A 72,089-nucleotide genomic window follows, 5' to 3' on the forward strand; every position below is an offset into this window, starting at 1 on the left:
GTTTAGCATTATTATGTATGGATTTTTCTCACCATATAGTCTAGATAGATATTGCTTAAAAGTCTATTTTTCTACATCCATCTTATGTCTAACCACTATCCTGAACTCTCAATTCTAAGAGGGCTGGTCCTGGGGAAATGTTTTGATTGTCTTAAATGTTCTATGTTTAATAAAAAACTATCTGAAAATAACAAATTTGTCTCACTTATCTATAGTTACACATCTCACATCTGATTCATGACTCTTATATTACCTAGATCTTTCAGAACAATAGTCAACAATTTGGTGATATTTTATATTCTTCTGTTTTTTTCTAATTTTACAAGGAATGTCTCTCATTTAGATATTTTGACATTTTGGTATATGTTAGAATCACCTGGGAGAAGACCCCCAGGCATGTGTATTTGAGGTGTAGGGGAGGAGAATCTCCACAAGTAAATTTGAAAGTACATCAGTTTCACTCCAGTCCCTACTATGACTTATAATCATTATCATGGAATTTGGTATACCGATTTTACTAGAACATTTTTTGAATATGACTAAATTCCAAGTGCTATACTATGGACTTAATATGAACCACTTTAATTATGCTCGCACCAACCTATCAGGTAAGAAATTATTGTGCCCATTTTATAGACAGACCTGAGGCAGAAAGACTAAATAATTTGCTGAAAGTCTCACAGGCAGAAAATGGTAGAGCCAGAATTTAAACCCAAGTCAGAATTATTTCAGAGCACATTATTCAACATTTTATATAGCTAGGTGCAGTGATCAATGATCATATTAAGGACCTTTTTTTCCCCTGTCTTTTGAAATATACTTTAAAAAAAAATTTTTTTAAGATATTTATTTATTTATTTGACAGAGAGAGATCACAAGTAGGCAGAGAGGCAGGCAGAGGGAGGGGGGAAGCAGGTTCCCTGTTGAGCAGAGAGCTGGATGCGGGGCTCGATCCCAGGACCCTGAGATCATGACCTGAGCTGAAGGCAGAGGCTTAACCCACTGAGCCACCCAGGCACCCCTCTTTTGAAATATACTTTTAAAATTTTGCTTACTCCTTGTTCAGTGCCTACTGTGAGGTGGCTTTTCTCCTTCGGCTTGACTTCCTCGACTGTAGTGTGGAAATGGGCGTTCCACTCAGAAATGATGAGCTCCGAGTTAGGGGTGAGATTTTACCCACTCCTTCACCATAGCTGGAACCCTGGACACCAATTAAACAACTATGCTTGCACCTGGAACAGCAGAAATTGCTTTAAAATCCTCAATCTGTAGCCCGTAATACTACTACTATAATGAAAAAACATGTTTTTCATTACAGTACTAGTTTTTCTAATACTAAATCAGTGCTTCATTCCTAGGGTAGTTTTCTAATTGTAGAACACAATTCTCTTAGATGCTATTGAATTTAATCGAGTAGTATTTTATCTAGTATTTTTCTGTCTACGTTGATTAGTGTCATTGATCTATAGGTAGGGTGTTCGTGTGTGTGTGTGTGTGTGTGTGTGTGTCTATGTATTCATCAAGTTTGTGTTTCAGGGTCATGCTTCCTTCATTAAAAACCAAAACTAGCTTTTCAGCTTTTCCTGTGCTCTAGAACAAATTAGGTGGCAGCAGAATGATGTGATATAGTTCCTGCAGCATTTGAAGGAATTTACCGATAAAGCCTTCTGGCCTCTTGACATGGTTTGTAGATAATTCTTTAATAGCTTATAACATTTCTTCCATGGTGATTGATCTGTTGGAAAGCATTCCTTACAGGTGAAAAAGGTGTCATTGTTATTTTCTGCAACCTGCTCGTTATTGAAAACTTAGAAAACACAAAAAGTAGAGAGAAGCAAAAAAATAATTACCAGAGTCTCATACCCCAGATTCACTGCATTATCATTAAATGGATTTCCTTCCATGTTTTTCAAACTCACAATTTTTTAATTTATGATGCACACAAAATTTTGTATCCTGCTCTTCTCAATTACGGTGATAGCATAAACATTTTACTTTTATTATAAAGATTGTGTGAAGTTACTAAATAATATTTTGTCACTTTCAAGGTGCTCTCTCCTGAATTAAGTTCTGCACACTTGGTTAATGGTTGCATTCCAACTCAGCTAGCTGTAGAACAAAGAAACAAAGGGAAGATAATATACAAATGAATTGTCATTAAAAATGATGCAGAACATTAAAAACCATGTTCCTTGGCAGTGAGTGCAAGAGAAAGCCAGGGCAGATTTCTATGCCCTCCAGATTAAGTCATTTTCAATCTTAAATACTCAGTTCATTGATAACTGTAGCATTCTATACTAGAAAACAGAAATAAGCAGAGTGGGGAGTAACTCCATTGATGTAGGGGAATGAGGGAAGAGGATTCCTGGATGGACAGCTTTAATATGTTTTTAAAGGATGAATCGAAATTTCTAAGACAGTAGCAAATAGAAAAGTCAAAGATGCAAAGGTATGGAATAGGAAGGTGTGTTGGGGGAATTATAAGTAGTGTCTGAAACACCAAGAGTGAAGGACAGGTGGCAGAATGTAGGCCCAGAGAGGTGGGTGCAGCTGAGATCAATGAGCAGCAATGTTCAATAGCCAGTGATCTGGAAGCCCAGGGCATTTAGACCCTCTAATTTAGCTGTGCCTATCGATACCCTTCCGGCCTACAAGTGCTGTCAAATTGCCAAGTTTTAAAAAATACTTTTTACATAGATGCTGTTTTAGTCCTGATTTCATCAAACTTTGATTTATTAGGTAATTATTTTCTGCTTAGTTGGCAATAATTGGAGTCTTCGTTTGTGTTCTCCCAGAGGCAGACCCTAAGACAAAGCTTTGAGTACAAGTAATTTATTTGTGAAATGAGCCCTACCTAAGAAGTATGAGTAGCGGAGTGGGAAGGGATAAAGGGAAGGAAAGGCAGTCGGTATAATTACTGTTGTGAGAAACTGGAGATTCATTCCACCTGGGAACTCCAGGAGTATAAAACATGCCCCCAGGAGTTATCCCACCTATGGGGCAAGGGAGCTGGGATATGTATACACCATCTCCTGCTGATCATTGATCAAGGATTTCTGGGGGACAGTAGGTAGTTAATTCCTTACATATCTGGCCTGCTATGGATGCAAGCAGAGTGGCTCTGGAGGCCAGTGAAAGACCTCAGGTAAAGAGATGCTGATGGAAGTTAGGCCAGTATGCACTGCAGTAAGACTCAAGGGGGTATGGGTGGGATGCTGACAACCTCTGCTACAGCTGGGCATTTTGTACTCTAGACATAATAGAATAACATGAGATATTTATCTTTAAAGCTGCTTTGTATCTATCCATAGGCACATTTCTTTTGACAGATACCATAGAATCTTCAAAATCACAAAGTCCAGCAACTGTTATTGCACAAACCTTTTAGATTCCATGCTTACAAATTATTCATGGAGCCCCACTTGGAACTGCCAATGACTCAGCACTCCCTTCCTTACTCTCAAGACAGCCCATTGAATCTCCTCAATCTTTTGTGTTTTAAAATGCATCTCCTAATAGTTTGCAAAGACCTGTCTCCTTTCCATTGTCTCTTGGCTGCATGCTGAGAAAATCTAATTTCTCATTTACATGGGGGTTCTCCATCCCTTGCTGTATGTTAAAATCACCAAGGGGACTCTTAAAATGTACAAATTTAGGGAGGGAAAGTTCCCTCCAGGTCACCTGAATAAAAATCTCTTGGCAATGCGACTGAAGAGTCCATAGATTTATGCCAGAACATTCTTACAGAGTCAGTCTAGCCTTCGTCTGTGGGGTAGAGTTGGGGATCACTGCTCTATATATCATCTTTTAGTAAACTGTCACAGCCGTCACAGCCATCTCAAGAGTTCCCCTCTCCATGGAAGAGCTTCCTATTCCCTACAAACATCCCTAATATGACACGGCTTAGAGTCCCTTCAACATTCTCTCCCCTCTTCTGACTATCATTGTATCTATTTTTACATTAAAATGTGCCACCAAGAAATGAATATAATTGTGATCTGAGAGTGTAGAGCGCAGCAGAATTATCCCCTCTTGTCTTCTGAACACTGTAATTTAATTAATACAGCCTCAGGTCACATTAAAACTTTTTGAGGCCAATTAAACTATGGAATCATGATGCACTCAGCATTGACTGAAGCTCTCTAAATCTGCCTTCTTTACCTTGGAAGTTGGATTTTTAGTTTAATTTGGTTTTGACTCAAGCGCAGTACTCCATTGTTTTCCCTTTTCTTCAGTGGGTTTTTTTTTTTTTTTCCTTTTTTTAAAATAGGCATTAAGAAACGGAGTCAATGAGATTTGGTGATCAATTATATATTTAGGTGTGATTAAAATAAAGAGTGGGTCAAGGAAGCCTCCAAAGATTCTAGCTTTAGAAGTTACGTGAAGCCTCTATTAAGAATTTTGGAGGTGAAGCAGTTGAAGGGTGGAATAGAGATGGTAAGTTTGGCTACAGCCACATTGGTTTTTGGTGCATCAGGCAGAGATGTCTAGTCGATGGATATGGAAGTCAGAATGTAAGTTAGAGACATAAGTTTGGAGCCCATAGGTTTCTAGGTGGTATTTAGAGCTGTAGAACTCACTCTCTCTTAATATAGGTTATTATTCATATTTTATTATTCATGTTTTAGTTATAATATAGTATTGAAAAAATAAAAGACTGCAGTATGGTTCTAAAGACCTTTCTTCCAGCTGCCATTGATTATCCAGAACATACTTTTCTATATTAAACCTATTTGGACACCATAAGAAGTCTTGTCAAATTTCTAAATGAAATTCAGATATATTATCTCTCTCTCATTTCCCTGATGCCCCTGATTAGTAACCAGGTAGAAGGAATGAGGTCTGACTTCAGGAACAAGCCATTAGGAAATTATGTTTCTGTTTGCAATTCTAGTCACAAAGTTACTTGTTCATTGTGTAAGTAATGCTTTTTTGGCTTGATCAGAGGTCTTTGCTCATGAATTACATTCCAAGCCTGGCTCTCTTTAAGTTTTTGTAAAGTGTTTAAAAACGTTTGGCAAATCAAACATAGTTTTGATTAATGATGAACATTCTTTCTCCAAGAAGAAACTTTTAGGAAAAACAAAACAAAACAAAACAATGAATTAATTCAGAAAATAGAAGTAAGCCAAAATGATCTTAACAGAAGTGCAAACTGTTTCTCAGCAGTCAGGTCTCAGGCTGTGAAATGGTTAAAACAAAAAGTATTTTGGGGTTTCATTGGAGAAATGGTCCCTGGGATTAATTCTCCTTTGACTTGACTTCAAACAAAACAGAGCAACAGGATGGGGTTCTTCGTGCTCTTGGAATGTATGTGATCACTTCCTTGTTATGAATTGCTTTTAAATTATTCCCTTTGCTCCTGTTTACCTCATTATTCTTTGAGCACAAATCTTACCCTGAAATAATTTATGCGTAAAGGAATCTGATAGAGGAACAGAGCAGGCTCACCAAGTGTCTCCTGCTCATTACAAGTGAATAAATAAATAGGAATACCAAACAATCATTCTCATCAAAAGAATGTGGTAGGGTTTTTTTTCCTAGACATCTCTAATAATTACTGAGGGATTAGGGGAATCTATCCACTGTGAAACTTAGCAGAGGCTTATAAAATCAGCACAGTCAAATATCTTGGATTCAGCCTTGGTGGCATTATTTTCTGCCATAATAAGCCTCCTCATGATGAATCAGAAATTTTATGCTATTAGGAGCCCAATTCTCTGTGGATGTAGTGTGGGGTTAGGGGTGTGTTTTATTGGGGGAAGTGGGAAGGGGTGGTTGTAGTAAAGTCCTTTTTTTTTTTATGATACAAGTCAGGGAATTGATAATCATCTCTTGCCTCAGATTATCTGCTAATGCATACTTACCCTGAGTTAATCATGAACAGAGGAATAAACCTCATTGGCCCACATGGATGTTGTATATACACTTTTGTTCTCATTAGCACACCACAGCAACCAAGTATTCTTACCTCTTCCTTCTTGTATCTCGCCTTCCTCTTCTATGAAATCTAAGAGTCAAATGCCCAGTCCAGTGTCACACTTTCTTACCATGTGTAATTCGTTCACTTCAGGTTTCTTAGATTGGAAATGGTACCCTCCTGACTATTCTTTGGCATCCAGGAGCTCATACTAATAGTGAGTTTAGGGAGGGCCAGGGATGCTGAATTTCATCCTAGCCTAAAAAGAAATGAATCCCCTCTAAAGTTTAACCCCACTGTGATAGGTGCTGTGCCCTTCTGCCCATATTCCCTTCTGCCCATATTCCCCTGGGCAGAATAAAGGACTTCTCCAAGTGCTGGGATTGCTCAAAGAAGGCAGCCATCAGCTGTCAGCCTTTTTTGGGCATTGTCTTTTCATGAAAACTGCTTTGCCAAAGGTCATACCTCTCTGCATGGCAGCCCACATTCAATTCGATGACTGACATAATGGTGTAAAGGCCCAGCCCCCTGTCCCAACTCAGGACAACTTCAGAGGACCATGCCAGCTCTGGAGCTCCCTGTTAGGTCCCCTGGAGCTTGCACTGGGACTTCGTCACAGCTGGCATCTCCCTCTACCCAGTCCAGACTTCTTCCACTCCCTTCCACAAGTGCTTTTCCCAGGAGCTTTCCCTGATAACCCTGCATGCTAATTTCCATCTCAGACTCTGTTTCCAGGGGACCCACTCTACTTTGATGTGTGGAAATTAGCTGTATCTTATGTTATTTCATTGGTTTGTTCCCAAAAGGGTTTAATTCAAGTCAAGAAGAAGCTACTTGGGACTGGGCTTTTGGTTGATAATATATATGACGAGACATCAGAATGGTTGAGGGAGGTGAGGAAGGCTTTTACAGTAGAGGTTCCCCAGCCCACTTTCTTAATGGGACTCTCCAGTAGTAAGACCTGGATATTCTGAAGTACAGTCTTATTTCACTGTCATGGCTTTAGGACATCCTGGCATCCTGCTTTATGATAGTGCACTCAAAGTACCAAGCCCCCAAACTGGCTTTTCCGTTGCCCTAACCAAAATGTGACAGTTATTAATAAGTTCAAAATGGATCACTTGTGTTTTCTTCTTGGCCCTAAGAGAAATGGATATCTGGGAAAGTTTCCAGGGTGTTTTAAGGTCTGCCCTCTACCAGATATTGAGGTCTAGCCAACAACTGATACATGCTCCAGCCCTAAGAGCCCAAGTATCCAACTTGACTCTGTGGCACTTGCAAGAAAACGCAGTTGTTTGGCCAGTGAATGGACTGTGGAGCGCAAAACTGGGGGTCCACATTTGCCAGCCAATGTGCTCAGGGAGCCAAAGGACACACATAAGCTCTTGGAAACTTTGTGCCACCCTGGGAAGCCTTCCCAAACTTCACCAACCTGAAGGTGTCCCTAGAAGGCCACTGGAGTGAATGCATGGGCACCTTCTTAGGTGTTAAAAGCATACTTCTTCCCCTGTCGAAGTCATGTCTTTTTGGTGAAGATCAAATGCTCACGCTGATGCTCTTTTGGGAAAATCATTGAAGTTTGCAGTTGTCTTTTTAGGGCTCATCCAGGGCTCTTGCTCCACATGACTGTATCCCCCCACCCTCCAATACCACCCCTTCACCCACTCTCCCTTCTTGACCTGGTGTTCAGTTGCATAAGCTCTTTATCTTGGAAGCTATTAAATTAATCCTTTCCTAAGAAGACTCTGAAGACGTTTAGAGATAAATTCCCAATGGTGGGATTTTGGTCATTCTGGTAGGACGCGGGGAGAGATTTTTTAGCACAACATTAATTCCGTGTTTACCTTCAATTCATACAAGAAAAGGGAAGACTGCCTCCCTTCACATTTAATTCTGAAGCTATCCCAAGGAGGGCAGGAGGGTGTGCAGGAGGCTGACCTGTGACAGTCGAGAGAATTCACCTAACAGGTCTCCAGTACAGGGGTGCAGTTGAACAAGGGCCAAGCTGTGCCATTTTGAAAGCCATGGCCTAAGAGTGACAGGAGTACTAAGGCAGGCATTTCTGGGAAACAGAACTCCACTGACAGCCAGCTTTGGCAAAGACTCCCCAAAACCTTGTAGAACCTCCCTTAGCCCACATCCACCCAATCTCTCTCTCGTTTTCACCAAGGAACCGGACTTGCATGACAGTCTGATAGCTCTCCCAAATCTCCCACCTTTGCCCCATTTTATCTCATAATCACTTTCTGTAATAAAATCATTGTATAATTAACTCCTTCTTGCTTTCTGCTTTTCTGAAACCCAGGTTAATGAACTAGGCTTCTATTTTAGCTGTCAATATTTGACTATTTACTAATCAACTCCTTCCACCACCACCATCCCCCATCTGAGAAGAGGTAGAAAAGGCCCTTTCCATTATGACAAAGGGTTATAGACTTAGGAAGCCTCAGAGAAAATTTTGGGAAAGAAATCACAACCAAATAATAATGGTAATAATAACACCAATACTACCTTTAAAGGTTAAGAAGAACATTTCTATCCTTACTTTAATCTTTCTAACTACTCCATTAAGGTAGGAGAAAAGGGAAGTATAACTGCTGTTCATTGAAGGTCTACCTCATGCCATGCATTTGCTCCAGATTTGCATAAGAGGAGTAAGAGTATCAACCCAGATGAACAGATGAGGACTTCAAGGCATGGGAAGGCAATGCTGTGAAGCCATACTTACACCGTTAGCAGGAGATGAGCCAGAATTCAAACACAGCATTGTAGGACTCAAAGTCTCTGCAGTGCCAAGCAAGTGCTCCCTTTTTGTGAGTAAAATAAGGATTTCTAATCCAGCCTTTGGACTGTAGGATGGAGAAATGGACTTAGCTGCCTATGCTGCTAAATAGGCAGTAGGGTCATTCCATGGTTGCCTTGATAAGACAACGATGACCCATTTGTGCTTTCCTAAGTGTCTCTATGCCAAACAATTGTGAAAACAGACTCCTAGAGGCCCTAAACAAGAGCCAGTGGTCTAGGTTCCCCATTGAGGAATTGCCAGGACTGATGGCAGAGCCTGGGAGAACAAGAAGGAAATGAGTAGCTACTTTATATACAAAGAAAGTCCAAGACAAAAAAACAACAAAACATTTCTCAGGAATGCAAAGCAGAGCTGCATCATCACTAATAACCAGAACATCCTACAAAGTCCTCTTGCACCATCCCTCCTGGCCATTTGTGAACCACTTTCCTCTTATATTTACCCAGATGCCAATTCGAATTTAATTTGAAAAGTTCAAGGTATGGGGAATTTGAGAAGAGGTATACAATTTTAATTGTCCCAGGCTCTACTCCACCAGGGGAATGGCTCTGCCTTCTTTAGCAGGTGGAAGGTCTCATTCAGCCCAGTGGGAAATTTGGTTCCCTGGAGAAACTGGCTTCCAGATATTTAGAGAAAGCTTAAATTGCATTATCCAGTTGAATCCAATTCAAGAATTGGTCAAGGCACTTAGGAATGACTTCTGGCTTCTTTATAGAGCCAAAAATTGTTCTGTAACAACAACAACAACAACAAAACCATGATAGAGAAGCTCTTTGGAAGATTCTACTTTTGCTATTACTAGAGAGAGATTAAAATGAGAAGGAAATTACACCATTGTCTTTTGTATCCTGGAAAACTTCCAATTCCCAGCATAGCCTACCAGTCTAGTCTCTAGACCAGGGATAGGAGTGGATATCTCCCAAAGTTAAGCAAATTGAGCAATGGTCCACAATTTTATTTCTCTACTTATATGTATCTATATCTCTATAAATTATATGCTACCTACAGCAATCTACACATTTAATGCAATTTATATTGCATTATATAATTATATAATGCAATTAATATTATCATTTGCTAATATTTCAGGGCACATATAACTGCAGTAAGGCTTATACTTCATGAGAGTAGATATACATCTATATTTCATTTATTTTTATTTATTCACTTTTTTTTAATTAACATATAATGTGTTATTTGCCCCAGGGGTACAGGTCTCTGAATCAACAGGCTTACACATTTCACAGCACTCACCATAGCAAATATCCTCCATAATGTCCATAACTCAGTCACCCTATCCCTACCACCCTACCTCCCAGCAACTCTTTGTTTCATGAGATTAAGAGCCTCTTATGGTTTGTCTCCCTCCCAATCCCATCTTCTTTCATTTTTTCCCTCCCTACCCGCCATGACCCCCCACCTGCCTCTCAAATTCCTCAGAGAGATCATATGATAATTGCCTTTCTCTGACTGACTTATTTTGCTTAGCATAATACCATCTACTTCCATCCACATCATTGCAAAGGGCAAGATTTCATATCTTTTGATGGCTGCATAGTATTCCATTGTGTGTATATATGTATGTATGTATGTATGTATGTATACACACACACACACACACACACACACACACACACACTACATCTTCTTTATCCATTCATGTGTTGATGGACATCTAGGTTCTTTCCATAGTCTTTCCATAGTTTCGCTATTGTGGACATTGCTGCTAGAAACATTCAGTTGCACATGCCCCTTCAGATCACTACATTTTTATCATTAGGGTAAATACTCAGTAGTGTGATTGCTGGGTCATAGAGTAGCTCTATTTTCAACTTTTTGAGGAACCTCCATGCTGTTCTCCAGAGTGACTGTTGGTGCATTCCCACCAACAGTGTAGGAGGGTTCCCCTTTCTCTGCATCCTTACAGCATCTGTCATTTCCTGACTTGTTAATTTTAGCCATTCTGACTGGCATGAGGTGGTATCTCATTGTGGTTTTGATTTGTATTTCCCTGATACTGAGTCATGTGGAATACTTTTTCATGTGTCTGTTGGCCATCTGGATGTCTTCTTTGCAGAAATGTCTGTTCACATCCTCTGCCCATTTCTTGATTGGATTATTTGTTCTTTGGGTGTTGAGTTTGATAAGTTCTTTATGGATTTTGGATACTAGCCCTTTATCTGACAGGTCGTTTCCAAATATCTTCTCCCATTGTGTCAGTTGTCTTTTGGTTTTCTTGATTGTTTCCTTTGCTGTGCAAAAGCTTTTGATCTTGATGAAGTCCCAATAGTTCATTTTTACCCTTGCTTCCCTTGCCTTTGGTGATATTTCTAGGATGAAGTTGCTGTGGTTGAGGTCGAAGAGGTTGCTGCCTGTGTTATCCTCTAGAATTTTGATGGATTCCTGTCTCTCATTGAGGTCTTTCATCCATTTTGAGTCTATTTTTGTGTGTGGTATAAGGAAATGGTCCAGTTTCATTCTTCTGCACATGGCTGTCCAATTTTCCCAACATCATTTGTTGAAGTGACTTTTTTTCTATTGGAGATTCTTTCCTGATTTGTCAAAGACTAGTTGACCATAGAGTTGAAAGTACATTTCTGGGCTCTCTATTCTGTTCCATTGATCCAAGTATCTGTTTTTGTGCCAGTACCATACTGTCTTGATGATTACAGCTTTGTAATAGAGCTTGAAGCCTGGAATGGTGATGCCACCAACTTGCGTTTTCTTTTTCGACATTTCTCTATTTGGAGTCTTTTCTGGTTCCATATAAATTTTAGGATTATTTGTTCCATTTCTCTGAACAATATTGATGTTATTTTGATAGGGTTTACATTAAATGTGTAGATTGCTGTAGGTAGCATAGACATTTTCACAATATTTGTTCTTCCATGAGCATGGAATGTTTTTCCATTTCTTTGTGTCTTCCTCAGTTTCTTTCCTGAGTACATTAATAGTTTTCTGAATACAGATTGTTTGCCTCTTTGATTAGGTTTATTCTTAGGTATCTTATGGTTTTGGGTGCAGTTGTAAATGGGATCAACTCCTTAATTTCTCTTTCTTCCGTCTTGCTGTTGGTGTATAAAAATGCAACTGATTTCTGTGCTTTGATTTTATATCCTGATACTTTACTGAATTCCTGTATGAGTTCTAGCAGTTTTGGAGTGGAGTCTTTTGGGTTTTCCACATACAGTGTCATATCATCTGCAGAGAGTGAGATTTGACTTCTTTGTCGATTTGGATGCCTTTTATTTCTTTTTGTTGTCTGATTGCTGAGGCTGGAACTTGTAGTACTATGTTGAAAAGCAGTGGTCATAGTGGACAGCTCTGCCATGTTCCTGACCTTAGGGGGAAAGCTCTCAGTTTATCCCCATTGAGAATGATATTTGCTGTGGGTTTTCTATAGATGGCTTTGATGATATTGAGGTATGTACCCTCTATCCCTACACCTTGAAGAGTTTTGATCAAGAAAGGATGCTGTACTTTGTCAAATGCTTTCTTGACATCTACTGAGAGTATCATATGGTTCTTGTTCTTTTTTTTATTAATGTATTGTATCACATTGATTGATTTGTGGATGTTGAACCAACCTTACAGCCCAGGAAAAAATCCCACTTGGTCATGGTGAATAATCCTTTTAATGTACTGTTGGATCCTATTGGCTAGTATTTTGGTGAGAATTTTTGCATCCATATTCATCAAGGATATTCATCTGTAATTCTCCTTTTTGATGAGGTCCTTGTCTGGTTTTGGGATCAAAGTAATGCTGACCTCATAAAATGAGTTTGGAAGTTTTCCTTCCATTTCTGTTTTTTGGAATAATTTCAGGAGAATAGGTATTAGCTCTTCTTTAAATGTTTAGTAGAATTGCCCTAGGAAGCTGTCTGGCCCTAGGCTCTTGTTTGTTGGGAGATTTTTGATGACTGCTTCAATCTCCTTACTGGTTATGGGTCTGTTCAGGTTTTTTTTTTTTTTTTTCTTCTTGGTTCAGTTTTGGTAGTTTATATGTCTCTAGGAATGCATCCATTTCTTCCAGATTGTCAAATTTGCTGGCGTATAGTTGCTCATAATATGTTCTTATAACTGTTTGTATTTCTTTGGTGTTGGTTGTGATCTCTCCTCTTTCATTCATGATTTTATTAATTTGGATCCTTTCTCTTTTATTTTTGATAAGTCTGGCCAGGGGTTTATCAATCTTAATAATTCTTTCAAAGAACCAGCTCCTAGTTTTGTTCTCCTGTTCTTTTGGTTTCTATTTCATTGGTTTCTGCTCTGATCTTTATTATTTCTCTTCTCCTGCTGGGTTTAGGCTTTCTTTGCTGTTTTTTCTCCAGCTCCTTTAGTTGTATGGTTAGCTTGTGTACTTGAGACCTTTCTTGTTTCTTGAGAAAGGCTTGTATTGCTATATACTTTCCTCTCAGGACTGCCTTTGCTATGTCCCAAAGATTTTGAACAGTTGTGTTTTCATTTTCATTTGTTTCTATGAATTTTTAAAATTCTTCTTTAATTTCCTGGTTGACCCATTCATTGTTCAGTAGGATGCTCTTTAGCTTCATGTATTTGAGTTCTTTCCAACTTTCCTCTTGTGGTTGAGCTCTAGCTTCAAAGCATTGTGGCCTGAAAATATGCAGGGAATGATCCCAATCTTTTGGTACCGCTTGAGACCTGATTTGTGACCCAGGATGTGATCTATTCTGGAGAATGTTCCATGTGCCTGTGAGAAGAATGTGTATTCCGTTGCTTTGGGATGGAATGTTCTAAATAAATCTGTGGTGTCCATCTGGTCCAGTATGTCATTTAAAGCCTTTATTTCCTTGTTGATATTTTGCTTAGATGATCTGTCCATTTCAGTGAGGTAGGTGTTAAAGTCCCCAGTATTACTGTATTATTGCTGATGTGTTTCTTTGAGTTTGTTATTAATTGGTTTGTATAATTGGCTGCTCCCATGTGAGGGGCATAGATATTTAAAATTGTTAGATCTTCTTGTTGGACAGACCCTCTAATTATGATACAGTGTCCTTCCTCATCTCATACTATAGTCTTTGGCTTAAAACTAATTAGTCTAATATAAAGACTGCCACTCCAGCTTTCTTTTAATGTCCATTAGCATGGTAAATTGTTTTCCATCCCTCACTTTCAATCTGAAGGTGTCTTCGGGTCTAAAATGAGTTTCTTGCAGACATCATATCGATGGGTCTTGTTTTTTTATCCATTCTGATAACCCTTTGTCTTTTGATTGGGGGCATTTAGCCCATTTACATTCAGGACAACTATTAAAAGATATGAATTTAGTGCCATTGTATTGCCTGTAAGGTGACTGTTACCGTATATTGTCTCTGTTCCTTTCTGGTCTGTTTCTTTTAGGCTTTCTCTTTGCTTAGAGGATCCCTTTCAATATTTCCTGTAGTGTTGTTTTGGTGTTTGCAAATTCTTTTAGTTTTTGTTTGTCCTGGAAGCTTTTTTATCTCCCCTTCTATTTTCAGTGACAGCCTAGCTGGATATAGTATTTTTGGCTGCATATTTTTCTTGTTTAGTGCTCTGAATATATCATTTCTGGCCTGCCAGGTCTCTGTGGCTAGGTCTGCTGCCAATCTAATATTTCAACCATTGTATGTTTACAGACCTCTTGTGCTGAGCTGCTTTCGGGATTTTCTCTTTGTCACTGAGACTTGTAAGTTTTACTATTAGATGATGCGTTGTGGACCTATTTTTATTGATTTTGAGGGGGATTCTCTGTGCCTCCTGGATTTTGATGCTTGTTCCCTTCACCAGATTAGGGAAATAATTTACTATAATTCACTCCAATCTACCCTTCTTCCTCTCTCTCTCTCTCTCTTTTTTCTTCTTCTGGGATCCCAGTTATTCTAATATTGTTTTGTCTTATGGTATCAATTACTTCTCGAATTCTCCCTTCATGGTCCAGATGTTGTTTCTCTCTCTTTTTCTCAGCTTCTTTATTCCCCATCATTTGGTCTTCTATATCACTAATTCTCTCTTCTGCCTCATTTATCCTAGCAATAAGAGACTCCATTTTTTAATTGCACCTCATTAATAGCTTTTCTGATTTCAACTTGGTTAGATTTTAGTTCTTTAATGTCTCCAGAAAGGGCTTTTATTTCTCCAGAAGGGGATTCTCTGGTATCTTCCATGCTTTTTTTCGAGCCCAGCTAGATAGCACCTTGATAATCATCATTCTGAACTCTAGTACTGACATATTACTAATGTCTGTATTGATTAGGTCCCTAGCTATCAGTACTGCCTCTTGTTCTTTTTTTTTTTTTTTGAGATGAGTTTTCCTGCCTTGTCATTTTATCCAGATAAAAATAGATGGATGAGAGAACAAAATACTAAAAGGGTAGCAACAACCCCAGAAAAATATACATTAACCAAATCAGACGAGACCCGAAACTGGTGGGAGACAAAAGGGGGAAGAAAAGAAGAATGTGTGTGTGTGTGTATCTATCTATCTGTATATATATGAATGATGAATGAATGGTGAATAGAACAGAGCCACATACTAGATTTTGGGTGTATTTTGGTCTGTTAGAAGAAACTATCTCCCAAAATTTTAAAGAAAGAAAATAAAAAAATACACACACACACAAATGAGGGTACACACTGTGATGGGATGGAATGCTATAAAGTTGAAAATTTAAAAAGGATTCTAGAAAAGGAATTGAAAATAAGTTGGTTGAAAAAAGAAAAGAGGAAGAGAAAAGAAGAAAGAATGTGGTCAAGTTGGACCCTAGAGCAAAGCCATGCACTAGATTTAGGGTATATTTTGGTCTATTAGAAGAAATTGTATCCCAAAATTTTAAAGAAAAAAAAATCTATATGTATTTTAAAAATAAGGTTAAATACAATGAAGGGATAAAATATGACTGTAACAATGAAAACTAAAAAAGATTTTTTAAAAGGTATTGATAAGATAAAATAGTTTAAAAACTTTAGAATGGGAAAGAGGGAAAATTTTTAAAATTTTTGAAAATTTTAAAAATGCCATTCTATCAAAATTCCACCGGTATTTTTCAAATGGCTGGAGCAAATAATCCTAAAATTTGTATAGAATCAGAAGAAACCCTAAATTGCTAAGGAAATTTTGACAAAGAAGAACAAAACTGGCGGCATCACGTTACCTGATTACAAGCTTTACTGCAAAGCTGTGATCACCAAGACAGCATGGTACTGGCATAAAAACAGACACATAGACCAGTGGAATAGAGTAGAGAGTCCAGATATGAACCCTCAACTTTATGGTCAAATAATCTTCAACAAAGCAGGAAAAAATATACAGTGGGAAAAAAGACAGTCTCTTCAATAAATGGTGCTGGGAAAACTGGACAGCTATATGTAGAAGAATGAAACTCGACCATTCTCTTACACTGTACACAAAGATAAACTTGAAATGGATAAAAGACCTCAACGTGAAGCAGCAATCTATCAAAATCCTAGAGGAGAATATAGGCAGTAACCTCTTTGATATCAGCCACAGCAACTTCTTTCAAGGTATGTCTCCAAAGGGAAAGGAAACAAAAGCGAGAATGAACTTTTGGGACTTCATCAAGATCAAAAACTTCTGCACAGCAAAGGAAACAGTCAACAAAACAAAGAGGCAACCCACAGAATGGGAGAAGATATTTGCAAATGACAGTACAGAGAAAAGGCTGATATCCAGGATCTATAAAGAACTTCTCAAACTCAACACACACAAAAGAGATAATCATGTCAAAAAATGGGCAGAAGACATGAACAGACACTTCTCCAGTGAAGACATACAAATGGCTATCAGACACATGAAAAAACGTTCATCATCACTAGCCATCAGGGAGATTCAAATTAAAACCACATTGAGATACCACCTTACACCAGTTAGAATGGCCAAAATTAGCAAGACAGGAAACAACGTGTGTTGGAGAGGATGTGGAGAAAGGGGAACCCTCTTACACTGGTGGTGGGAATGCACGTTGGTGCAGCCAATTTGGAGAACAGTGTGGAGATTCCTTAAGAAATTAAAAATAGAGCTTCCCTATGAACCTGCAATTACACTACTGGGTATTTACTCCAAAGATACAGATGTAGTGAAAAGAAGGGCCATCTGTACCCCAGTGTTCATAGCAGCAATGGCCATGGTCGCCAAACTGTGGAAAGACCCAAGATGCCCTTCAGCAGACGAATGGATAAGGAAGATGTGGTCCATATACACTATGGAGTATTATGCTTTCATCAGAAAGGATGAATACCTAACTTTTGTATCAACATGGATGGGACTGGAAGAGATTATGCTGAGTGAAATAAGTCAAGCAGAGAGAGTCAATTATCATGTGGTTTCACTTATTTGTGGAGCATAACAAATAACATGGAAGACATGGGGAGATGGAGAGGAGAAGGGAGTTGAGGGAATTTGGAGTGGGAGATGAACCATGGGAGACTATGGACTCTGAAAAACAATCTGAGGGTTTTGAAGGTGTGGGGGGTGGGAGGTTGGGGGAGCCTGGTGGTGGGTATTATGGAGGGCACATATGGTGGGTATTATGGAGGGCACAACATGGAGCTCTGGGTGTGGTGCATAAACAATTAATTCTGTTATACTGAAAAGAAATTAAATTAAAAAAAACATAAAACTATAGAATAAGAAAAAAACAAAATTTAAAAAGTTAACTTTGATAGACTAAAGGATCATGGGAGAAAAGCCATGAATTCTATGTGTTGCTTTCCCCTAGCTCTGGAATTCTGTGTTCCCATTGATCAGTGAACTTGGTCTTGTCTGGCTGTTCTTGCTGATCCTCTGGGGGGTGCCTGTCCCAGCAGTTTTCAAATGTCTTTGCCCAAGGTGGAATTTTACCGCCCTTGCCAGGGGCCAGGATAAGCAATCTGCTCAGGTTCGCTCTAGGGAGCTTTTTGTTCCCTGAAAGCTTACTGTATAGCTTTGGAGGAGGAAAATGAAAATGGTGGCTTCCCAATCTCTGGCCAAGAGAAGCTGAGAGCTCAGGGCCCCATTCCACAGTGTGCTCGCAGAGAAAAGCAGTCAATCCCTCCCCTCTCCCTGGTCTCCAGCTGCACTCTGTGTTCACCCACCCTGTCACTGAGCATTTCTGTCTCTGGAGCACGGCCCCGTTTGGAGTCTCCAAACTCAGCCGATTCCTGCCACCTGCTCCCACTCTGTTCCTCATGGAGGAGGAAGGTGAGAGTGCCTAGATCTGCTGCTTATTGTGTTCCTGCCTGCGGAGCAGGGACCTGACTGTGCCTTGGATCACGGTTTAAGGTAATCCTGAGCTGAGAGCTCACTCCTTGGCTCCGTCTCTGCAGCCAGCTTCCCCGCTTCAATACCTGGCAGCTCTCCCACACTCAGACACCCCTGGTCTTTCTGAGACCCCACAGGTCCTGAGACCACACTGTCCCCACAAGGGTTCCACCCCCCACTTATCCTCTGGAGCGATGTCCCTCAGTGGAGCAGACTACTAAAAGTTCCAGTTTTTTGCTCCACTGCTCTACCGCTTGCTGGGAGTTAGCCCTCCCCCTGCGGTCTGTCTTCCCGTATGTTGCCTCTGATTCACTTCTCCACACGTCCTACCTTCCGGAAAGTTGTCGATTTTCTATTCCTAGAATTGCTGTTATTCTTTTCTTCGATCTCCTGTTGAGTTTGTAGCTGTTCAGATTCGTTTGATAACTATCTAGCTGAACTCCTGGGACCTGATGATATTTACGACTTCTACTCCTCTGCCATCTTGCTCCTCCCTCCATCCATCTATATTTCAGGGTAGTCTTTTATCATTTCTTATTTTTTAGCTGACCGTATTCTAATTAGATCATCATTGTTTATATCTTATGAAAGGCCTTGTTCCTTCTTGACTAGAAGTATAAGTTCAGATATTTTCTTATTTTCATTTGTATTTCATTAATACATAATACTTTGTGTGAGACAGTTCTTTATGGTCCTCTCACTTTTTTGCATGTCTTGAGAGAAAAAGCTCTGACACCTTTCATTCTGGGCCATCTTTCCAGGGATGGTTGTATAGCAAACAGCCTTGAAACATAAAAATAGTGGCTTCCACTGGAGTGGAGAGCAAATTTGTTCTCTTTCCAGTATTATAAAGATGGTTTCTTCTCTGAGGCAAGGTTCAGTCTGGTTTTCTAGTGGTTCCATTATAAAATATTTGGGTTTCCCTGACTCAGACATTTTTAGCTGTGGTACAAACACGCTGAACATGCAGCATCTATGCATGCTGTCCCTGTGGGCCTTGTAGGCCTCAGGGGCAGGGCAGGCCAGGACAAACATGGGGTTCCTCCTACCTGTTGTGCCAGGAGTACTAAAGTCCTTTGTCTCTGACCTGGGAGCCTTGTGTCTTCTGACAGCACCCATGAAATATGGCAGACCAGCTTGTTAGCTTGCAAGTGAGTTAAAAGCTCAGACCCTCCACAATTATTACAATAGCCTTAATACTTTTTAAGTAAAGCACGAGGTTTTTTTAGTCATTTGTCTGTTTTATGAGGGTTAAATTGGTTTAAACTACAGTTGATTCTTGAACAACACAGGTTTAAACTATACAGGTCTACATATATGCAGATACTTTGGTAAATACAGTACTGTATTGTAAATGTATTTTATCTTCCTTTTGATTTTAATTACATTTTCTTTTCAATTAGCAATAATCGTGCCTTGGATAAACCTCATTGGCTATGATACTGCCACTGCGCAAAGCTTACATTTTCTTTTCTATACCTTATTTTATTCTGAGAATACAACATATAAACATGTACAAGATACGTGTTAATTGAGTATGTTATCAGTTAGGCTTCCAGTCAATAGTGGGTTGGTTATTACTAATTAAATATTCAGGGAGTCAAAAGTTATAGCAAATTTTCGACTGCGTAGGGGGTTGGCTCTCCTAACATCTATGTTGCTCAAGGGTCAATTGTATGTAATATTGGCAGACTCACCCAACAATACACACCCTAACTCATCTCAACACTGACACAAAGATGAATGCTAGGCCCCTGCTATCCATTTGGCCTTGTTCTGACAAGCCCAGTTATTCCTTAGGCTTGTCTTCCAACTTGGACCCTTTGACACATAGACTGAGGGAAGTTATAGGTTGACTCATATAAGAATGAAGGTAATATGTTTCCTTTGTAGATAAAATATAAGTATCAAAAGAAATCATAATGTCTTCTTTTAATGCTTCCAAAGGATGACCTCAAGACCTCCTTTGGAGACCAATGCCTGTGAATGTGCTTTACTCACCATTACATGACTACCCCGTAATACCTATTGAGCACTTTCGATGGACCAGTCACTGAGCTAAGCATTTCATTTATTTATTTTTAAGATTTTATTTATTTATTTAACAGAGAAAGACACAGTGAGAGAGGGAACACAAGCAAGGGGAGAGGGAGAGGGAGAAGCAGGCTTCCTGTTGAGCAGGGATCCCGTTGCTGGGCTCAATCCCAGGACCCTGGGATCATGATCTAAGTTAAAGGTAGCTGCTTAATGACTGAGCCACTCAGGTGCCCCTGAGCCAAGCATTTTAAATGAACTGTTTCGTTTACTTAATTTTCTATCTGAGCACTATCATATCTATTTTACATGTGTGTTACCTATGGCTTAGATACATTAAGTAAATTTCACATAAACTTTTCACAGAACAAAGTGGTTAAGAGCCTTTGCATCCTCAGCCTGAACTCCAATACTATTTCACAGCAAGTTTGAAGGCTAAGATCACTGACTGCCTAGTTCCTATCCATCCAGTTCCTCTGCAGGCCCATGCCTTCCTTGTTCCAATGGCTTAGAACAGGGTCTAGTTTTTGTTAAATGACTTGTGATGATTATGAGTAAAACTTGATTAATTTCTATTTAATGAATTCTTTCTTATTCTGAAATAATATTAGAAGACTACATTTAGGTATCCTCTTTGTATTTTGAATACGCAGATTGAAATTTTTACCTTATACATTTTGGGGGAAAGAGGGTAGGCAGATTTGGGGTGAGAGAGATTCATGTAGGAAACAAAAGGAAAGAATGGCTTTCCAAATGACTCTGTCATACTCAGGGACATATGTAGGATCAAATATATGCATGCAAGGGAAACAATTAATTCTACTGGTTCCAGGGTTACGATATGATAAATTATCCTCCCCAAACAGAGACTCCAGCAAGTCAGATATGTCGGATCTGAGCACTTGAACACGTCACACTTCACACCTGCTGGTCTTTAAAAAGATTGATTATCCTGACATGTTCTGAGAAGACCACCACCATGCTCCAGCAGTATTTTCTGTCTTCTAAAAACAATATTTCAATTTAATAGAACACAAGGAAACTTTCAAAAACTGCCAGGCTAACTCCACCTCTGCAGTTTTAGTGGGAAGGTCATCCAAGCTTCCAGAAGTAGTAAGAGTGCTGGCGTTTGTGGACATGGGAAAATGGGAAGATGAGGAGGAAGGCTGAAAGAGGGAGGAGGGGAAGCTACACTTTTCAAGAGGAGTTTAAACAGCTGTGGCAATTTGCTGTACAACTTAACCATAAAGCACTGATCAGGTGCCCCATTTGTACTCTATGGAAATCTTTATGGGACTTACTAAATTTCTATCTGTTGGAGGCTGCAAAGGCACGTGGCAGGAAGTTTCTGAGGGTGGATGATGGTTGGGGGAGGTGGATGGGCAAGAGGCAGGACATGGGTTGGGCAGTGGCAATCAGATTTTTTTGGGTGAGAGTCTTTCTTTCATGTCATTGTAAAGCTCTGTGACATTTCATTCACTGGCTGCTGCATATTTCTGGGCCTTTGGTGGAAGAGGAAACAGAACATGGAAAAAGATATCAAGATAAATAAGGCAATTTACCTGTAGTCTAGGGGAGTATATGTCAGCAGTTTTTCTTGGCCATTGATTAGGAAATTTTGAAATTAATGAATAGAATAACTAGGAATTTTGAAATTTTTTTATCCTTAGAATAAAGTATTTTTTAAATTTTTTAATCCCTGGTTATATATCAAAATGTTCCAGTCTTAAATTAGAAACAAGCATAATGAGATAATAAGACTGGCATCTAGCCCATCCTTCTCATTTTATAGAAGAAGAAATTTAGGCTCAGAGACATGAAGGGAATTATCTGAGGTCACACAGCATGCCAGAATTGAAACTAAATATGGTACCCAGGGGCCAGGATGAACCATTAGCTCTTCTTCCAGAATGCAGAATTTCCTGGAAGGATCAGAAATAATTCTTTAATATCTCACTCCACAAATGAGTTTTCCCCTTGGCAGGAGAAAGGCAGACACTGAAAACTTGTGGGTTCTAAAGAGCCAGAGGGCATGGACACGGTCAGCAAGAACCCTAAAGACAAACTATTATTTAGTATCATTGTCCAGAAGCATGCCACCCACAAAGTTATTTTCTCAAAATCCTGCTGTCATTATGTCACTCTCCTTTTCCAAAATCCTCTATAGGCTCTGTCATCATTTACAGAATAAAACCAAACTTTTTATTTACGTGGAAAACATCTCCAGCTTGGGGTGCCCAGGTGGCCCCGTAGGTTATGCATCTGACTCTTGATTTCAGTTCTGGTTATGATCCCAAGTAATGAGATTGAACGCCACATAGGGCTTGTGCTGAGAGCTGAGCACTGGGCATGGAGCCTGCCTAAGATTCTCTCTCCCACTCCGCCTGCCCCTCCATCCCCATGCACATGCATGTACTCTCTCTTTCTCTCTAAAAAACAAAAATGCAACAACTCCAGCTTTCACAAAAACTCCTCTCCTGTAATAACTCCATATCTGCTCAGGTACCTCCTTGATATACTGCACTGAAGACATGGGAGACACAGTGTAAGATCCTTTTCCTCATAGGGTTCCTTTTCAATAGGGGAGATAGTGATCAACAGAGAAAAGAATGGACAAAATAATTATGATGTATGAGGATAGCAAACAGGTAAAGTGTCAAAGAGTAGTTGGTGGTGGTGAGGGAGGGAAAAGGAAAGAGATTTCCTAACTACTTTATCTGGAAATGACATTTGACTTGAGATCTGATGGTATTGATGAGCAAGCCCCATGAAGAGCTGAGAAAAGAATCATCTAGAGAGAGGGCATTGCAGTTGCCCCAGCTGAATGTCTAGTTAGTACTTACCTGCCTTCATTTCTTTGTTAATGCCATGTCTTCTGTGGAAATGCCTTTCCCCCATTGGCCTATACTAACCAATCCCATCTGAAACAATACCAAATAGTGGTTATGAGTGTAGATTCTGAATTAGATGTGGGTTTGGTTCTCTCTTCACCTAGAAGCTGTATGGCCTTGGGCAAGTCACTTCACCTTTATGAGCCTTGATGGTAATAGAGATGGTAATAAAACCTATGTTAGAGGATTAATATGAAAATTAAGACAAATATTTCATATAAAACACTTAACATAGTAAAGCTACAAAAATCAGTAAACGTTTGTTATTATCTACTCTTGAAGATCCAGCTCAAATCATATCTTCTCGGTAAACTTTGTGGAAAACAGCAGCCCAAAGTAGTATTTGTTTCATTGGGCTTCTTATGTTTCCAGACCTAAATTCCCCCTCATCCCTGTGATGTTTTGTAGCAGTATTCTCTTAATTGTTTTGTGTATCTCTTTTGTTCATTCCCTAGTAAATTCTCTGATCACGGTATATCTTCATGTGGCCGAGGGGGAGGAATAATGGAGAGGCGGTGCTTATACATGTGAGTAAGTTAGGATAAATGGGTTGTAGTTCTACTGTTACCCTCTTGATTGTGGTGGCTCACCTCCAAGACAGCCCCCAATGATTGGCTTCTGGTATTCATCCCTTATATAAGCTTCCCCACTTCAGTGCAGGTGAGACTTTTGACTCGCTTCTGTTCCAGAGAATATGGAAAAGATGTTGTGATGTTGCTTTCATGATTAGGTTGTATAAGAGTGTCACTTCCATCTTCCTAGAAGACTCTGCCTTTGATAAAGCAAGTGACCACATTTTGGAGAGGCTGGTGTGCAAAGAACTGAGGGTGTCCTCTGGCCAACAGTATGCAAAGAACTAAATCCTGCTAACAAGCAAGTAGGAGAACTTGGAAGTGGGCCTTTCCCTAAGCAGTCCTTCAGATGAGATGCAGCCCTAGGTGACACCTTGACTTCAGCTGTGGGAGACCCTAGAACAGAGGACCCAAATAAGTTGTACCTATGTTTCTGATTCACAGAAATTATGGAGTAATAAATGTGTGTTGTTCTGAGCCCTTGTGCTAATTTGGAATGACATTGTAGTAAATTGGTAGCAATAGATAACAGATACACTTGTTTACTTGGAAAGATAACTTCATCTCCCTGAACTGGAGTTTCCTTATTAGAGATCTTGTTTGTGTCAGGTCCTAGAGTGGGGACGAGGTCTACAGTAGCAAACAGGACAGCAGCATCCTGTCCCTGGAGCCACTAGTCTAGCTGCAACCCCCATGGGATATTGCGTTCACCCTGCTGGTTGCCCAGGGAACTTAGCAGCTTTAGGCCTTTCCATTAGAGGGTCAAGCCAACTGCTAGATAGATAGAGACAAAACCCAGAGCCATTCTGGAAGCCCTTAAAAAGGAAAATAAAATTAAATAGTTGGGAACTTTCAATGTAAGTGATGCACTTAGGCTTTTCTTGGTTTTTAAAAAATTACTGGGCTTTTAAAATGATGGCAAATGTGGGAACCATAAGAAATAAGTATGTGACATGGAAAGCCATTCTGTAACAAAAGCACATTCTGTTTACCTCCAGCTCAGACTGAACCCTTCTTACTTTCTCAAGAGATACACATGATTAGAAGTATCATTTGATGCAAGGAATACTAGGACATAATCTGGATGATGGGGTCAGTTCTGGGCTAGAAACATGTGTTTATGTGAGAGGGCTTGTTTCTTTTAACTTGCCCCAAACAGACTCTGAGACAGCTGTCAGAAAGGAAGGCCCAATGTCCAGACCTCTGGATTCCTGAGCCCCCTCCTGACCTTTACATCTTTTCCCCCAGCCTCCTCCCCTAAGGACCTTTCCTTCTACTGCACTTCCCATTGGTACCACTTTCAAGCTTACCCACAAAATTCTGAAATACACCTCTTATCTTCTTCATTAGTACTCAGTGGCCTATGGGAAATCACTCTCTGAAAGGAGTCATGCCCCTTAAAGACACAAAACATGTTTATTTTTTCCAAGACTAAGTGAAGGCTTCAAAAATAAGTGGCCAGTTGACCCTCCTTGGATAGAAGCATTCAGGTACTTTCTTCTTTGAGATACACATCCCCATATGCTCGTTGCCCTTGTGAACAATGGGCAGAATGTTTTCTTTAAGACTTTAAGGACTCATTTACTAGGTTCAGTATATCAGCTCAGCCACTTAGAGCTGAGTGACCTGTGGCAAATTATTTAACCTCTCTGGTCTGTTTTCTAAATGGAGAAAATAATGGCACCTACCTCACATTTAGGGTGTGAAGTGCTTAGAGTGGTGCCTGGCATAGGGTAAGCTTGGTAACTGTTAACTGTTGCTGTTAAGGTAAAAAATGAACAAACAAAATGATTTTATTTATTTATTTATTTGAGAGAGAACAGAGCCTGCAAGAGAAAGCACAAGTAAGGGGGAGGGGCAGAAGGGGAGGAAGAAGCAGGCTCCCCACTGAGCAGGTTGCTCAGTGATGTGGGGCTCCATCCCAGGACCCTGGGATCATGACCTGAGCCGAAGGCAGACGTTTAACTGACTGAACCACCCAGGTGCCCCAAAACAGACAGTTTTCATTTCTGATTACATTGAGTTTGATCAGGACACAACTAGAAAAAAATAGAAAAATAGGCAGTATTCATCCTGAGAGCTTTTACATTTTTGGTTTGGATCCCCTTGTCTTTTCCTAGCTCCTCTCCTCTGTTCGTTTCTTGGCCAAGTCCCCTTTGGGGCAAAACCCCACCTGGGACCACCTCCCCCAAGCCTCAGATTTTGCTGTCCCACTTCCTTCCTCATCACATCTCTCCTTTCCTCTGTCCTTGTCCTTAGGCCATTTGCTAGCATCTGATCAACTAATTTGTGCCAAAATGTTAATCACTCTTGGTTTAAATCAATCGTTCTGAGTTGTTTTTTTTTTTTTAATATCTCCACACCATGCACATGAAATGCATAATAAATCTCCATTTGTAATAACATCCTTCACCTCCGCAGTGACTTCAGCTCAATGCAGGAAGGGGGGATGTAATCTGAAAGTGTCCTGACCCCCACAGTGTCTTCCCCCTGCCAAACTCTACAGCCTCTCATGACGCTAACAATCATGGCAAGTACTTCCTCCCAGATTCGTCTTTTGGCAGATAGCTTCAATGACTTAACTCAAGTAATATATGATAATAAAAGCTCATGGTTCTTCAACAGAGGCACATTTAAGGCCTGGAAGGGTTTGCTGGGTAGAGACTGGGAGAAGGTGTATTTGATCACTTTTCTAATCATACATGTAACTGTCCTCTCCATCCGTCTCCAAAAAAACCAAGTAACTGTGGGCTCTTCACTTTGTTTTCCTCTGGCATTCAAATTAAATATGAGGGTAATTTTTTTTTTAAGATTTTATTTATTTATTTGACAGAGAGAGACATAGTGAGAGAGGGAACACAAACAGGGGGAGTGGGAGAGGGAGAAGCAGGCTTCCGCCAAGCAGAGAGCCGGATGCAGGGCTCGATCCCAGGACCCTGGGATCATGATCTGAGCTGAAGGCAACACTTAAGAACTGAGCCACCCAGGTGCCCCAAGGTTAATTCTTCAAGGCCATTCTTTACTAGTATCTTCAAAGCTGGTCCTCAGAAAAGGACAACATCTTTGTTTGGAAGTAAGAACGATATGGAAATTCGGCTCTCTACTTATTCAAAACAATGTTTTAACTGTTTAATAAGGGAAGCCTTCTTACCACCAAGGGCTCTGGCCCGGAGGGCAAGATTGGCTGGGAAAGACTAGTTGGGCTTTCTGCTTCTGTTTATTAGGCCAACCAGGCCAGAGTAACTACGTTCACCCCAATACTGCTGTCCTAGTCCAGGGAGTCCTTGATGTCAACAAATCCCATCCTCATCAGGTGGCCTAAAAATGCAAGTTTCTCCAAAAAAGATACATTTCATGCTATAGTTCCCATTTGGGTCGAGTTGGGGAAAAACATGATCACTGAGTTGTATCTCACTATGAGAGATGAATGAAAATCACCAGGGCAGATCTACCTTCAAGTATTTAATTCTGTTTCCAGAAAACCAACTAAGATGTTTAGTATTTTGTCATCAGAACAAAATCTTCTAATTGATCTGGGTGATGATTGCATGAGTTTTGCTTTAAAATATTCTGTAAATGGTAAAAATTATGTGTGTGTGTGTGTGTGTGCGCATATATATATATATAGTTGGATGGTTCTGCTGGAACTGTGGTTTTCAAACGGCCATATCTCAGAATCATGCTGTCTCCTAGACCAATTAAATGACACTCCCTCAGGCATTATTAGTATTTTCAAATTTCCCAGTTGATTTCAGTGTGCTTAAAAAAAGGGATCCATTGAAAACAACAAAACAAAACAAAAGATTTCACCCCCAATGAAGGCTTATCTGTAAGATGCTTTTCAGTTCTAAGTTTCTCCGATTAAATAAGTATTTGTTGCTTTACAAAAGGAAGAATACTGCCAGACTGTCTCTTGCACCTGACAGTTGCAAAAGTATGAACAAACAAACAAAAAAATATTTTGGTTCAGAAAGCATAGTCTCTAGACTGGAAGCTTTGAGACTTGCCAAACACAAGTTCTGAGAATTCCCAGTTTTCCTCTGGGCTGGCCCTGTCTAGTCTCATGCAGACGTTCTTAGATATACATTTGATTTCTCCAGAGAAGATGCCCTAACATGGACAAGCAAAAACTAAAAACTAGAGGCTAGTTGGAAACCAAATTCCCTGGCTAAGTGTTGAGTCCCGCCTGTTGGGTTTGTGTCGATGGAGGTCTGGGGACTCACTCTAAGCTGATGGAGGCATCATTAATTTCAATTAGGTGGAAAGTCTTTGGAGTGGATTGCTCCAGTGACAGTCGTTTCAGGATGTCCTGCTAGCATGCGTGTTTTGTTTTGTTTCGTTTTTTCCCAAGGATACTGCTAATGGAGTTTAAGGTCCTTTCATCTCAAAGAGGCTTTATTAAGTCTCCTCACGTCTGTGAGTACCTGTAGCTGCCCTGTTCCCTCTTAATTCATTTTCTGTGCCGCATTCAAGAGTATTTGGAATCTCCACAAGAACAAATAAACCTCTGAACTCTGATACACGTGTAATCTGCCAAGGTCCACCCCACAACTCCAGACTGTCCCCCAGCACAGCTGAAACAATATCAAAAAGCATCAGTGTTTTCTGTAATCCATTTGCCAAAGACAATGCACCAAACGTGTCGCATTTCCTATTTCCGCTGTGCCTGGCATCGCTTTCCCTCTGGTAACTGGGTCAAGGGGTCAAGGGAGACTCTCAAGGTGACAGATTTGTTAAAGAAAAAATGCAATCACTTGAGCTCCCAGGGTTCAGCATTAACCACTCCTTACCTACTTTCCTTTCTCTTCCTTTTTTTTCACTCAATGGATGAGTGAGGACCTTGTGTACGACGGGAAGCACAACTGAAAGTTCTTACGTGAGCCAGCTGTGTGACCTTGGGCCTCGGAGACTGCTTTAGTGAATAAGTAATTCCTCAGCATGCTCTAAATTTCCCTGATTCTATTCTAATAAGTGTATGAGTTAGAAACGGGGTTATGTTTATGACCACAGGCACCCTTCTGGCTCACCTACTTCTTGACAGCAAGTCTGTGGCCCTCAAGTCATACAGATAGCTTTCCACATACTGGACAGAGGCTTTAAATAGCCTTCTCAGGGAACCAAGAGGCCAAGGACTTGGTAGATGAGTAGAACACCCTCCTCCCAGTTTCTGTGTAAACCGTCAGGAACCAGAAACACTGGGGACGCTTCTCCCTTTCGTAATTACTTGGGAAAGACTGTCATAGCCTCAAGCGTAATTAACAGCATTTTAATTCATTCTTTCTTTTTAGGCTGTTCACATACTTGCTGTTGCTAGAATGAACACACCATTATGGTGTGTTAACTTTTTAAAATGAGGCCAAAGATGTTGAACTATGGCCATCCTCATAAGGAACCTTGCTCTCTGAGCTTAAACAGGGGTTGGGAATAAGCGTTGTGTGGCTGCCGTGAAACACACGCAGGCCTCTGGTGGTCCTGAGCTCCCCAAATGAGATACAAACAGCATTTAGATACACTTGTCCAAGGGAGAGCCCGCTCATTATCTGGCCAGCAGGGAAAGATTCCACAAATACACCGCCCACTGACAGGCTACACAATTAGCCATAAGACTGTGATTGGGTGTCTGTGGGCTTGCCCTCCCCCTCCGCATCCTCTTCCTCATCCATAGGTCGGCATACTTCCCTACCTGCCACGCCAGCCATACTCCCTCTCTCTAGCCCAAATTTTAATGAAGAGAAAGGTTCTTGTATATTTGCTTGTGAAAGACACTGCATGTTATCCCATCAAGTGGAGTGTGATGATCTCCTTTCTCCAAACGTTTTTTACCCTCATGGATGCCTTTCCTTGACTTGAAACACACCAAGACACACACCTGTACACATGCATATATACACATTGACTTCACAGAAGTGACTAGTTCAGTTTCTCTTTTAATTTCATACTTGATGGTAATGATTTCTTTCAAACAGAACCAGTAAAATGTGAAACTGACATTGGTTGAAATTTAGGGCATCCTGCTTTCCTATACATTATTCCTTGCTTCTAAAATATTCATAACCACTTAAAGATGATTTATAGATGCATATCTAGAATTATATCCTGATAATAAGAGCTTTACATATTTTTCTTTCTCAGAGTATAGATATGTTTGGTACCAATTGGAGACCAAAATGCAGTGAAATATTTTTATGTGTTAATTATGTAACATAAATATACATGTAATACATATACATACATATTGGCCAAAACTCTACAATGAGAGATACCATGTCAAAAAGCAGTAAACTGTCAGGAATCTATGAATATAAATAGTTTTTAGCAATAGCATATTATCAAGGCATTCTTAACTACATTTGGCATTTTTGGAGCAAGAAAAATGCTGGGGTTTCATTAAACTGCAGTGCAAAGGAAATAGAGAATTTGGATCCTATACGGGAATGTCCTTGAAATGAATAGATTGCATAGAAAACCAGAAAGTTTGGTTCATACAAAATTCCCTCCCCCCACCCCGGCAAAGGAAATCTCAATTCATTTTTAAGAACCCCGAAATTAACAGAAAAAAATGTAGTAAATAATTAAGAGTATGTTTAAATGTCATATACAACATTATTCATGATAAAAGTGAAGTTCATAAAAAATTCATTTGTTTTCTTATTCATGTAAGAGAGGAAAATCAAATAGAGTGAAAACTATATTTTTGTGATCTATCTCAATTGTATACGTTCTTATTTGATTCTGGGAAAATTATAGTTGATGTTTAGTAATTTACTGCTAGAAAAATGTGTTTTTTTCCTGTGATGTATGCTAAAGGTAAATAGCAAATTGAAGTTATAAATGATTCTTAGTATGAAACACCCAAGCAATATTTTTACTGTATTTTGGGTGCCAGGATATCACCCCAGGTACCTCACTGAAGCCATCCAATCTGTGCTGTTCTCAGAAAAGAAGAATGCATTTCTGGGAAATTCGCCATTTGAAATTCCAATGGTTGCTTATCCCCTTCTGAGGCTAATGGTGCCAGTTGCTAAGAAAACAGGGCCTCTTGGCTGGCCAGAGGACATAGCTCTTTCTCTGTGTTGCTGCAGGATCAGGGATCAACTTTAAGACACTCATTGTCCTGGAAAATTAGTGTATTGTGAGCCTTCTCAAACTTGGCATCCAAAAGTGTAATCCGTATTGCTTGTTTTTTGATCCCAGGGAAGGCCGTGATAACAATTTTGAAGTCAGTGTGTGCTAGCTCCCAAGATGCTCATATTGTGAAGAACTTGAGGTCTGGCTGGCTTGTGGAGAGACTTAGGGGAAGAATTTCTCAAGACAGAGCCAAAGAAGAGGGGCTAGCTTTTACTCATATTTCAAACACCCCAGTCTTCTTTTTCTCCCGACCACAATGATAAAGTACATTAATTCTGGGGTATGCTCTCTATCTCTTTATGTTCTGTTGGGCTCAGTGCTGAGTCCCTGATGATGATGATGGAAATACGCTCTTAAGGAAGGGTCCCTTAGGGCACATGGATGGTTAAGTGTCTTCCTTCGGCTCAGGTCATGAAACCAGCATCCTGGGATTGAGTCCCATATCGGGCTCCCTGCTCAGTGGGGAGCCTGCTTCTCCCTCTCTAACTCCCCGTACTTGTGTTCCTTCTCTTGCTATCCCTCTCTGTCATTAAAAAACAAACAAACAAAAAACCCAAAACACTTAAAAAAAAAAAAAAGAAAGAAAGAAAAGAAAGGGTTCCTTAGTTTCTGTGCCTGCATAGCACGCTGAATTTGGCCAGAAACAAAATGGCTTACTGTCTCAAGAGGAGACTCCCTTATTATGTAACAGTCAGACTGCCACAGGTAGGAGTCAGAGCTGTAGACACCATCTTGAATAAAATTTTCTTCAGAGGGGCCTGGGTGGCTCAGTCATTAAGTATCTGCCTTTGGCTCAGGTCGTGATTCCAGGGTCCTGGACAAGCCCCACATCAGGCTCCCTGCTCAGCGGGAAGCCTGCTTCTACCTCTCCCTCTCCCCCTGCCCCTGCTTGTGTTCCCTCTATTGCTGTCTCTTTATCTGTCAAATAAATAAAATAAATGTTTTTTTCCTCCAGAACACAAGACCTAATTTTCATTTATGAAATTGATTCTTTCTCCAAGTCCTTCAGAATGTGAAATTCAAAGCCTATCTACCTAGAATTACTTGAAGCTGAGACTATGCTAGCTGGAGGAAGTTTAGTTGAAGGGAGAAAGTTTCTAGAGGAAGGCAGTGATTTAGAAATATCTGTGAAGAGTGAAGGAAAGCAGAGTTAACCAACATTCTCCATCTGACGATTGGTATCCACTCCCTAACTGTCAACTCTAACCTAGTCCATGACCACCACTGATGTCTCCCCTCCTGTGTCAGTGACACTTGTCTCCTTTACCCTTTCCTCCTTCATGAAATAATAAAATGTTACTATTGATAACCATTTATTATCTGTTATGTGCCAGGCCACAAACGTGTGCTACCATAATCCTTGCATAGACCATTCTCCTTTTCTTACAGATAAGAAAACAGACTGAGAGAAGTTATGAAATGTACCTAAGGCCACAGAGCTGGTAGGTGGCATAGCCGGTTTCAAATCTAGTTGGTTTTTAATCCGGCCTGTCAGAACCCACCCCTACTATCTTACCCACTATACTACACTCGTGCCATTCTAGTGATATAGATAGAACCTTCTTTATTTTTGCTTCCTCTCTCTAGCTCTGGTCCCCTCCTGAACCTGAGACCCCAAATCTGAGTGTGTCTGATGCCAGAACCTCACCATCTTCCACAAAGTTTGCGTTGTCCAGTACTATAGCCTCTAGCCGAACATGGCTAGTAAGCAGTTAAAATGTGGCTACTACAAATTGAGATGTGCTCTATGTATAAAATACACAGATTTTGAAGACTCGTACTGAGACTCCTAAGAAAAAATGGATGTGAAATATCTCATTAATAGTTTTTATATTGATGTCATGTTGAAATGAAAATATTTTAAATATATCAGATTAAACAAAATACCTTATTAAAATGAATATTACCCGTTTCCTTTTACTTTTTATCATGTGGCTCCCAGACAGTTTGAAATTACATATGTGGTTCTCACCGAAGTTTCTATTGGGTGGCACCACAGCAGACTGAGTTGGACAGTGTCTGCGTCAAAATATCTAGTGAGAAGCTGCTGCTAAACTGACCCAGCAACTTTACTATTTCCATTTCTCCAAGCTCTCTCCTCTCTGCCTCAGTATCTTGAAAGTAATAGCTTCCCACAGAAACGTTGGTGAACCCCGGCATAACGTAGAATTTTAAGGTTTGAAGGAAACTTAGAAGTCATCTCACCTAAACCACCAAAGCAGTACTCTTAATAACCTCTCTTTATGGCATGGACATTGTTGTAGATTATGTCACTGTTCCAGAGATTTGCTGCCTCTCCTACTTCTCCATCCCTTTGATGCAAAGCTTGGCCAGAGGACTTATCGTGCCCCTCCCTGGGGGAGGACTCTCTATCTCCACCCATCATAGCACAGGAGTAGCTTGTCACTTGCTTTGGGCAATGAAATATCTATAGTCATGTCACTTCTGAGCTTTAAGAAACAACTTAAGCTTCTGGCTTTAAGAAACAACTCATGGTTTGCCATGAGTATTTTTCCTCTGACACGAGACTTCCAGTGTCCCAGGGAGGGGCTGTTCTATCAGCCCAGGCCTCCAAGGGAGGAAGATAGAGAAGAGATTTGTGGCAACCATGATGGATGTGTAAGCTTAGTGACAAATAGGCCTGAGTTGTTGCAAGCCACCGAGGTTTTGAGGGTCTTTGTTACTGTATCAAAACTTAGATATAGATGATATTCCCACTACCAAATCCTCATACAATTACATTCGAATACTTCCAGTGACAAAAATTGTTACTACCACTGCTGACAGAACATTGCATCTTTTGATGGCCCTGACTACTAGAAAGATCTTCTTCATGTGATCTTCTTCCTGGGACAGACTTTTTCTTGTGAAACAGATGGGGCTCCCTTCTAGCTGTCAGCACAAATGAGGGAGTAACAAGCCAAGCCCAGAAATTGGCTGGGGTCAGACACCAGCCGAAGCAGGAGAGGTCCCTATAGCTTCCTTCCTTTAAGGGGAGGAAGAAGAGGAGTGTGACCCAAGGGGACCATATTTACAGCAGGAGGGGAGAACACGAAAAGCTGAGCCCAAGAGACAGGTGAGCTCAGAGCTATGGAATAGATGGAGAGGCAAAGCAGGAGGAAATAGGAGGTTTCTTCATTGTTGGTCTGCTTGAAGTTGTCAGGCATGACAGGCTCACTTAGGAACACTCTGCCCCACTGTACAGGCTCTGGTAAAGTATAAAAGACTGGAACTCTGAACTTGACATTGGCACCCTCTGTCATCTGCTTACTTGTTTCACCCCTAGAATCAAAGTACAAAGTTTTCTCCTTCTGCCACAGGACAGTCCTCTCTTTATAGACAGGTCCATTTGTGGCCTGAGCAGACTAACATTGGTATTTTGTAATTCAGCTGGAAGTAGTTTAGAACTTGGATTTCAGAGTTAAGTTAGATCTGATTTAAAATCTTGACCCCCATCAATTGATAGTGGTGTGAGTTTCAGTAGTTTTTAACCTCAGTAAGCCTCATTTGTCTGTAAAACGGGAATACTCCCAATCTTGAGAGGCTGTTGTTCTAAGGATTAAATGAAGTGATAAAAAGTGCATGCTACTTTATCTGCCCTTCAATAAATGGTAGTTATATATCTTTCTCTGGAAAAACCGAAGGAAATACTTTTTAAAAGATCCATCATAAAATGGCGTCCACACTGATAACACATTATAACTTCAGGGACGCACTTAGAGTCTTACAAAATGCTCAATAATGATGTTGGTCCTTATATTTTAGGACAGAATCATGGGCTATTGAAATTCTACCACATGACCCCTTAAAGGTTCATTTGAGGTAATTCCAAAAAGGGATGCATTCTTTATTTCTATTTGTGTCCTATTTTCTGTTGTATTTCCTTATCTAATTTCTCCCTTTATTGAAGTCAGTGCTGAGAATCAGCACCTTACAAGAGCATTACAACAAGAAGTGTAACAATTCCACAGCCAATTGCATAACAATATTTGAAAGCATGGGAGAAGGAAAAGGTGAAGAGAACACTTATCATCCACTGTGCAGTCACAAGCATCAGAAAGGCTGCAACAGAACTGGTTTAGCCATCCAGCCAACTCACAATATTGTTCCTGACACGCAGGGCTATCCTTCCCTAGGTCACCTTGAAAAGTTTGGGTCTGCCACCTTTTCTTCACCTTTAGATCCTAGGAAGCTCATTCATAAAGCTTAATTATGGTTTTTAAAAATTCCTACTTCAATCTATATGTGTGGAGAGGGACAGAGAAGGAGGGACAGTGGGACAGAGGAGGGAGGGGAAGAGGGAGGAATGAAAGAATGAATGAATGGGAATATTTCTTGGTCCTCTTGAAATCACTACGTGTCATTAGAACTCACCCTCTCTTTTCTACCAGGTTTTCCCCAGTCCCGTGAGCAGGAATCCTGGGTGTCTATTCCCTTAGTCACTTCAGAAGTCCTTCTCCAACCTCTTCCAGGGTGAGAACATTGTATTGAGACCCAGTGACCGGAAGTGCTTTGGGTAATGCGGCACACTTGATTTTTCCTGTCAAGCTTTAATTCCCTTGTGGGTGATATTCAGGATGCAGACCTCTCTCTGGGCCCTAGCATATTCATCTTACTACTCCGGTCTACAATAGTTTGTCTACAAATTGCACAAATAATATAGCTATAAATAATACAAACTTGGGTCCTTTAGTTCTGTAAGTATTCTGAGGATCTTCTTTTGTGAGGTTCCAAATTTCTAACCCAATTTGAAGTGTTCTAGCTAGTCACCATTTGTTAACGAAAGTTATTCCCCAATTACATTGTGCTTACTTACCTTTAGGGGGTACAATAAAATAAAGTGCCTACATCTTTGTAAAATTAGGGTTTTTAATTCCCTTGTACCACCTTCAATTAGCCCATTTTCTGTCTTTATTCATTACAGACTTTAAACTCCGATACATATATATCATATATGTGAGATTTTGAAAATGTACTTAGGACTCTCGACTTCTTAGTCATCATAGTGGTAAGTTGGATGTGCCCAGTAAACCCTCTCCCAATTTTCTGTTAAAATGCTTCAAAAAATGCATAAAAAGATATATACTGGTGAAAGAATTGTCGACTAAACTTGCCATGGTCAGGGATTTACATTAACTGAGTCACTGGTGAAAATGGATTGGGAAGCCCATTGTAGAACCAAATATCACAAACCACACATCCTGCCCTGTGTACTAGAGCAAGGCAGGTACTTGCCAGGAAGCCTGTACTTACACCCACTGTCCAAGCTCACTACCCTGCCCTTGAAAGTAGGAAGGTGCAACCCAATCAAACCCTGAATTCTAAGCCCAGAGCCCTACTCTTCCCCACCCCCATCAGTTGTTTTTCTACATACCTTCAGTCACTGTAACCCAAAGCTTACAATATGAGGTAAAATGAAATAATAACTCTTAGTTTCTAAGGAAAAATATCCCAGGAGTAAAGACAGAAAAGATTTATGAATGGAAGATATTGTTTCAAACTGTGTGATTGTGTCATGTCAAAAAACCAAAGCAAATATTAGATCAAGATTCAACTGAACATACCCCCACTGGCGGAAGCCTGTCTGTGGCAAATTGAGCAAGGGCACTGCATACCAAACTGAGCTAAGAAGATGGAGCTGCCAGTCCTCAAGCAGGGAGATCTAAGGACGCCATCTTTTTTGTTGATAAGACACTAGCCCTAAAGAGCATTTTCTCTCTGTATGAATGAAGAAAGGATGATGGATGAATGGACAGATGGAAGGATAGAGGAATGGCAGGAAGGGAGAAAGGAAATGAGGGAGGGAGAGAAGGAGGAAAAAACAAGGGAGAGATGGAGGGAGGGAAGAAAAAAACCAGTGGGGATAAAGATATAAGTGTAGACATAGACACAGATATAAATATATGTGTGCTTATGAACTGATCATAAAACATAAAGGGAGGAAGACTTGGAGGAAGAGATTACCTTTAATATCAGAACAAGAACAGGCTGTCATAACAGAAAATAGTGAGATGAGGACAAACATGCCAAAAGGATCCAGTCAAAACAAGTACAAAGCAATACAAATTTCAAGATCAACTTAAAAATTCTTATTGGAAGACACGAAGCACAGCGGATTTGGAGGTATTCTGATACTGCACAAATAAATTGAATCAGTGATGTAGAGACAAATACAAATAAGTAAACCATCCAGAATACATATGGAGAGTTCAAGACAAAAATCAATGAGTGAGAAGCTGTTCGAAAGGTCAGGAACTGACCATGAATGGATAAAGAAGGTATGGTCCTTATATACAATGGAATATTATGGAATATTATGCCTCTTTCAGAAAGGATGAATACCCAACTTTTGTATCAACATGGATGGGACTGGAGGAGATGATGCTGAGTGAAATAAGTCAAGCGGAGAGAGTCAATTATCATATGGTTTCACTTACTTGTGGAGCATAAGGAATAACACAGAGGACGCGGGGAGATGGAGAGGAGAAGTGAGTTGGGGGAAATCGGAGGGGGAGACAAACCATGAGAGACTGTGGACTCTGAGAAACAAACTGAAGGTTTTGGAGGGGAGGGGGCTGGGGGTTTGGGTGAGCCTGGTGGTGGGTATTATGGAGAGCACGCGTTGCATGGAACACTGGGGGTAGTGCATAAACAATGAATTTTGGAACACTGAAAAACATAAAATAACATTAAAAAAATAGAACTACGAGTAATTTTGAGGATTAAACCAAAACAATGGAAACAGAAATAATAATCAGAGATATAACAGAAGGTAACTTTTCTGTTACCTTCTAAGTAACTAAGTAATGAATTGAAAGAACATAAGTCAAATAAAAGATAAATTCATGCATTTGGTTTAGCAATGGCTTAACATCCTAACAATGTTTCCAAATTTGGAAATAAAAAACACACATCAGGGAAGTAAAAAAAAAAAAAAAGGTTACCTTTAAATCAGGTTTTCCTCAAATTCCACCTCTAAACAAAACAAACCACCAGAAAACGATGGAGAAATGCCTACTGAGGTTTAAAAAGGAAATTTCGTGATACATTTATAAACATAGTACTCTCAACATTTATAAATGAAAGCAGTAGAAAGAAAATTCTAGAGCTACCTTAACAAATAAAATATACCACTTTTACAAAATGAGAAGTTCAAGAATTGGGAAGTTATAAGATATAATTGTGCTGGGCATTGAAACCACTGAAGTTTAAGGGGAAAAGTGATCTCACTATGAGTCCATCTTTTGAAATTGTTAAACAGCTTCTTACTCTCAACTTTTCATCTCCTAAAGCAGAACCTTTGAGAGATGAAGCCTAGACATTTGTGTTTTTAAGCACCGTACACAGGATTATGACAGGCAGATTTGAGAATATTGTAATAAATGGGCAGCATCTTTCCTTGAACTTGCCTTCTTGACAATAGTAAAGTTACATTTGTATATATTTATTAGCTATTTTCATTGCTTCTTTTGTGAATTATCTGTGTCTTTGACAGTGTTTCTCCGAATATGTCAATATCTTTCCTTACAGTTTTGAAATTGTTTATTGTATATTAAGAACATAAAGGGGGCGTCTGGGTGGCTCAGTGGGGTAAAGCCTCTGCCTTTGGCTCGGGTCATGATCTCAGGGTCCTGGGATCGGGCCATTATCGGGCTCTCTGGTCGGTGGGGAGCCTGCTTCCTCCTCCCTCTCTGCCTGCCTCTCTGCCTACTTGTGATCTCTGTCTGTCAAATAAATAAATAAAGTCTTAAAAAAAAAAAAAACATTAAGCATTTGCCACAAATGGTGCAGATGTTTTAACCAGTTTATCACTGCCTTTAAACTTTGTTTGAAAGTCTGAATGGCCATTCACTTTCATAATCATGGATTTTGACTATTCTAGATTCACTGGATCTGTTTGACATCTTAAATTCTTGCACATCTTTTCTGAGTGTCTGGCATTCATACATCAAGGAAAGCATGCATTTCTCTCAGACAGCCATAGCACTATACATAGGGGAAATGGAATATGCAGTAGAGACTTTCAGAAGTAATTGGAACAGCAGGAAAATCTCGGCACACATTTGGCCTTTTAAGGCCGTTCCATGTTGAGGAAACATACCAAATTCTAGTTTGAACATAGAACGAAGAAAAGCTAACCACTTTTCAGGACATAATTTCACATAGCTCACTCAATTCTGATGAACAACTTTGTTTCTAAACCCTCAGAGGAAGACCCTCTGGTCCTTTCCTCTTTGGTTTTCCCTTTGCTTGCATGTTTAGAAGAGCCTTTGCTGGGGCCCCTGGGTGGCTCAGTGGGTTAAAGCTTCTGCCTTTGCCTCCGGTCATGATCTCTGGGTCCTGGGATCAAGCCTTGCATCGGGCTCTCTGCTCAGCAGGGGGCCTGCTTCCTCCTCTCTCTATGCCTGCCTCTCTGCCTACTTGTGATCTCCATCTGTCTAAATAAATAAAATTTTTTAAAAAAAGAAAAGAAAAGCCTTTGCCACCCAAAGTTTTTTTTTTTTTAAGTGATATATATTTCTTATAGTTTTATGGGTTCATTTTTCAGCTTTACCTTATAAATTCAAACTTGCAATTGGTATTCTGTTATCTCTCCTATTCTTCAGATGACAATATGAGAGCTCTAAAGTGATTTTAAAAAACTTGGTTCAGGGTCAGGTCTCCTGATTCGAAATCAGTTTATTTTCAGTAAACCCAGGATATGAACTTGATTGTCAACCATGATAGCCTCATACAACTCCTGCCATCATAGGAACGGGATTAAAAAACATGATCTGGAATGGGCCACAGACAGAGGTGGAATAATGTCTGTCTAGCTCATCAACCATCTACCCTAGCCATTTCAACAACAGTAATGGGAGATGCTCTGAGACTGCACAAGGCAATAGGGTGTCATTGGTCCTTGCGACCAAGCATGAGCCACCATCATGTGTGTTCAAACTTCAGTATAAGAGCCTTTTCCAGGAGGAACCTGGGAACCTTCTAATATTTTGCCTCTCATTATTTTTCTACGTATCTTTTCAAGAAACTATAGGACTAGTACTTTGTCAAAGATAAAAACAGAATTACTTTTCTATACAGTAGATACAAAAGAAATCAATCAGTCTCAGTGGTATAGGTTGAACATTTTATTCCAGTGTTTGTTTTAGCCTATTAAATGAAAAACAATTGCCACAATCTGATTTTGTTTTATGAACACCCATATTTTTATTGATAGCTCATTGATAAGAATACACAGTTCTTAAGTATAAACTATTCAGCTTTGCTTTCTGTATTTTTATTTTTTTATGATAGGGATAAATTGCAAGCCCAATTTTCTGTGAGATTAATGTAATTTAATACACCATGGCCAGTGTGGCATAAATACTTAGATAAGTCAGGCATTCTGCTAGACACTTGGAACACAAAATGCAGACCTTGAAGAGCTCACAGGCTAAAAGGAACTCTGGTGAGTGACATCATTGCAATAAGATGTAATAAATGCTAAACAGAAGCCTGTGTAAAGTATTAATACAGAATAGAGGAGGAGGAAGCCAATCTACCCATGGGAATTTGGGAAGTCTTCATAGAGATGATAATATTTGGGTTGAATCTTAAAGAAAGGAAGTTTGCCATATTAACAACGCATTCAGTAGTAAGTAATCTTAAAGGACAATGAATGGTATGTTTAGAATATAGTAAGAAAACCAGTCTGATTTTAGAATATGGGGAAATTATGTTGGAGGCAGATAGAAAAAGAGAATAAAAACTGGACTGAGGCCTAGATCTGAGTCAGTAACTTCTTTTGTAAAGATAATAAACATTTATGGCTTGGGGGAGACTTAAATCTACCCTTGCCATGTGAAAACAATTGTAGAGAATATGTAAATGAATGGGTAGGGCTGTGTCCCAATAAAACCTTACCTGTACTTAGAAAAAGAGTTGGTGGGCAAGATTTGGCCCATGGACCATAGTTTGCCAAACCATGGACCAAAATGTGAAGGGTATTTTAATGTTCTATTACAGTTTTGAACCCTATGCTGTGGGCATCTTTAGGCATGACATGATCAAAGTTGTCTCCCAGGAGGCTAGTTGTTATGTCATCGTGCAGCGCAGTGGGAGTGGAAATAGACCTTAGGACAGTGGTCTGGGTCTGGAGGGAGGAAGATGGAGGGAGACAGGAAGGGCCAGATGTTTGAAGGAGTTCCAAACTAAGATGGACAGGGACTGAAGGTAGAGTGGGGAGGGAGAGGCTGGAGTTAACTTGATTCTGAAGTCTCCTCCATGTATCTTGACAATCAGTATAGAGAAGATGGGGATTTTCTACTTCTGTAGCCCAGTTATCCTTTTGTCTGTTTTGAGGATGAAACCAGAAGATAAGCCAAAAAGGTCTGTATCTGTGGTAGGAATTGTTTGGTTCTAGGTCTCAGGTCTTACTACAGCTCTCAAACCCTAAGTTGTGAAATTCTTGGAACTGGCCTCAGATCTGTCTATACCCAAGATCAGCAAACCAGATCCCCTGCTGAATGCTTGATAATAAATGCTGTTATTTCCTTGGAGATCTTAAAATCTAAAAATGCAGTATAAAGAATAAAACAGAAATGATGAAAAAAATCAAATTTTTTTTTTATTTACGTTCTTGTTTTACATTCTCTTCATGGATGTTAAATGTTCCAAATGGTTGTATCTTGACTATAAAATGTCCAGAGTGCATTGGAACTTAAAAATAAATCACTGCCATGACTCAAAATTGAAATAACCATATCATAAATTTCTTAGTAATCTGTATATCCCTGGGCACCTGGCCTTGTCACCATGTGTTTAAATCCCGTGATTTATGCCTCACACCCTCCTTTGCTTTCCCACCCCCACTTTGGCTATAAGAGACCAGAGTCAACTCTTCTAGACAGAACATTATTGCTCACCATTAGTGGTTTGGCTTAGTCTTATAGACATAGATCAACTCAGAGGTCTCCCAAAGCAGCTTTTAAAAACTGAGATGCTTGACTTTGTTTGGTCATTGTTTTTAAAGCATGACTTATCAGTGAAGCTCATTTGAACACTCTTTCTATATCCTTGTCATGACTTTCAGATCTCAGTCTTTCCTTGTTGCTGAGTTCCATTGTGGGGCCACCTTGCTTTGTGGGATTGTTGAGAACCCAAGTCTTCTCTGCCTCCTCAATGTATCGCTGGTGACACTGAACTTCATGTTGCTGCAGGTGGGTGAGCTTGACTGGCTTGTCTTTTGTTCCTTGGAAAGTTCCCCGTCATCTCACATCTTCAACATAAGTTCTAAACACAAAGTGATAAATGAGTATAGGTAGAATTTCTACTCCAGAGATCTTCACTTTGAATATTGTCTGCTTTACAATAGGGAAACTGCAGCTCATGTTTACATGTGTTCTGGTTTCCTGATTGGACATACTGGCAACCCAGTACTTTTTTCCCAGGTCTTTGCGTTCAAATGAAGGAAAAATCAAACACATTCTAGGCTTTTAAAAAATAATTTAATTTGACTCAAAATATTAAGTATTAGGAAGACTTTTAGAATGCCATATATTAAAAATATTTTATAAACACATAGCCTTATGTAGTTAAAGCACAACTAAGACTTGAGAGAAGTAGGTTCTTATTTGGATCACAACCAGTAATTGTGTGCTATGACCAATTAAGTAATTTCTTATTTATAAAATAATGAAGTTATATTAGGTGCTTCAGGGTTGGGACTCTCTCCATCTGTGCAAAGGAGAAGATGAGCCCTGTTGGCTTCTTGGAACCATTGTTTCCCTTCCTTTTCCAGACCTAGAGTGGAGAGAATAGAGTGGGAGAACACAGGAAATTCTGAATTGGGCCAGCTCTTTCCCTGTTCTCACTTTCTTCTCCCTCATCTGAAAAAAAGAGGGATGGATGCAGCAGTCTCTTGGGCTTTTTCAAGTTCTGAAGTTCAAAGCTAGCATATAATTTAATGTTTTTGCATCATAATGTTGAAGAATTTAGAGGTCAGATTCTATGATACTCAGTGACATACTATATCTGTGAAATGGATGAAGCAGAGAGAAAATCAGAATGATTTGGGAATATTGGAAAATAGCATCAAGTTTCTTAGATCAACAAGCCTCATCGCAGTCCACATATTTCAGCTGACCTAAAACGTTTTTGTGACAATATGGCTAGATATGGCTATGTTGTGCTATTATGTAGCAATGACAAGGAATATTTTGTTTTTTCTTAGCAATAATCTAGTCTGGGAATTTGACATTGAGATTTGTTCAGTGTTTTGGGTTGGGGCTCCCTAGAAGCAGAGTCAGAGATGTGGTTTCTTGTCAGAGTGATTTATTGAGGAGGATTGCTCTCACTTGAAACCTTCAAGGGAGTAAGAGGATCAGCAGAGGGCAGAGGGAGCAATGAAGCAAAGATGGGGGCTAAGCTGACACATAGCCACCGTCTGATGCCACCAGGATCTCTGGAAGATACTGGCACCTTCCAGTGATGCTGCCTGGAAGCAACATGGCCTGACTTTTCCAGGGATCAGTCAGTCATTGGCTGTGGGCCACCATCCCTGTCCCCACCCTTGTCTTATTCTTGACCTTAAAGAATTTCATTATGGAAGTGTTTGCCCTATTTTTTTTCTTTTTTAAGATTTTATTTTATTTGTTAGAGAGACAGAGGAAGAGAGGCTGAGGGGCAGAGGGAGAGGGAGAAGCAGACTTCTCACTGAGCAGGGAACCCAACTTTGGGCTCAATCACAGATCCCTGAGATCATGACCTGAGCGAAAGGCAGATGCTTAATTGACTGAACCACCCAGGCCCCCCTACCCTCGTTTTTGATAACTTTTTTAAGATGATGGTATTTTTCCTTTGTTCCTACTTTTCTAATAATTTTATCATTAAGTATTCAGAATTTTATAAAATTCATTTTTGTACATATTAAGAAAATTATATATCTTTTTCCTTCAAGCTGTTAATGGAAATTAATATTTTTTCTTGTTAAACCACCTTGCATTTTTAAGATAATCTCTTCTTAGGTGGAGTATATTATTTTAAAACATACATGGTTGTATTCAGGATGCTCACATTCTGTTTGGTATTTATGTATCTGTTGTCATAACTGAATTTAGCTTATTTGGTATCAAGGTTGTACAAGGTTCATACAATGAGTTGCAAGCTTTCTCTTTTTTCTCCAATTATTTAGAACATTTTTCATAAATAATTAAAATATTGGGATTGTCTATGTATTCATTTCTTGAGGCCGTCATAATTGAGTACTACAAACTTGGGTTAAAACAACAGAAATTTGTCCTCTTATAGTTCTGGAAGCTGGAAGTCTAATATGAGATGTCAGCAGGGCCACACTCCTGCCAGAGGCTCTCGGAAAGTTTCCCTTGTCTCTTCCAGCTTCTGGTGGCTATTGCTGTGTTCCTCAATCTGCTTTCCCAGTCACATGGCCTCCTCCATCTCTTCTGTCTGGGTGTCTCTCCAATGTGTATCTTTTGTAAGGACACATCATTGGACGTAGGACCCATCTGTATAATCTAGGACAGTCTCCTCATCTCAGGATCCTTAATTATACCTACAGAGGACCTTTGCTTTAACAAGTTCCCAGGGGCCAGTGATTTGATATAGGCATAACTTTGGGGCAGGCTACCATTCAACCCACTACTATCCATTCTTAAAAGCTTAGTAGATTTCATCTCCGAAATCATTTGCCTCCCGAGAGGGATTTGGGGTTAAATTTTTAAATACCAATTCAACTTCTTTAGTGGTTTTAGGCCTAGTCATTATTTCTTCTTGAATCTGTTTTGGCACTTGCTTTTTTTTCTTAAAACATGCCACTTTTGACTCTCTTCAGATTTACTGGCATGAAGCTCTACATTGAATTCTCTTAAGGTTTTCTAAAACAATATGTTGTATATGTACTTACGTCCCAGAAGCTAGAAGAAATGAGAATCTTTCCTAGAGACTCTGGCAGGAGCATGGCCCTGCTGACATCTTGGTTAGACTTCCAGCTTCTAGAATTATAAGAGGAAAAATTTCTGTGCTTTCCTGATACTGTTTATATGCTTAGTACTGTGTGTATATATTCACAGATACATAATCTATGTCATTACTGTATAAACACTTATGTAGTCTATCGTAAGTGCCAACTATCTCAGTGTGCACTGTTGCTCTCCATTCATTAATTTTTGATCACATTTTCTAGAGGTACCTAGTTGCATTCATTTTTAAAAGAACACAAGTCACTTTCTTTGAGATCTTCTGGAGCCATCCCCTCTAAGATTTTTACCTTCCTGTCCCCATGCAATTTATTTTTAAAGATTTTATTTATTTTAGAAAGAGAGAGAGCACACATGGGGGAGGAGTAGAGGGAGAGAGAGAGGGAGAGCAAGAATCTCAAGCAGATGCCCCACTGAGCTTGATCTCATGACCCTGAGATCATGAGCCAAGCCAGAATCAAGAATTGGACACTCAGCCAACTGAGACACTCAGACCCCCTGCCGTACAATTACTGTATCCAGCTTCCTTTCTTCACTTTTTCTCCTTAATACACATCACCATCCAGCACACTATGTGTTTTATTTATTTGGTCACTTTATTGTCTGTCTCCCAAGTAGAATGTAATTTTTATATGAGCAGAGATTTTTATCCATTTAGATCTCCACTGAATCCCTAGTACCTGTAACAGTCAATAAATGTTCATTGAATGAATGAGCCAAATTGATCTTAATTGTGTTGGTCTTTATCATTGCTTTGTTTTCTATTCATTAATTCCTGCTCTTTATTAGTTATCCTTTCTACTCCTTGTGTAATATTAACTCACTGAAATTTGTTGAGGTTTTCCATATAGCCTACAAAACATAGAAATTTTTGTAAATGTGCCATTTGTGTTTGTGGTATTACAGATATGATAGACTCTTTCATCACTTTACTCTCCTTGACCTGGGCTGGGGTGTATGAGTCTCCTTAGTTACAACTTTTGAACTTCAAACCCTGTGAACACTTCCATTAACTCATAGATTTGCCTTCCTAACATCATGGTCATTACGTTGCAACCATCAAAATCCATTTGCTTTAATAAAAACAATACTGTTTTTGCAACATACACAAAAGAAACATACACAAAACTACAGTTGAATATTACTCATCTGACTATGTATACTGACACTATTAAATACTACTCCAAAGTGTCAGACTTAAATTTCAGGAAAAAGTTGTCTTAATATTTTTCAGAAAAGGATGTGGAATATCTACATCAGTTTTCCATACTATATCAGTTGGAAAAATTCTGGTAAACCTTATTTCCTCTAGTCTATAAAAGCAGGGAACTGAAAAAATTTTTTAAATTGGCTCTTCCTATATGCGCACTGCACTTTAACTTTTTAAAAGTTTATTTTAAACAAAGGCCATTGTCTATGTTAAAAAGATTATTCTTTTCTGGGAGAAAGATACTGTTATCCCAAAATGGGAATTTTTAACCTTAAAGAACATTTCCTTCAACTTGAAAAATATTTTTGTCAATGTAAGAGTTAAAATGAAATGTCAAAAGAATTAAACATCGAAATGTCACCAGCATCTCGTGACCTACAATGTGGATATTTGAATATATATGTCATGTATATATATGTGTGTGTGTATGTATATATATATATGTATATATACATATATATATATATATATATATATGTAATTTCCAAGATATTATAGACAAGCCTAAACCCACACTAAAAGATACCTTATAAAAATGTTCCTTTGTATTCCAGGCTTTGGAACTTGAACACTGGTCCTCAAATAGTGTTAAAGGAAAAGAATGAAATCCTAGGCTATCCCCATTCCTAATGATTTATTAAAATATCAAATCACTAGGAATACTAGTATAATATCACTTAATCACTGATAAAATAATGTAGCCCCCCTGAAAAAAGTCATGCTTAGGGTTCTAGCTTAGGATGTCAGACACCCATCCTGCTATTCAATAAAGAGACAGAGACTCCTCTTCGCCTGCCCCCCTCAGCCTCAAGCTGCCAGTGAGGGGCTGCTGAAAACAGTTACAGGATCAGTTTGCTTGGGAGGTTGGGCACATTGATGATAAAATGAATTAATGTGAAAGCACTAGACTGAAAATAGTAGTAAAGACCAAGAGAAGGGCAACATTGCCTCGTGATTGGAATCTTTCCTCTGCTCTTGCCCTTTGTCGAATCTTGGTTTTCAATGTCTGCTCTGAAGCCAGAGCTTTCTCTTTGAACAGACTGCTGCACTATACTTGGATCAGATGCTTTCCGGGCCTATACTAGCTCTTTGAACCGTAATTCTCTTCCCATGAGTCCACTTCTACCAGCTTGTTTTTGTGAGCCCTTGAGTGCCAGATTTGTGAGAATCAGATTGCATCCAATTCCTGATGCCCTTGATTCTTGGATCTATCCAAATGAGAGCAGCTAGTCCATAGTTTAGTCAAGGCACTGAAATATTTTTGTCTTGTTCAACTTTGAATGAAAATTTCTTAACTACAGACCACATCAAAACTGGGCACGAAGCAGGGATTTCTAGATTCTTCTAATACCAGTGTCCAGTTCAGAAAAGCGGTTAATCAGTTGACAATGTGCTAGCTACTAGTAATAGAAAATCTGACTGCAGTTGCTTTCACAAATAGGGGTTTGTTTTTCTCGATAAGCAGTCCAGGGGTAAGCATCTGTTGCTGTTGGTTCAGCTGCTCAGCTCTGCCACTGGGATTCCAGGCCTTTCCTCCTCCACTTTCCAGAGCATATTAGAATTTTGTCCTCATATTTAACCATGTTCACAAATGGCCACCCCAAAGACCGGGTGTCACAAGGCAACATCGTTGTCCCAACACCCTCAGCTCCCTCCTGATACGTTGCCACAATCTCTAGCCCATCTCTCTGGTCCCGCTCTGCCACTACCCCCAAATCCATTTTCAATGTAATGGCCAAGGTGATCTTTTTGAAAATAAAAATAGATTGTAATTTCTTTCCCTTACTTAAAACACTCCTATGTTCCTCAGTGATTTAGAGGAAACTCCAAACTTTTGCCCTTGGCCTGCAGGGTTCTAGGGATTCTGCCACTGCCCCCTTGCACCCCATCTGCTGCCATTCAACCGCTCCATCATCATTCTTGACCACACCGTGTTCTTGGTGTGCTTCAGAAGTACACTGCTTAGTCTAACCTTAGGCCCTTCGCACTTGCTATGTCCTTTGCATGGAATGTTTTGCTGTTGCTTTTTATCTGTGTCTCAGCTCAAAGGCCACATATTCAATGAAACCTTCCCTGACCATCCACAATAAATAGCCATATCCTCTGCCCCCCACCTACCCCCTTCTCAGGCAGTCTCTTTTTCTTTTATACCTTGGCTACACAGCAGCTCCCACTCCGGACTGCATATGTGAATCACCTGGAAAACTTCTTAAAAATACAATATTCAGCCCTTATTCCGTAGATTCAAATTTAATTGGTCTGGGATGGGCCCCAAGCTCTGGTATTACCTTAAAGCTCCCCACATGATTCTGTTATGCAGCTAATATTGAGAACTACTGGAATACATGGGTAAAGGTAGGAAATCATGAACAATAATTTTGGATAATCTTATAACACTGACTTCTTTTTTCTTGATATAATTTAACTTGATAAGGAGTCATTAAGATGATATTCATTCTCAGCATATATTCCCTGCAGCATCTAGTGGGTATTTGTGTTAAATCAAAACTTTTAGTAAAGAATTACTTTCTTAGAAGAAAATGATCCAAATGAGAAAACAGTGTTTGCTGTGTGTCTGTGTGTTTGTGTGTGTTCCCAGAGAGAACATAGTTTCTCAGTTTAGCTCACCCTCTGCACCCCCTCTTCTGACTGCGTGGGAGTTGTCAGTTTTAGGGAGAGGGACTGTGGAGGCAGGGACCTCAGGGGGCTCTCAGCAAGCCTGGAGCTGGCCCGATTGGTCTGTGAGAGGGAAGGCATGGGTCAGAGGCTGACAGATGGTCTTTCTGCCACATGGACTGCAGGCAGATGGCTCTGACAGTTTGGACAAGGCCACAACTTTGGGTCGCTAAGGCAGAGCTCTGAAAAGATGCTTGAAGAAGCTTCTGATGACATCCCTCCCTCTTGCCCTGAGCAGACATTGAGCTTAAAGATGCACAGGAGGCGGGGAGGAGGAGGAGAAGCAGGAGGACCAGGAGAATGAGGAAGAGAGAGAGACTGCAACCCTTCCACTCACTGGCTACCTCCATGTTGCAGAAAGCCCTGGGGGCAAGCTGAGCCCACAGGCATGGAGACAGAAAGTGTAGTAGTTCAGTGCATAGGGCTGTCCCCATGCACAGCTGCCCTGGGTTCCAGCTCTGCTGCTCACTGTATGTGTAACCTTCAGAGGTTATCCCAACATGTTTTAATTCTAGTTTCCGCTTAATAATTGAGTCTAACTCAAAGCATTGTTTTGTGGAGGCAAAATTTGTCAAATACTCAGGATAGGGCATGGCCCACACTAAATACTCCTGGCAAGTAGGCTCTGCCTTGGATGCCCCAAGGCTTAAAAGAAAATAAACGCAAACTGTGGTCTTAGTGTTAACACATCTGACATTTTTTTTTCCTTCTGTTGTATAGCACCAGCCTTCTCTTTTCCTACTATATGTTTTTAATTTACCAATCAGATCCATGTTTACTGAAAGCAAAGAGGTGAAGTGTATCAAGAAGGGAGCTCCATGAGGAGGGGGAAGCCAATCTCATTTCTACCTCTTTTTAGCAGGAAGCCCAGGCACCTTCCCTAATCCTCTGCAACAACTGTTTCCATCCTGCAGGATTTCCTTGCTTCCGGTCTTCTCTGTCAAGGCCCCAGTGAAGGTTTTTATGAGTCTCCCACTTTGGTCTGTAGACATTTGAGGATGGCCCCTGCAGTAAGCACGCCTGTCCTGTTTTCCCCATGCACCAGATTTTGCAAAGCCTCCTGGCACAGAACTACAGTAGACGTTTAATTAACATAAAACACTCTATAACACCATTAAGACAGCTAGATTGAGAAGCTGGCAATTCCCCAACCCCATGCAGCCAAGTTCGCAGACACAGGTATGTCCTTCAGCTTGCTCACAGTGGTTGAAGTTGAGGGCGTCTTTCCCTTCCAGATCTATCACCTCTGAAGCTCCGCCACCAACATTTTCTCTTGTACCCACTTGGGGTAGAAGTGAGGGTCACTGCTGCACTCCCTTCTCCCCCCTGTGTTTTGGGACTCCCAATCTCCTTTGTGGTCCTGGGGTCACCGTAGTGACATGCTGAATAACTTCTGAAAAACCCCAGCTCCAGTTCAGAAAAGCTGGGAACATCAGAGTCCCATCATCTTCCCTTGCTTATGCCAATTTGCCTTCTTCAAAGCTTACTAGCAAGTCCCCACTCTCCAGCTTTCACCCATAATGTCACCAGAGCCTGATGCCCCCTTGGAGGCTTTCATCTCTCACCTAACTTTATGCCACACCTTATTCTCCAATTATTAGGGTCATCCTCATTTTAACTCCTGTTACATGTGGGGGGAAAAAAAAAGGAATTTGTCCAGTTGCTCCACAATATGTGATTGAGCACTTGCTGTATGTCCAGCAACTAAAAGCATAGGGCCGAATAAGGTGTGTCCTTTGTCACTGAAAGATATGTGTGGACTGATGGGTAGACCCACACATACATCTTACTTTAATGCAATGTAAGAACAAAATGCTCCAGAAGAAGAAACCAAGAACTGACTATTGCACTAGGTAGGAGAGGCATAGAGAATCAGACAATGACAAAGGATTTGTTTTAGCCAAGTTTCCATGACGGCCACCCCAAGCCTTCTGCTGTGCTCCATGTATAGGTCTCAGGTTTTACAAACACATCCAGTGGAATGACCAGGGGTGTCAAAAAAGGCTGTCAGAAGACGTCCCTCTGTGTCCTGGCATACATCTGAGATTTTAGCATTTGAGATTTTTTTTTTAAATTGACATCATTGAGGAAGCCAACACTTCTTTAAGAGGGAGCACATCAAGCCTAGAAGATGTTGCCATTTTGAATTAATTGGGCCTAATTTTCTTGTTTTGTTCCTCTCTGGTTGTCCTGTACTCCTAGGAGAGAGCGACAACATGTGAGGTTCCCTTAGGGTTAGGCCTTCACTTGGGCAAATTTCCTCTTCTCCTTAATGCAGCCAAGAAAATTGTATGATTTTTCTAGAAGTTACTTTATCAGGAATCCAGTGGCTGGGATGGGGGTGGGAGTGGTGGGTAAGGGAGGAAACAGCAGATGGAAGCACAAAGCCCAAACCAGAAATAGTAGCATTTACAAAGACAGTCTGATGTGGTAGGGCAGTGGTGGTTTTGAATGTTAGGAGGCCTGGACGCAGGTCTGAGTGTGACTACTTAGTGGCTTGCAGCTGTCTCTAAGCTTTAACTTTTTCCCCTGTACTGTCTACCTTTCAGGTTTATTTTGCATGTCAAATTCTACACTGTTACGTGAGTGGACACAGTGTGGTTGGATAGGCACCGCTGATTTCGCACAGATCCTATTCAAGGTGTGGTCCACGAACCAATAGCATCAGCTGGATGCTTGTGAAAAATGCAGGCATTTGGACCCCGCCCCCAACCTAATGACTCAGAATCTGTATTTTAACTAGATCCCAAGTGGTTCATTTTTCAAACAATAGAGTTTGAAAAGTCCTGGTCTAGATGCTAGTTCTCAAATGTGGTTGCACATTAGAATCACTTAGGAAACTTTAAAAATGCTGAAGGTCGAAGTGTCTTTCTCAGAGATCTTCATGTAATTGGTATGGGGGTCAGCCTGGCCCTAGAGGTTTCTAAAAGCTTCCCAAGGTGATTTTAACATGAAACAGTTTTTGAGGACCACTGTTCTCAACCAAGGCTTCTCAAACCGTCTCTGGAAAATGATCATTTTGCTTATAAATTTCCAGTCCATCTGGTTGTAAAATTAGAAAGCATTACCAGCTGTGGATATAGCAGCAAAGTCAAATTGGTATAAAGGTGAATAATGATCACTCTCAATTTGTTCCTCCACTTGTCACAAACTTCTAACAAAGAGTTTGCAGACCAACAACAGTCTTTGGGCCACACTTGAACTGAGTTGCACTGCAGTCCAGGCCACCCTTCACCCCAACTAGGAAGCCAATCAGACCCTACCTCATCCCCACTGGCTCCCTTCTTCTAGGTCAGAAGTTAAGTAGGCTCTATTTTACTGAACACACACTTATATAGCACCTATCCGATAGGTAATATTCTAAATGTTTTCCAAGTGTTTACTAATACCAGTATTAAATTAACTTATCATTACCCCTTTCTTCTTTATGGAAGCAGAAATGGAGACACCAAACAGTTAAGTTACTTGTCCAAAGTCACCGAGTTGGTATGTGGCAGAGGCAGGATTCTGAATCAAGATCATCTGGCTCTTAATCACTAGGCTGCCTTACCCACAGGTGCTTATGGGAGAAAAGGACTAGTCTCCCACATATGCTACATCTTTTTTAAAAAGATTTATTTATTTATTCATTTATTTGAGGGAGGGGGAGGGTCAGAGGGAGAGGAAGAAAGAGTCTTAAGCAGACTCTGAGCTGAGCATGGAGCCCGACACAGGGCTCTATCCCACAACCCTGCAATCACAACCAAGCCAAAGCCAGGAATCATTTATTCAACTGACTGTGCCACCCAGGTGTCCCTGCTACATCTCTTTTACCCCTAAATGTCTCAGTCCTATCCCACCAGGCTCTCCTGCACCATTGCAATGATCTCATCTCTCCCTTCTAATCATCCCCTGAAACTTTATCAGTGTGATCTTTTCAAGTAGCAAAGCCAAGGAGCTTCTAAATCCTTTAATGGTTCTTAATCCTTAACAGAATAGCAGCCACTCTTGACTACCTTTATTGTCCCTTCTCTTTCCCTCCAGCCATCCAGAACCAACCACACCTGCCATGGACTTTGCCTCAGCCACTCTTGCACTCCATCCTTTGTGCAGGCGGCTTCCTGCATGAAGGAGGTCCTCTGTTGAAAGTGAAGCTTCAGCTCAAGTTCCGTCTCCCTCACAGAGTCTTTCCTGAACACCTCTACCGAAATCACATCCACTGGCTTCTCATTCCTGCTTCAGCTTCTCCTAGAGCATTTGCAATACATATCCGGGTCCTCGTTTCTGTGTTAGATTCCCTCTTGACTCTGAGCTCCTTGAAGCAGTGACTATGTTTTAATCAGCTTTGTGTTCTTAAAACTACCACAAACCCAGGATCATAGCAATTACTCACTATTTATTTGGAATGAATGAGTGAGTGAATGAATGCAAATAGACCATTATATCACTTTAGAGACACAGTAGATGCCTCCTTGTTCCTTTCTTCCCTTCCTCAACCCACACTATTGCACTCCCTGCCACCCACTGCCTTTGAACTGGATATCTGTGTGTCTTCTTTTGGCTTTGCCAAAGCTGTTCAGACTGTCAGGGTAGGGAATGTGCCCCTTTCTCCTAAAAGTGTCAGCTGTTGGGCAGCCGACACCAACAGTGGTCTAGCTTCTTCTTATCACTCCCTTGCTCTGTGTGCCCTGGAGAGAATATTAAATGTGTACACAGAGTACATGCTAAAATATTCATGAATCTATTCAGAAGGTTTTTGCTTAAGCCCCCTTTGTCTGAAAATAGAGCAGAAGAGACAAACAGGCAAACGTGACACACAAAAGCTTAGGGAGAAATATTTAAGCAATTAGTTGCAATTGACCACTTTGCATTAGGCTATCTAAAAAAGACCAGTCTTAAAACATACCTGGCCATCAAAGGGGACCTATCCCTCCATTATTGGAAGAATATGCTTTTTTAATTCATGTCTTCTTTCTGTCCTCATGACCCTGTGGTCTGTCACAATATTGTTCTGCCTTTCTCCCCAACTTTTTAACATTTGCCCCATTTCTTGAGGCAGGCTGTAAGTGAACATGGAGAATTGGGTCAATCTAGATGACTTTGTCTCAGCCTGCCTGGAGTTATGCATGGGTGGACCATGGAGAGACCTTGGGGCAGGCACCCGGGTGGTGATCGTGGCTGGTGACTACAGCTAAGGCAGTCTTAGACAGAAGCAAGAATGGGAAGCCTCACTGGAATGAGGGGCAGGGGACTCTTTGTCCTTACGGACCTCACACTTGCACTTGTATCCTCCATCTGACTGGCTTACACAGAGAGACTCAGTTTCTTCAACTAAACCTTGTCAATCAGCCTTGTCCGTTGGCATGTCCCACACTCTGATCTATAAAGTTAATCCCTTTTACCATTTATTTCCTTCCATTTCTCCTTCCTTTCTTCCTCCCATCCTTCTTTCCCTTCCTTCCTTCTTTCATTTTTTCCTACCTTCTGCTGGTCCTCTTTTCCTCCCTCTGAAAGATCATCTTCCTATTACTACCAAACCTGGAACAGCAGATATTTAGTAAAGTACTATTTTAACCTTTAGTACATGGTTTGGAAGTTAAGCTTCAGTGAGGCCCACCGTCCACTAAGATACAGCTTCTTTTCGGCACTAATGTGGTGACACTTGTATAAAAAGATGTCCATGCTAACATAAGACTCAGGCTTTGGGAAACACCCTGGTGTCAGACTTAGATTGAGTGAGTGGTCAGCATGTGAGAGAAAGGCCAAACTCTTGGAGTGGGGAAGTAAGTGGGTTGTTTTGTTTTGTTTTTGTTTTTGTTTTTGTTTTTGTTTTTTTTTTTTTTTTTTTTTTTTTCCCCAAAAAGCATGAGCTTTTTCTCCATGTCTCATCCTGAAAGGACAGTGCCAGGGTGGGAAATGAGAACTTGAGAGACAGGTCTTAGGCTGAAGTAAAAGAAAACCACAAATGTCCCCTTTGCCTAGCACAGGGGTTGGCTCAGCCCTTAGGCCTAAGGCCATTTCTGCATTGGGGGCTGATTCTCCTCTGGCCTGTAGAGGCAAGCAATAGACCCCATGAGAAGTCTCAATGGCTGTGATACTGCTCTGTGTTCAGTATATCTGTTTTCCTTATCTTTTGTTCAATTTTCCATTGAGCTACTGTTTGTCTCTGGTGTGTGGGGAGCTAGGGAGAGACCAGCATCTACACCTGTGGGAAAGGAGTATAGAGGGAATGGGTCCTCTCCCTAAGGCCAGGGATGGGGCATGGAAGCAGCTCCATCATGCCCAGGCAGGTGCTGGTCTCAGCAGGGCCATGGGAAGCCAGTTGGTGGGTGCAAGGTGTCATACCAGGGGGTCCAGATAAAGACTTTAAGTGCTTACATCCTGAGCAATGAGAGGTGGGGGCCTGGACAGACTCTTCAGTACAGCTGAGGGCCTTTGAGGGTGCTGACTACCAGCCCAGTGTCACCAGGGACTGTGCCTCCATCATTTGTGGCCAATGTCGATTGGAACTTGGGTAACAATAGCTCCATCTTAAAGGAAGACAGAACCTGGTCCACTGAATGAAACCAGAGCCTTTTGGTTAGGCAAGGCAGGGTTGGAATTCCAGGCCCACTACCTGAACTTAAACTCCAATATTTAAAAAAAATGATTTCTACAATTTACAAAGTGTCATTTAGAGCCAATACATTACCAGTGACAATAGGGATTAGTAAGTGAGTCTGCTTGGAACTCACAAAAACAAAAGCAAAGCAAAAGAACCACAGTGCCTTGTGTGTATGGTTAGATGATATAGATGTTCTTGAATGTTAGGTTCTTTCCCTTATATCCAGGTTTTATCAGCATTTTCATTTGGCTTTGGGAGCTTGCACGGCTACTGGTAACATGGCACTTTCATTCCCATTCTGTTCTTGTACCTTGTGTGAATAAGACTCTCAGGGTAGGAGGTGGGAGAGAGTGGGGAAGAATGATTATTGGGAAGGATATAGTTGTTCTTGGGTCTCTAGTAAAATCACATCGTAGTGAGCAAAACTCCATTGTAATTCTTAATGATTCTGAAAAAGATATTTATCCAAGTAAGGATGAAGACCACTGTGGAAACTTGATCTAGACCTGAGATTTAGGGTTCCAACTTCCCTTTCAGAACAGAGACTGCAAGCCTTCTCCATATATTCAGTTATTTATCATTCTTCCCTTAGCCTATGAAGTTCCAGGTCATATGCTGCCTGATACCATGTTCTGACACTGAAGCCATTTTATTCAAAGGAATTGTGTTGCAGGACCAAATGTGATGGCCAGTCCTAACAATTTTGTTAGGTGCTGAGCTTAATAAAGGTTTTGTTCCACTCAAATCCTTTGAAGGAAAGAGTGCAGTAAACTATATATGAATAAAATGGGGTGTTTGGTGTTCAAGGGGAAAAAGATAATTGGAAATTATTGGCCTTGCACATTGATTACCATACTGATGTCAAGTCCTCTGATTACGGTAGAGGGGAAAGCAGGATTCTATAGTGGGGAAGACTCAAATTTGAATCCCAGCTCTGCCCCTATCAGTGATGTGACCCTGGGTCACTTCCTCTTCTTTCTGGATATCTGCATCTTAACACATAAAAAACAAAACAGAGAATGACTCCATCTATCATGCCTGAGATATGATCTGGAAAAGGGTTTTATAAACCAGAACACAAGGAGGCATTTTAGAACACAGAGATTGTTCATTGAGGGTTGGGCTTGCCCTGTGAACTGACTTGTGGAGAAGGGGCACATGAGGAGGGACCCCAGAACTGTGATATCCGCAGGGTCCTCAGATGATTCCTGTCAGTGTTTTCAACTGGAAGTGAATGCCCTGGCTTCTAAGCTCCAGGTTTTGCTAAGTCATTTAGAAGTTACATGCCTGCCAGGGAGGTGCCAGAGGAACATAACTTGCTACACTGCTCTTGTGAGTGTGAACTACACTTCTCAGGTACGACAGGGCTGGCAGGACTATTATAATATTTGGTGTGATGCTGCCTTCTATTATCACCACCTTATCCTCTCCTCTTTTCTCAAGCTGTGAGAATGGGAGAGGTGCTATATGGTTCATATGACTGGGCTGTATTTGAAGGCTTGGAGAAAAGATATATACATGCATTGTACCTCAATAAATTGCTCTTCATGCCCTCAGAGTCCTTTATACAGAACTTGGTGGTAGTGGAACCACCTGCAATTTACCACCAGAAACTGGAATATGTATTTGTTTGGGATTTTATTTTCTCACCTCAAGATGAGTACTGTGTCTTTTGTCTTCAATAGCTATTCAATACGTGTTGAGTAAGTTATTTCTTAGTTGAACCTAGCCAGTTTGCAACTCAGACAGCTATTCAGATGCTTAAGAATTGAACCAACCATTATAGAAAATCTCTAGGAGATATTAGCAATGATGAGTATGGTGGTGAATATCAACAGAAGGCCTAAAACCGGTGGTTCTTGTCCCTATCAGCACATTTGAATCTTCTGGGGAATGTTTAGGGTTCATTCCCAGAGTTTCTGGTTTAATTGGTCTAGAAAGGACTCTACACCTTGACATCTCCAGTGACCCACTGATACTGAGGCTTGATTTTACTTCCAGTAGAGGATCTCGACTTTGACTCTATGTTACCATCACCTGGGAAACTTTAAAAAGTACTAATGGTCAGGGTTGGACTCTCAGGGATTCTGATTTGATTGGGCTCTTATGGCCAGGGCATCAGGACTTCCTAAAGCTCTGTACATAGTTCATGGAGCCAAGGTTGAGAAACAATGACTTAAAGGGAGAAGCAGCTCTGTCTTTTTCTGACAAAATTACAACTTGCACTTAAAATAGCCAAATTTAAATAAGAAGATATAGAGGACTACCACGACATTGTTCCTTATTCACTGTTCACTGAAGTACATTTACAGAAAACATTTTAAAAAGTCAAATACCTCAACCTTTTTTGCATAAATCCTAGCTGTGAATATAACCTGAGACTTGAATAAATTGCCTCTTTCTTAAATGTTGGTTCAGACTCCAGCTGAGATGACTCATGACGTTTAGGCCAGTTTGTTGTCAAAAGTTTCTGGGAATTTATTCTCAACCTCCTGCCCTCTTTCTCTCACCTCAGCCATAAAGAGACTACTGCCCTCTCACCATATGGATTTATTGTGCTATTCAAATGCACCATTTACCTTGATTTTCTGTCTGAGCAATAGTTGGGAAAATCACCTACTCCTTTGACTTCCCAGTGTTCCCATATTCTGCACAGTCCGAAGAGACGGTTGCCAACCATATACATCATGGTGTCACCTTTTAAGTTCAACCCCAAATCCTGTCTGGATTTCATTTGGGATGCATTGAATATAGAGATCAATATAGGAGAGAATTAATATATTTGCTGTGTTAAGTGTTCCAATCTGTGAAAACCATATGCTTCTTTATTTAGATACTTATTTTTCAGTCATTCAATAAAGTTTTATAATCTTTTCTGAATGATCTTGAATATTTTTCATGATGTACATCCTTAAGTTGTTGAGGCATTAATTGTATCTTTTAAAATTTTATTTGTTGTTAGTATATGATTTGGGTATATTGATTTTTTTAATCTGGCAAACTTACTATACTCTCTTATGAATTCAGATAAATTATCTGTGGATTTTTTTGGATTTTCCAAATGCAGAATCACATAATCTGCAACAACAAAAAAGTTTTATTTCTTCTTCACCAATAACTATGCTGTTATTTCTTTTTCTTCTCTTATTCTGTTAGCTAAGATCTCTGATGTCCAATGAAAATGTTAAATGAAAGTGGTCATCAGACATCTTTATACCCACCCCACACCTTAAAGGGAAGATGTTTACGTGTTATACATGGTATGTTCTGTAGATTTCTTTTTAAGATTTTATTTATTTGGGAGAGAGAGTGCACACACAAATTGGGGGAGGGCACAGGCAGAGGGAGAAGCCAACTCCTCACTGAGCAGGGAGCCCAAAGCAAGGCTCAGTCCCCGGACCCTGAGATCATGACCTGAGCTGAAGGCAGATGCTTTACTGACTGAGCCACCAAGTGCTCCTGTACTGTAGATTTCTGTTTAATTTGTACACATCTTTTATCAGTTAAAAGAAATTCCTTTCTTTTTCTGATGTAATAAGCTGCATTTTATTCTTAATTTTTCATCTTTCCCTGTGTCCATGTTTTTTGTCATGTGACATTGCAGTTCTTCCACTTGAAATGGCATCTGTTTTCCCACCCCCATTGGTAAGTGGGCTTGGCAATGACCATGACCAACAGAATGGTGATTAAAATGACTGTGCTGGTTCTATGCCTACGCCTTAAGGGCTATCCTATATTTCCATTCACACTTTTGTTGCTTCTGCTATGATTGCAAGAAAAATACATCCCTGATAGCCCATTCTAACCTCCAAATATGGACGGACTTGAACCTAACCTAAAATTCGAATCCAAGCCCAGAGAAATCCAGGGTAGATCAGCCAACCACCAACTGACCTGGCATTGTATTACATTGCATTACTGTGTCATTAGCTCACCCTTGCCTCTAATCTGCTAATAACCTTTTTAATCATGAATGAATTTTAAATTATATCAAATGATGTCACCTCGTCTATTGAGATGAGCATATTCTTCCTTTAATCTGTTAATATGATGATTACGTTAATTTAATTTGTTTTCTTGATGTAAGTCAGTCTTCTTGCCTTTGTAGAATAAATCCTGCTTGGTCAGTGATGTATTCTAGTTTTTATAAATTGCTTTATTTGGTTGGTTAATTTTGTTTAGGACTTTTGCCTCGATGTTTTTGAGTGAGATTCCTTGCCATTTTCTTTGTTTGAATTGTCTTGTCAAGCTGGGTAGCAAGGTTGTTGTAGTCTTATACAATGAAAAATGGGGATCACTCCCTCTTTTTCTGTTCTTTGGAAGAGACCATGTAAAACTGATACTTATTTTTTCTTGAATATTTTTAGAACTTGCCAATGAAGAAACTAGACATAAGATTTTCTTTCTGTGAAATTTTTTTTACTAATACTTTATTTTTATTTGTGGCTCTGGAAATAGATTTTATGCTTATTCTCAAATCAGTGTTAATATTATGTTTTTCTGGGAATTGGCCTATTTTATGAAAATTATTAATAATATCTACTATTATTTACTGTCTACAGCGATTATTATGTACTCCATTTCATTCTAGATAATGGCAATTTGTGCCTTCTCTCTCTCAGTAAAATATTGATCAATCTCACCAGTTTTAAAGTTTTTAAAATGACCATCTTTTTAAAGAATTAACTTTTGGCTTTGTTGATATTCTCATTGTTCTCTAAGTTTTATTAATTTCTATTCATCTTCTTATTTCTCTCCTTCTACTATAGCTTCATAATTTCAGTACTTTTAAATCAGTTGAGAATTGTTTTGTGGCTCAAAATGGAGTAAGCTCTTAATATTCTACCTGTCTTTAAGGAATGCACGTTATGCAGTAGTTGGGTGTTGTTTTCTCTATTTGTCAATTAGATCAAGTCTGTCAGTCATGTCATTTGAATCTCCTATATCTTTACCAGTAATTTTGTTTTTGCTTTTACCATAAGTTACTTTTACAGGGATTGTGAATTTTTCCCTTTCTCCTGGTAGTTTTGTCAATTTTTGCCTCACATAGGCACATACAAATTTCACATTGTTATATCTTCCTGGTCAATGGAATCTTTATCATTATGAAAATTCCCTCTTTATCTTCAGCGTTTTTTCTTTTGACTTTAGGTTCATTTGGTCGGATGTTAATATAGTCAGAGCAGCTGTCTTACAGTTAGAATTTGGTTAGTCTATCATTTTCTATTCTTTTACTTTTAACCATTCATTAGTTATGTGGTATAGACGGATGTATATGTTGTTAGCTTTTTAAAACCCATTCAGACATGTTTATCTTTTATTTGGAACATTTTTCCACTTGTATTTCATGCAGTTGCCAATGTATAGGTATATTTACCATCATATTTTGTACTTTGTTTGACTCTTCCATTAGTTATCTTACTCAAGTTTTCTCTACTACTATTTTGGAATTTATATTCTATGTATCTGTTTTAATGGCCACCTGGGATATTACAGTGTATTTATGTAATCTCTTGGAAGCTAAAATTAATACCCGTATCTTTCCCCAAGACAAGAAAAGAAATTTAGAAAAGTTAAACTTCCTACCTACCCACTCCCCAACTTATATGCTATTGCTGTAGTGTATTCTAATTCAACAGTTTTCAAAAGCCCTTAGGAAATATAGTAGTTATATAGTGCTAGGCATTATAACAAGTGTATCCTGGAATCTTGGTGATTGCACCATGAAAGTTTATTTCATACTCAAGTTCCAGTCCAATGGGGACTGCTTCTGATGGGGCATCCTTCTGCGGAGTTATTCAGGGATCTGGGTTCCTTCCAGTTCTGTGGCTCCACCCTCCTTTTAGTTTTTGGACCACTCTCCATTAAGCCACCAAATGGGGTAAGAGACTTTGGGAGAAGATACAGTGATTTCCTTACCACTTTATTCCAGAAGTTACCCATATCACTTTTGCTCAAACACAAATGGCCAGAATGTAGCCACGTGCCCGTACCTCATTGCCCTTAACTCGGGTTCCTCCCGATGAAATGGGGAGAACAATAGTAACTCCCTGACAGCATTTTGTGAGCCTGCAGATCAGCATAATGGATGAGTATCTAGTTAGGTGCTCACTGTGTGGCAGGTACGTGTTAAGTGCATCATCTTGTGTAATCTTCACTGTGATTTGCAGTGGATGAGCTAATTCATCTCCACCTTCAGAGGAAGCAATCCAGGCTTCAGGTGGGGGACTCTCCTGTCTGGAAAGTGGCCTGCAGCTACTTCTCTCCCATGCCAGTCTCCGTACAGCAGGAGAATCCTTCAAGGCTGAGTACTCCCGGGAGGCTCTTCTGACTCCCCCAGGACTTACGTATTTTCTCCTTTTTTCACATCTCAGCCACACCATTTGTGTTTGCGTGAGCCATCTTTCATGGTTTTCTACTGGTTCCATGTGAATTAATGTTTTCCCAATTAAGTGATAACTTCCTTGATGGAATGTACCATGTCTTACACTTAATTTATTACCTCCAAAACTGAAAGCACAGAAACACTACACACAGCAGAGTCTTAATGCCTATTGTCAGTAATGCCTAAGACTCTTTTTATTTTAATCCTTTACAATTCTTAACACAGTACTGCGCACATAAATGTTACCAGATAAATTGTGTTGATTGACAGATAAGTCTTTCTTTATGGGCAGGATTGTAAATGTGGTGGCAAATAGAATGCACTAGAAGCCACTAACTAATTATATGATTTTGGATTTTAATTCCATGGGCTTCACCTTTCTAATCTGTAAAATCAGATATCTGAACTCCATATTATAAGCTTAACTGTAAAATTCCATAATTCTGTGGAGTTTGCGGATGACAGAGTTACTAAGTTTGTACATGATTAATTAATTGAATATTCACAACAAACTTATGTGGCAAATAATTATTATCCCTTCTTTATCGATAGAGAAACCAGGGCCCAGAGAAGCTGGATAACTTGCCTGAGGTCACACAGTCACTAAGTGGAAGAATTGAGATTCATGCCTGAATCCCCTAGAAAGAAAGAAAGCACACGTTCTCCCTACTTCACCACTCGGCCTCTTGAAAAACCTCTGCCTTAGCAGTAATGGAAGATTTTTATCAAATTTCCTTTAACTGCTTTTTCTCCAAATGGACTGTCTCAAGCTTAACTATGTCAGAGAAAATCCTAAGGCTATTAGATCAGTAATCAGTCTCTGGAAGCCCCTCCTTACAAGGTGCATGTTTGGCTCACTTTAATTTGTCATTCGTTAGGCCTGGAGGAATGGAAGGAGAGACATCTTTGACTTTGCAGGAGCCAGAAGAGCAAAGTTATTACCCGAACTCAACATAAGCACTTGGGTTTCGTTTGGGTTTGAGATTTTGGCAAAGGTTCAGAGCTTTCCATTTCCTGTGAAGCCATTGCCCATTCCTGTCAGGAGATCAGTAAATTTTGAAAGAGATTCCAAAGCTGACAGATGAGTCACAGACGTCCGGACTCCATACGGCCTTGCTTGCACAAATGAAATGACCAGATAAGGCTTCTTTGTGTAGCATGGACATTTGCCATCAAACACGATATACGACTGGGTTTTTAATGCCAGTGGGATTAGAGGACAGAAAATTGGAAAAGGGACACTTAAAGGAGTGTCCAGAGGATCTCCTAATCTCAGGACATTGGTCTGAATGTATCTTAAGATACTGTCAAGCACCATAGAATCATCAAGGTGTGTCAGGGACAGCACAGAGCAGTGGGTAAGACTGTGCAGTCTGGAATAGGCTGGCCTGGGGTTGACTGCTAACTTTGCCATATATTCCTGAACTTGGCAAGTTTCCTAACCTCTCAGAGCCTCAGCTTTCTCATCTACAAAATAGGGGTGCTATCAGTGGAAAGGCCATTGTGCAAATAAAAAGAAATAATGTAGATGAAGAAATTAGCACAATCCCCAGGAAGCCCCATAATCTATAAGTTGGTTTTTTTTTAGCATTAAAATATCAGGTGTACAAAGCATTTGAAACTGTGTGGTTCACTTATCCTTTTGGAGGACCGAGGAGACCCAGGCCCAGACGGATGAAATAAACTTCATCACTTAACTAGTGATGCAGACGTCAGGGGAGAACCTATGTTTCTTGACATAGGGGATCTGGGTTCCTTCCATATTTCCCTATTTCTTGACTGAGCCAGCTGGAGAAAGCTTCCAGCTTCTCTTCTTGACCAGTTCATCTGGTCCAGGATGATGGTGAGAAAAGCCGGACAGCCCTGAGTGTCTGTGAGTGTTCAGAGGTCTCGAGCAGGCTGGGCCAGGTCAGACTCTGAGCTTATTAGACTCTATGGGACTTTAGCTTACGACTTCATACTGTTCATTTGTCATTGTTTGATCCATGTAGAAAGCTAGGCTGTAAAAAGTCTCAGAGGGCACTTTGGGAGAGAGGACGTCTCTTTCTGGTCAGGCGCTGGCCTCTAGCTGTCTGGCTAGGACCTTCAGATCCCTGACATTTTCAACCTGGGACAGAGCTGAAAGGCAGGTTGCATTTATAATGGGAGAAATTGGCTTCCATTGTCAAAACTTCACAGAAAACTGGAGGCTCTCTTAAGGTTTCCTCAAAACAGCAGAGAAAATGCCATTGGAATCCAAATTCTGGAATAATAATAATGAAGAAATTTCACATGTTGGATTTGTTTTTCAGACTTTCTCCTGATAGTCTGGGTAGATGTTCTCCTTATAGCTGAGTAGATGTTCATGGCTGGAAGTACTAGCTCTTTGCCATCAAGTTTGATTGCAAAGAAGGGTCCCATTGATAGCCTTAAAGTAATTCTGTCATCTCATGAAAGGCCTCTCATGCCAGGACCCCTTTCATCTTACACTCAGTGTCCAGGATGCCAAATAACTATGAGAACAGAACTAGACAGTTTATAAAATTCCATCAGTCAAAACATTTTCCCCATGAAATAGAAGAAATGCAGTGATGATCTACATTACAACTTCTATTTTATATTAGATTTATATGTTTTTATTGGTTTTTATATCCCTGTGTATATATGTTTGTACCACAATTTTCACTTCAAATTGATGCATTATTTATTCAGTAAATATGTATTGAAGACTTACTATATGCCAGGCACTCTTCTATTCATTTTGTTGCTATCTTTGTTTTATAGATAATCGTGACCCTAAAATTTCTTCCACACCATTAATTGACAGAGAAATTGAGAGAGAATATTAAACTCATTTTAAACAAATTTTGTAGAAGTCAAGTCTCTGCTGAAAGCTAATATTTCCATTTTTCAAGATATGTTCCTTCAAGTGATAAGTGTGGAGGCCAAGAAAAACAAGGCTGTACCCACCTCGAGTCTAGCCCTGACATAAGTGCAGCCATCTTGATGTTCCAGATTATCATAAAATATTTCTTGAGTTCTGACCTACTCAAGTTAGCACTTTTAAAGTCCCTCTCTCCTTTAATGATTGATTTAAACTCCTGGACTGGAAAAAGGTTTTTTTGTCAAATAGCAAAAAAACTTATTTGAGCTTCATTTTCTTTTTGTTAAACTAATCATGTTTTGCTATTTTCACTGTCATAACTTCCACAGATGATCCTTTCCACTTGGGAAGATCACCTGAGCATTCTCCCCTGGACTCAGCTGCCTCTCTCTTTCATCACTCCCCTACACATTCCCCAACTGACCAGTGTTGACCCGAGTAGGTAGGGACAGCTCTACGCCCCTATTCAGCAGGAAGAAGTTACAGAAGATGAGACCTTCCACTTTCAACAACCTTAAAGATTTAAGGGTCAGAATTGTTCAGGGGGAAATGTGGAGGCCGAGAAAATTAAGGCCATCCCACCTCAAGTTTAGCTGATGTGGGAAACAGAGGCAGAAGAAAATCATTAAAATTCCTTACCTACTGATAAGCCCTTGAAACAGACGGAGTGGCTCTCCCCTGGAGACTTAACTGCCCTCACTTTGAGGTTTTGCTAAGGACAATTCTAGCCTGACTGACCCCCTACCCCAACAGGTCCAACCAGGATCCTGTAAGTCTACTTTAACAATTCCTTTAGAAAACTTTATCTCTAAACCTCCAAGATAGTGTTGAGAATCATTCCAAGCATATGGCCCACTGATATACATCTGAAGGGTCTCACCAGAAGATTTTTATTACTGGGAATAAGTAACCTTTCTCCCAACAATAGTTAGCCCCTCAAGGTCCTGGAGACCTTGCTTCTAAAATTCCTTAGAGACTTAAATCATCCATAATCCCCTTTGTCCTCACCCATCACCGAGTCCACCCCTACTCTGCCTTTAAAAACTCTGACTGTAATCTGGTTTGGGGTCCAAGTCCCTACTCCACTGCGTTGGGTACACTTGGGCCCAAGCTTAAGCTTGTCAAATAAACCCTCGTGTGATTGCATCGGTTCTTGGCTCCTTGGTGGTCTCTCAGACGTGAAAACTCACTCATAACAATAAGACTATGTCCAAAGCACATGTTCTCTCATAAAGAGAAATTTTTTAAGAATCTGTTTGTCCAAGTGGCAACTACCAGATTTCTAATGATTAGTCAAAATTAAGGTATTCAGGTCATGATACTATAATTTTTCCAAAGGAAATCGCTTCTCCGGATATCTGAGGCTTCTGTGAATTCATTTCTTGGTTTTAAGGGGACTTGATCAACTACATGAAGTGTAAATGGTTCTTCTTTAATGGAACCATGACCATATACCGAAATATGTAGCAGCTATTAAACAAACAAACATAAAACAAAACAAAACAAAAAAAACCTAAAACAAAAAAAGTGTAAGACTTCTGTGCTCAATTAAACTTGTTTTTTTTAAAAAAACAAAACTATTAAACATTCCTGACCTTAAAAGAACACTGTGGAATAAAAGATAAAAGATACTGGTTTATGTGCTTTTAAAAAATATATTAGTAGTCATTAATGTTTATTGAGCATTTACTATATGCCCAGCAGTGTATGGAGTTCCTTGCATTCACTACTTCATTTAATCCTCACTAATCACTATGAAATAGATACTACTCTTATTCCTTTTTAGCACATGAAGAAGGTTTGGAGTAGAGAATTATCTTGCCCAGAGTCATGGAGCTTATCAAGTGATAGAGTCAGGCAGTGTGTCTCCTGAGCTTGCCCTCCTTAGAAGTAGCAAAATAGGGCAGAGGAACATGGACCTTGGGAATAGAGTCTTCCTGGGGCTAGAATCTTGACTCTATCACTTACAGGCTGTGTCACCTTGGGCCACACTATATATTTAGCATTGCTATGTTGCAGACTGCTTGGCTGGTGGACAACACTATATTGATTAGGAATTATGCCAACTGAGTCACTGTGTGTTGCTGCATATAAGATACCTGTATTAACTCATCAATAAGGCCAGGGCTGTTCTGGTAAATGTTGAATCACAGGCCCTGCAAAGGAAGAGATCTGCCTGACTGGTAGTGTTTGCTGATTTCAGTGGTTTAAATACTAACCCCATGGCTGATTTCAATGTGCTGTAACTGAATGCTGAGTTGCAAAGATGTGTACACAATCAACTCTTCCAAGTTGACCTAGCTGGCTCTAGCCCACCACCAAGTAAGACTCTTTCTCATATTCAACACCAAGTAAGTATCTTGGTGCATACTTCGGGTCTTGAGAGTGAGTATTCTCCCTCCCTCTCATTGGCCATTGGTCAAGTCACCCCGTGATCATGATACAATTTACTTATATGCCCACTAGGATATTTATCACAGCATTACTCAAAATAGCAAAAATCTTAGACACAATTTAGTCACACAAAGTATATGGGATTAGGAAGCCCTATATAGTGCAATGTGGAAAATGCATCATTCATCTGAGTGTTGTCAAATTTAGATCTATGTATAAAGTAAAGTTATATTTCTTTTTCAATTGAAGGACATAGTGCCATGGATACATGGACAGTTGGGTGGGCACGTGAAATAGGAAAAGAAAGGTACACCAGTTTAGATGTAGGAGGAGTAGCATCATGCCACACTGATGCCAAAGAAAGACTTAGTGTTTACTATAAGATAGGAAAACTTGGTCTCTTGGCAGTACAAAAGAATGTTGTAATGGCAACTGGTATTGTTACTCAGGTAATTACACAGTGATGAGGTCTGACCAGCTACCTTCATCGATAATGCAAAGTTCTTAGCACAGTGCCTGGTACATAGTAAGTGTTTGACAAACATTGGCTGTCATTATTAATGTAATAAACTACAGCATCCCATATGATCTAATGGTTCTGAGATTTTTATAGAAGATATATTGACATGAAAAGATACTCATAATGTATTTTAAAATAAAAAATTTTATTCTATTTTTATAAAATATATATGCTCAATTTTAGTGATAGAAAAATATCTGAAACATCTGGAATGATTCTTTATGGATGGCATGATATTGGGTCATTTAAATTTCCTTGTTGTATTTGTGAAGCTATCCAAGTTTTTCTACAATGAGTATGTACAGTTTTTGTTATTCAAAACAATTTAAATTAAATAAAAACTCTTTTATATAAATATTTTTTTCCTTGTTTCCCTAGAAAAGTCATGACTTGCTTATGTGGTTCAATACTGGAAAGCTAACAAGTCTTGTCTTTGTTAATTTTGTTGAATAGTAGGTTGGTTAATAACTAGACAGAGGGCCTGAATAATATTTTAAGCCTTGCACTGCCCCCTGAACCTGCATGATTAAAAACCACAGCAGGCCAAGAGAATGGGAAATAAAGCTAGAAAAAAATAAGAAACACATAAAGAGTTACCTCATATCTTTTTTCCACTTTTTAAAATTTTTATACCACATCTTTATATTTAAATTGGATTTCATTAGACCACATATAATTGCTCTTTTATTCAGCATAGCAATCTCTGTCTTTCATTTGGAATGGATAGAGCACTTACATTTAATAAAATTATTAGTATGTTTAGGTATAAATATATTATCCTGCTATTTCCTTTCTATATGTCTTATCTGTTCTTTGTTCCTTTTTACTTTTCCTACCTTACTTTGGACTGAGTTGTTTAATAATCTATTTTGTTTCCACTATTGGCTATTGGCTATAGCTTTTTTCCTGTTTTTTATTTTAGTGGTTGCTCTAGGACTTACAATAAACATTTTAACTTAGCAATCTAATTTATTCTTCATTGTAACTGGAAGCAAACACCTCATCACTTTTGTAGCATAGGTGGTATAAGTCAGCTAAAATTATGAGTAAGACATGGCAATTAAAAATACAGTCATGAATATCATATAGATTATGTACCTACTTTTCATTGTAGGAGTATCTGTAGTGTCTGTGAATAGATTTTATGCACAATTTAATATCTTTTCTCCTTTTCCTCTTGCATCAGGGTTCTAGAGAAGCAGCACAATGTAATAGAAAGAGCATGTGCTTTGGAATTCAGATATCTAAGGTTAGATACTCTGTGTTACCACTTTCTGTTTTGTGACTTTAGATAAATTACTTAAAATCCTGAACCTCATTTATAAAAAGGGCATAATAATATTTATTCTTCAGGAACTTAAGAAAATAAAATGGTATTATGCATGTAAACATTTGGAAATAGAGAACACATGCTTAGTGAATAACAGTAGTTTCCAATTAGCAAGGTATGTATAGCCTCATTTAGTAATTTTTAAATAATTTCTTTTTATCAAACTTATTTTGGTGGCACAATGAATTTTTATTTCTCTGAGGTTCAGCCCTACCAGCGCCCCCCAAAAAAGGTCAGACTTTAAATCATGGCTCTCACGTGCTCTTACCCAATATGAAGTTGGGTAAATGATAGATTTTCAAATTTTTACTTCTTCTCCATGATATGGAGATTATTTTGTCATAACTTTTTTCAAAAAGCAATTGTTAGAATGAGTAGAATTTCCTTTTGTAAATAATTCTATCACCAATAGTATGTCATTATCCAAATGTAAGGCATTATTAAGAATACTTTTAATAGGGATGCCTGGGTGGCTCAGTCAGTTAAGCTGCTGCCTTCGGCTCATGTCGTGATCCCATGATCTTGGGATCGAGTCCCACGTCGGGTTCCTTGCTCAGCGGGGAGCCTGCTTCTCTCTCTCCCTCTGCCTGCCACTCTGCCTGCTTGTGTTCTCTCTCTTTCTATCTGTCAAACAAGTAAATAAAATATTTTTTTTAAAAAAGAATACTTTTAATAAAGATGATAAGGATAATAAATACTGGAGTTTGTTACCATGAATTTATCCAAAACATATGACATGGATTCTTCTCCCAATGAACTTGCAGTCTAATTGGAGGCAGAACGATGAATATTTGTGAGATCATGTCTAACCATAATGGGTAGTGTGTCATCACCAAATATGGAGTGCAAACACCAATGCTAAAATATTCTGGGAAAAGGAGAGTCCATGGATCCAAAGGATAAGAAAAAACTTCCATCTTAGGGAAGGGGAGCCATGACCAAGGTCATAAAGATGGTTAGGAGTCATATGAGTAAAGGGGAGGGGAGGGAGAGACCAGATGGAGGACATGAACTACAGCAATGGGTCGGGATGAGAAACACAAAGACTAACGTGTTTATACCCAGAAAAGAATATCCTCTGGGTTATGGCCTTATGGTGGGAACTAGGGCCAGACAGGGACACCAAAGGCTGGCTTGAATTTATCCATGAGGAATCTAAACATTTTTCTGTAAGTTAAATATATTGGGAAGGGAGTAAGCTGGAGGGCATTGGGTATTTAAGAGGAAAGTGATCTTAAATTTAGACCCGATATTCAGGCTCTATATTTGCTATTCTGTCAAATTAACATCTAGCAACCTACAAACACACTCTTGTAAATGTAGTAATTTGTCAAGAATATTGCAAAAGAATTTTATATATCCCTGTCTATCTGGAGTAGTCAACTAGTTTCAAACTAAGTATGCATATTGTATATAATAAGACAAGAGAATATTAGGCAGAAAACAGTATGACTCTAAGCAATATTTGTTCCATCTCATGGAAACATTACATAAGGGCCACACGCCCTTTTGAGTTAGAATATGAAACCTGAGGAAATTTTCAAGGCTCTTTCCATAAACAATCATCTCTAGAAACGGATTACTTCAGGACAGGATTTGAGCCTGATTTAAAAGACAATCTGCAGGTTTTCTTTTCTACCTTTTCCTTTCCACAGCTTTTTTGTCCTATTCTTTATTGACTAGTTTTTTCTTCATAAGGGAAAATGTGGGTAGCAAAGTTTCGCAGGTGAAATAAAAGTTATTTTTAGCCTTTTTTTTTTTTTTTTTATAAGCTACTGGGGAAAATTGCATTTCATTTACCGTATGTCATAATGGCTCTAGATAGAATGGAAAACGGTTAGACCTGAGCTACTGGAAGATCCAGGCCAGTAATATAGATTTTGTCAATTCAAAAAACTCAAGGACGGTACTCACGAGAATAAATTATTTTACTTGGGCTATAACTAGTTCACTTAACTTGATAGGCTTTGATTCCATTGACATTCAGTTCGGTTTTTAAAAAACACTCAGGCTGGCTGATGGAATTAACTAGTTGTTTGACTAAATTGACTTGCAGTGTGAAATGACTAGTCAGTTTAATCAAAATGTTCTAACTGGTTGTGCATGCAGGTGTAAAAGTGGACATTTCAACACTCTCTCCTGGATATTCTTTATTCAACAAAATGACAAATGTAAAGAGTTTTGTAAAATATAATATGAATAGGAGATTATGTAAAATGGGCCAGAAAGCCAGCAGTTTTTGCCCTGGGATTAGCAGTGAGCAATCTCACTCACAGAGTTTGGCTCCTCTTACTATAATTTCCCAGATTCCTACTTGAACTCACATCCCATCCTGGGCCTTCCTTACTCTCCCCTGTGATATTTCTATTCATTCTCTGGACAGCCAAAATATTTTGAGGATCTGCTCTGTTCTTTACACACCTTTATACTTTACTCTTGATGCATACAAAGGCTACATTTTCTAATTAAGGGGGGAAAAGCAGGAGATCAGTTCTAACAATGGACCAAAGCATTTTCTGCCTGGGATGTGTACTTGCCAAATTTAGTGTCACAGGAAGAAAGGCAAGAGGGAGGGAAGGCAGAAGGGAGGAAAGGAGGGGCTATGGAAGGAGGGAAGGAAAATTTCATTGAATACTAGAAAAAAAAATATTAAGTAGAGTCAACAAAAAATAAGTAGGTAGTTAAACCAGATTAATGTATGGAATCAACTACCTTCTAACTCTAAGAAACTCTTGGTCTTTAAAACAAAATCATTCCTTAGCATAATTCTTCCTTTTTGCCAACATTTTATTAAGATGCAGTGGTGCTTCTTCTTAAAGAAAAGGACAGATTTTTAAGATACAGGATATTTTCAATAGCATGCAAGACTCTGGAAATTGGAGTTCTGAGTGCTGAGCCTGAATGTTACTGTCTTTTGGGAAATGGGTTCAGTAGATAAGTCCTCCTTATTGTGGAGAAAGAAAAGTTTAACAGTTTGAACACTTCTTAGCAATGAAACCTTACTCTGAAGAGCCTTTGAGGTGAGTGAAATGAATCAGAAACATATGGATTACATTTTGCTTCAAGTGCCTCAGGGCTCAGAGTGTTTGGCTAAGTACATTTTAGGTTTTTCCCATTACAAAATTGAAAAAAATACTATTGCCTGAAGCACTTTCCCAAGCCCAACTTGTACTAGGATTCAGCTGAAGGAACGTCCTGCCCCTCTCCCATTAGAAATGCAAATGAGCCCAAAGCATCAGTTTTTTCAGAAAGCTCTCAGGGAAAGCATGCCTGATCTGGAGGAGGCATCTGCATAGATGGCATTATTTATGAGGAAAAAATGGGGGGGAGGGTGAGGAGAAGGAGAAGGAAGAGGAAAAGAAAAGGGAAAATTTAAAAAAAAAAAAAAAAAAGACCTCAGATCTTCCCAAAGAGGAGTGAATAGTACTTTTGCTAAATTGGATATAAAGATATATGTTTCCTCCCTACTGCAAAGGCAATAATGGTTTTGGTAGTAGATTTCAGTTGATTAACCCTAGGATTCAAATAATAAAGATTATACTAATGCCAGATATCTATTTTATATG

General features: G+C 39.7%; 1 pseudogene; it reads right to left on the reverse strand.

Moving 5' to 3' along the window:
* Nucleotides 1-19,301: 19,301 nt before the first annotated feature.
* On the reverse strand, nucleotides 19,302-19,424 carry LOC116872146 (annotated as a pseudogene).
* Nucleotides 19,425-72,089: the final 52,665 nt, after the last annotated feature.

This window comes from Lontra canadensis, unplaced genomic scaffold, assembly GCF_010015895.1.
Source record: "Lontra canadensis isolate GAN:19392208 unplaced genomic scaffold, GSC_riverotter_1.0 scaffold28, whole genome shotgun sequence".
In the NCBI taxonomy this organism is placed as follows: domain Eukaryota; kingdom Metazoa; phylum Chordata; class Mammalia; order Carnivora; family Mustelidae; genus Lontra; species Lontra canadensis.